General features: G+C 36.5%; 4 protein-coding genes and 1 long non-coding RNA gene across 5 annotated transcripts; 2 read left to right on the top strand and 3 right to left on the bottom strand.

Annotated features, from left to right (window-relative positions):
- Nucleotides 1–22333: 22333 nt before the first annotated feature.
- LOC149842416 (uncharacterized) lies at nucleotides 22334–24221 on the bottom strand. The gene is made up of 4 exons (XM_090001429.1): nucleotides 23823–24221; nucleotides 23512–23736; nucleotides 22881–23009; nucleotides 22334–22796 (listed from the first exon to the last, which is right to left on the bottom strand). The coding sequence occupies exons 1-4, from the start codon at nucleotides 24033–24035 to the stop codon at nucleotides 22596–22598; spliced, it is 768 nt and encodes a 255-aa protein (XP_089857555.1). The 5' UTR covers nucleotides 24036–24221; the 3' UTR covers nucleotides 22334–22595.
- A 9090-nt stretch (nucleotides 24222–33311) lies between these two features.
- On the bottom strand, nucleotides 33312–35001 carry LOC149842415 (RNA demethylase ALKBH9B-like). Its single transcript, XM_090000655.1, has 5 exons — nucleotides 34956–35001; nucleotides 34094–34179; nucleotides 33703–34010; nucleotides 33537–33608; nucleotides 33312–33450 (listed from the first exon to the last, which is right to left on the bottom strand). The coding sequence occupies exons 1-5, from the start codon at nucleotides 34999–35001 to the stop codon at nucleotides 33312–33314; spliced, it is 651 nt and encodes a 216-aa protein (XP_089856781.1).
- A 17323-nt stretch (nucleotides 35002–52324) lies between these two features.
- LOC149842414 (transcription factor E2FB-like) lies at nucleotides 52325–53832 on the top strand. The gene is made up of 6 exons (XM_090000654.1): nucleotides 52325–52475; nucleotides 52580–52633; nucleotides 52716–52801; nucleotides 52909–52994; nucleotides 53074–53128; nucleotides 53737–53832. Exons 1-6 carry the CDS (start codon nucleotides 52325–52327, stop codon nucleotides 53830–53832), a joined length of 528 nt encoding a protein of 175 aa, XP_089856780.1.
- Nucleotides 53833–55870: 2038 nt separating this feature from the next.
- LOC149842413 (uncharacterized) lies at nucleotides 55871–56967 on the top strand. Its single transcript, XR_016431068.1, has 3 exons — nucleotides 55871–56051; nucleotides 56264–56330; nucleotides 56453–56967. It is a non-coding gene; the product is annotated as an uncharacterized LOC149842413 (long non-coding RNA).
- Nucleotides 56968–59472: 2505 nt separating this feature from the next.
- On the bottom strand, nucleotides 59473–67440 carry LOC149842412 (uncharacterized). The gene is made up of 7 exons (XM_090001428.1): nucleotides 67169–67440; nucleotides 64588–64699; nucleotides 64407–64505; nucleotides 64214–64270; nucleotides 64055–64118; nucleotides 63756–63962; nucleotides 59473–60185 (listed from the first exon to the last, which is right to left on the bottom strand). The coding sequence occupies exons 2-7, from the start codon at nucleotides 64617–64619 to the stop codon at nucleotides 59637–59639; spliced, it is 1008 nt and encodes a 335-aa protein (XP_089857554.1). The 5' UTR covers nucleotides 64620–64699; nucleotides 67169–67440; the 3' UTR covers nucleotides 59473–59636.
- Nucleotides 67441–72089: the final 4649 nt, after the last annotated feature.

The raw sequence follows: 72089 nt of genomic DNA, 5'->3' as shown, positions 1-72089 counted from the left end.
AGTGAGAGATCCAAGCTTTTGCTTAAAGGGGGGCAAAAAAAATTTATAATAAAATAAAATATAGAACTAACATATAAAAGGGGGGCAATATAAATTTTTATATTTTGCTTAAAGGGAGGCAAAACAAAATTTTATAATAAAATAAATATAAAACTAAAATATAAAAGAGGGCAATATAAATTTTTATATTTTGCTTAAAGGGGGTAAAAATGTATAATAAAATAAAATATAAAACTAAAATTTCAAAACTTATGGATGACGATGATAATTGTGCTTAAAGGGGGGCAAAAAATTTCAAAACTTTAGGAGGTGTTCGAGCCCCCCTCCTGGATCCGCCCCTAGACAGGCAGGCATGCATTTCCGTGGAGCCCACAATGCCAAAACAAACATGGCATTGACAGGTATGCCATTTTACACGATGGCCCCTCCTTTTCTGCAGAAACGGTTTCCCTTGGGGGGGTCGGCAATGTAAACCAGGGAAAGGCTGCCGAGGCACACCATTCCGTGACAAGCAAACACACCCTTAAATGAAAATTGTATCTATATTAACGAAAAATCTGGTTGTTTATTTTCACACGTTTTATTATTTTTCATATTAATTGAATTTTCAAATTATTTTTTGCTGAGATTTTTCTCAACAAATAATAAGAAAGCAAAAGGTTGTTAAATGACACAAGAAAAACGCAACCACATTATTCTTGTTTTGAACTTTCTCTCACTATGCTCTAAGGCTTTCCCACTGGGTCTAATATAGGTCTTGGTCTAGGGGCTTTGAACTAGTCCAAGCCAAAGGTAATGCTGATTTTTTCATTGTTTTTCAGAGGTTTTTCTTGGGGAGGGCCATACATGAGCCTTGCTGAGCCCTGAGTTTAGGTTGTTCAAGCTCAGGTTGAAATCTAACTGGGTCAAGTTTAAGCTCAGTTGTCAAGCTCTGTCTGAGCTTTTTCAGGTTTAGTAAAATTGAACTTAGGCTCGGTTAAGGATGTCAACGGATCGAATATATCTGATATCCGACCTGATTTTGAATCCAATTAGTAGAATTTGGTTAAGAAAACTAAATCCAATTAGTGATCAGATCTGGGTTTGGTTTAGGATTGCATTAGGAATCTGAGGTTTCAATTGATTCATAGGGTCTTTTTGGATTCAGTATTAACTTTTCCCCATCTGAACCCGAGTCTGATTAGTCAATATCCATCAAATCAGATTTGGTATTGGTTACGTTTGACCCAAATCCGAATCGTTTACATCCCTAGGCTCGATGATCTATGACCTCCTTCTTGCTGGAGCAATATAAGTAACACTGTGCTCAAATCAGTTAGCTGGATAGTTTGGTTGCAACATCATAACCAAGGGTCTCGAATTCGAGTCCCACTGGGGTTATCTACAGCTGCAAATAGATGGAATATAGACCAATCTTGTTAGATCTGAATCTGAATTTGAAATGTGAAACATAAATCTGAGTCCAAATCTGGATCCGAATATGATCTAACATGGAAGGGTTCAATCAGGATCCAAAACATATGTGATAATATTGGATCCAGTAAAAAACAAAAAACACTAAGCTCTTTACATGTAAAAAAATGAAAACGGATCAGATTTTGATATGGATCTGAATTAGATATGACCTAAAATATTGATGTAAACCCAATATCCAATCCAAATCCAAAAAAAGAATCCCATCCAAATCCATTTTTGGTTCTTATTGTAAAGATTTGGATCCAGAATTAATGTGTCATAGTTGGAAATGATATCGACTGTATTCAGTCCATTTGAAGCCCTATGGCTATCTTCTTTGTTGACTATCAAAAGAGAAAACCAACATAAATAATTAAATACCATCATAAGAACGCTCCTTATATATGTTATGTTAGTAATAATATTATATCATATTATAAGTACATATATAATAAATATACTTTAATAACCATCGGTGCTCGGCTTTAGTGCACGCCACCTTGTGTTGGTACCTTGCAAGTTCAAAACCCCAAAGGTATGGTTGTATAACTGGTGGGGTCTGCTTAACCGAGAGAGTAATGCTACAGTGCTCCAGGAGTACCTACTCCCACACACTAGAAATCATGGTTGTAGGTTGTATCTTCTCACTTAAACCTTATGGATACACTCAACATAGTTTATTTGATAGGAATCGTGTTTTGGATCATGTTTTTTGACATAAAAATATAATTTTTTAATTAAGTCATGAAATTTTGATACATTGTGAGCAGTTGATTTTTCAAGGTCTTATAAAACATACATGTATGTTATAATCACATAATCCAAAACTTATTTTCTTCTAAATAATGCTTATAGATTATATCTATAGGGTATATATATGCACTAATAATTTCATTAAAACATATACATTTTAACTGACTCATGCCAGAGCTTGGATCACTATTCACCCCTAATTTCAGGTTTAGACAGTATGGCCCACAAGGGCTCTCTACACCTTGCTAGATGAGTCTGAAGGATGTCAAAAGTTCAATACTAGATATGCTCATTCTTTGCCTTAAAGCCAAAGCAGCAAGATCCCTTTTAAGCATGTAGGCAGCCATGAGGTTTTAACCACTTAAAGGTGGGGTCATATGTCAAGGTTAAATCTCATTACTTGAACCACGGTTTTCCCTCGATAAATATCAAAAAGCCCCCAAGCTTATCCTGATGATAATGTGCTAAGTTTGAATGCTGGATCGCCTAGTCAGCTGATAGAGCTCGGTTAGGCTAGTAACGAGCTTAGTGGGTCCAATACTATGTCACAAGGATACATAGACGCAAGGATATGTGACATGAGTTCTGTTGGATAATGTAGCTTTGACTTGCCCCATGGGACATGGACCCACTTGGAGTGGCTTTTCTATATTTTTAAGGAAACCCCAATGTATTGGTTTTTTTTCTCTTTTTTTGAAAACTATATATATGGTGGTTCCAACGTAGATTCCTTGAAAAGAGGACTTTGAGGGTTCTTGTTCACAAGTGTGAAGAACAGATTGTTCGAATTGCAACAAGAAAAGAGAAAGAAGGTAGTGCATACTTCAGTTTCAACTTGCGAGGTTGAGGTAACCTGCATTAGCTACATATTAGTGTATTTCTTCTTATTCTTGAGAGCCTTGTAACATCATATACGTGTCTCTTTTAATAAAGATTTCTCTCACACTCTCCTCATGAATATAGTCAATTTTGTCAAATCATATAAATTCAGTGTCTTGTGTACTTGATTATTTTCTTGTTCTTTCATTACATCGTGTGTTTGCATGCTTTTCATGCCCATAAATTAGTATAAGAGCAAGACCCGATCTTAAGGCTTGTTCACAATAACAATAAAAGTATCAAGCATGAAATACAAGATTGAAAGTTTTAATGAGAAGATGAACTTTGAGTTATGACAACGTAGAACAAAAGATCTCTTAACCTAACAAGGACTGGTTAAAGCCCTCTATGAGAAAAATAAGAAACCCAAAGATATGTTTGATAATGATTGGAATGACATATGTGAAAGAGCGGTTAGTGTTATTCAGTTTAATCTTGCAGATAATGTCATCCATAATGTCATGAATATAGACTCTGCCATGGAGCTATATATGGTTGAAACTAGAAAGCTTATACATGACAAAATCATTGACTAATAAGCTTTATTTAAAAAAGTAAATATACTATTCAGATAGTGGAATGCTCAAATTTGCATGATCACTTAAATGTCTTCAATAGAATCTTGACTCAATTGTTGAGCCTTAAAGTAAATATTGAAGAAAAAGACCAAACTTTGTTACTTTTGGTCTCTCTTCCTTCATTCTACTATCACTTGGTAACTACTTTCTTATTCGAGAAAGGGACTCTTGAGTTGGATGAAGTTATTGTGGCTCTTTTATAAAAAAAAAACCAACACTGACCGACCTCAAGGAGAAGGGCTTCTGACAAGAATTGATTTATATCAAGAAAGTGGTAAATCGAAATCATGAGATTTTGAAGTTGAGAAGAAAGAATACTCTTGATATTACTGCAAGGAGATATACTTGAAGATAAACAACAAGAAGCGTAAAGATGAAACTTTATAAAAGAAACTTGTTGAATGGTGTTAAGTCATGAAAACTAGATTTCTGCAAATATTTTGTATTGGGAAAGCAATACACTGTGACTTTCAAAATTGCAATGCATACGAGCCGTTTTATCTTAGACTATATGCATAGATATGTACCGGGCCTGCATCAGTTAAATTTAATAGTGGGGCTAGATATTTCATTATCTTCATAGATTGCTACTCAAGAAAAGTTTGGGTTTACTTCATGAAGAACAAAGCAGAAGCATTCTTGAAATTCAAGCAGTGAAAGGCAGAGGTAGAGACATAAATATAAAAAAAGATAAAATACTTAATGTCAGATAATGAAAGAGAGTATAAATCTGATGAGTTTATGGAGTTCTATAGAAATAAGGAAGTTATTTGTCACTTTACTATACCAGAGACACCTAAACAAAATGTTTTGGTAGAGAAAATAAACAAGACACTTATGAAAAGGGCTCACAATATGAAATTGAATGCAAGATTGAAGAGAAGCTTCTGGGCATAGATAATTAATATGGTTTGCTTTATTGCCAACATGTCATCATCTAAAAGAATTGATCACAAGACTCTAGAGGAGCTATGATTATTCTATTTTGAAAGTCTTTGGATGTGTGCTTATGTTCATTGCTTATGTTAAGTCTAAACCATGCATCTTTCTCGGATATGAGAAGAGAGTGAAGGGGTACAAGTTATGAAAACCTAATTCCCATAAGGTCATCATAAGTAGAGACGTTGTGTTTAATGAGGAGCATATGATGAAAACAAATAAGGATAACATGCAACATAAAGATGATGGGAAGAAACGGGTCGTTAAGGTGCAGGTGGATAAGACTAATCCACCAACAAAGAAAGATATATTTTTTTCTCAAAAAGTTTCTACCACAGATCAAGAGCAAGAACAACCATATAAGTTTGGCAAGATCCAGGGAAAGAAAGATCCACAAGAATCCAATAAAGTATACTTTTGAATATATAGTTTCTTTTGTTCTAAGTATTGGTATATGTGATCCATCATGCTATGAAGATGCTATCAACTCAAATGATAGCAATAAGTGGGTGTTGGTTATGACAAAAGAGATTGAGTCACTTAATAAAAATATAACTCAAAACTTAGTGGAGTTGCCTAAGGGCCTAAAAGTTGTAGGGTGCAAGTGGGTGTTAAGAAAGAAAAATGCTATATCACAAAAAAATGGTAAAAATTTTAAGGCTCGATTGGTGGTGAAGAGATTCTTGCAGAGAAAATGAATCAACTATAATGAAGTCTTCTCACCAGTTGTGAAACACACATCGATTTAGGTGTTATTAGCGATGGTTGTCATGCATGATTGTGAGTTAGAGCAGTTTGATGCGAATACAATATTCCTTCACAAAGACCTAGAAGAGTAAATCTATATGCAACAACCTAAAGGTTTCAATGATATAAGCAGTTTTCTTTCTGGGTTGAAGCAATCTCCTCGGCAGTGATATAAGCATTTTGACTTTTACGTGATTACAGATAGTATACACAGAGTGATTATGATAGTTGTATTTATTTTCGAGTTCTTGACGATGATTCATATATTATTCTAATGTTATATATATATATATATATATATATATATATATATATATATATATATATATATATATATATATATATATATATATATATATATATATATATATAAGATATGTTAATTGCTGCTAAAAGAATGATTGAAGTTGACAGGTTAAAGTTCACCCTGAGTTAGGAGTTTGATATGAAAGATCTTGGTATTGTGAAGAACATCTTTGGCATGAAGATTCATACAGACAAAAAGGTCGGCAAGTTATTGATTTCACAAAAGAAGTATGTTGAAAAGGTACTTGAAAGATTCAACATAAAAAAATAAAACTTGTAAGTAGGGCGGGTAAACGAGCCAAACCAACCGAACAAAGCATGTTTGGGCTTGGCTTGTTTACTAGTGGATTGAGCTCGTGACTTGGCGTGTGTTCGTGTTTAGCCGAGTCAAGCTTGAGCTCGGCTTATCCCTAAATGAGATGAGCCAAACACAAGCTAGCTCGTGTAAAAACATTTCATGTTATTTATACATATTATATACATTTGTATCGCTACAAGGATGTGGATCAATTGCAGCGACTTTAACGATGAGATAAAAACCCACCACTATTGATCAAACAATAACGGCAAGAACTTTGTCCCCATTAATTGATAGGTAATAGCGGTGACATAAATATTGCATTGTTATTATTGTACTATGGCCATGAATCTTGCAATTATTACTTCATCAATAATGGTGAGCTAGACGGGGCCTTGCCCCTACACACATCTCGTTGTTATAAACATATCTATAGCAATAACATCTGTATGTCCTTGTTAAAGATATGTATAACGGCGAGATTCTCTGACGTTAAATATTGTTGTTGAAATACTTTAATAACAATATTTAACGACAACAAAATTTGGTTGTTATATATCACTAACTGCAAGATACGGATAGCATCATCATAAGGTTTTACTAGATAACAATAAAAATCATGTCATTGTTATAGTCATTTAAAAAGGGCCCGCGATGAGCTCTCTCTCTCTCTCTCTCTCTCTCTCTCTCTCTCTCTCCAGACCGCTGGCCTCTCTATTCCGGAGACACCACCGTCGACTACCTCCTGAACCTCCTCCCTGCTCTAGTGACACCGCCGACGAGTTCTTCCCCTCTGTATTTCTTCAATTCATGTTCTCTCTCTTTTGATTTTGTAGAGTTTCATTGTCTCTGTTGCCTGCACCCTCGGGCTGAGAACGAGGAGGTCCAAGGAAGGGAAGAAATTGTAAGCGGTGTTGAAAACCCCATTAAAAACATGGGGGTTGATGTAGTTGTGGGCAATACTGAGGAAGAAAGATTTGCAAAAGAAAAAAGTAGAGGAAAGAGAGAAGAGGGGAACTTGATTCATCGTGAAATAGATCGGTTCGGCAGATATGGCGTTCAAACCATATATGGACCTTGATGTGTCCTGAATGTAAAACTCCATGACTACTCCCCCCTTCCAATTCACCTTTTTACTGTCCCATTCAGTTAATTATTCATGCAAAATAAGAGAAAAAAAATTGGAATATATCATTCCTTTTTCTTTTCTTTTTTATTTTTCCTTCACAATTTCTCTGTCCTTTTTGAACCAATACGTCAAAATCTAGTCTATAAAGATTGCGTGAGTTTGGGCTCAACTTTGAGACAATCCTAAGTTGTGACTATGAACCCTACTTTCATGTCTACTGATAAGTTTTGACAGTCATCAAACAAATATAAAACTGCTCACGATAGCACGATCAATATCATAAAGTCGTATCAAAATTATATGAACATAGCTGGTTTCATTTTTAAATGTTGTGTTTGATTGGTGTTTACTTTATGTGACCAATCCAGCGTAGCGTATGTCATAGCTTTGCTCTTTTTTATATGGAGTAGCTACAGTGCGTGAATAAGTGTGATGCTTGCCTATTAACAAACATTCCCATACCATTATGTGGCTATGGATTACATCATTCCATTCACAGTCAGTACACACACACTTTCTCTCTCTCTCTCTCATATATGCTTAGGATTTGTCTATAATGACTGACAAGCATATAATATCATTCTTTAGCAGACTATATATCCTTAACAGTCTAAGGTCCAAGACAAGAAATAAATAAGTTTGCAAGTGTAAAAATGGCAAAAGAACTATTTGTAGGATGTCAGTTTGTTAAAAAAAATTTGTTACTAAAAGTTTATACCTTTTAGTAATATGCCATTAAATAACCTTTGTTGTCATTTATAAATGAGGAGTGTGATAAGGTGGTCTTAAATCAGTCATATGGGTGGTTGGGAGCATGTGGCTGGAAGCACAGTAATGGTCCATGATCACCTTATTATGCCACTTTAAGTTTTGATATTAATTGGCAAGACCAAATAATTTGATTGTAATGAGACTATATAAAATGTGATTATGAAGTATATATACCAAAAGCTGCCAAGGTGTCGCATTAGAGAATACCGGACAAATTTGCTTATACTAGAGAATGCCATCTATATCTTGTGCTGCACATTTATATGCAAACACCGATGTCGCATTCCTTTCATGTTGAAGGATTTTCTTCGTCGAAACATTTGATGCTCTGGTGTCTGATTTGCTTGTGTTTATTTATCAGCTTTATTGCATTGCGACCGAAATGTCTGGAATTCATTCACGTGAGAAGGTGATTCCCATCAATTGGTGGTACTTTTTGAGCCATCAAGTTTTTATCGGTTTGCCTAGTTTTTGCCAGATTTGATAGATTGGTTATTGGATCAGTTGGAAGGTTCATTTGGGTTGGACATATGTTGGACTGATTGATCCAAGTTTTGGTGCATTAGGGTCATGTTGGATCTTGGGACTATAATATAAAAACTGATATAGTGCTTGAAAACAATGGTTCCACATAAGAAACGAGGAAGGGTCAGATCTGGAACATACTCATACTTGCCTGAACAGTGTGGAAAAATATGTCATTTTTGGGATTTCAAGTTCATCAACACCATTTTTGTGATAGATGCAAACAAGTGGTGATATATATATCCTAGTGACTTCAGGGTGTGACTTGTGACCCAACCATGTTCCTTGGAGGACATTCACCAAATTAGATGCCCTAAACATGATGATATGATTAGATATTTTTCTTGTTCTTTCAAAAGAATTATTGTTCTTTTCTTTAGTAAGTCACGTGTGTTGTTTTGTATCTCCATCACAAGTAGAGATGTAAGACCCTGTATTGCCAAAAACTCCTAATTGGCTGAAGGACTCATGACTAAACCCAAAAATTGATATAAGTGCAATTTAACATCTACCTATTGATGAGTTGACAAAGCCTCTAGGGTTATAAAGAAAGTGTAATGTAAGTGCATGTGTTATTGCTCTGTTTTCTGTTTTTGTGTTTTTTTTTCCTCCTGAAAATGAGTTAAAAAATGTATGACTTTGGTTTATATTTTATAATTGTGTGCTATCTTAACTTCATGATCTTGTTGTTTTCGTTTATTTGATTTAATGTTATTCTTATATGAAAGTGAATAGTCTTGTATGATTCAATTTTGTACAATGTAGTTTGATCTAATATTGTTTGCATAAAATTAATAGATGTCGACATATCATTCAGGACGAAGAGGTGGGTGTTCTTTCTTCTCATAGATCAGTTCACCACCCGCAGATAAGGTGAACACCTAGCCGAGATCGACTTCATATCACAGTTGGGTGATACTTTAAGGGAGAAAGAGGTGACCCCCTCGCACACCACAGGCCATTGTAGCTTTAAAGTTGTCCACGACGATCTCATATACATATTAATTTAGTATGTTTTTATTATAATTAAAATTTTATTATTGTTATTCCTATTAATATTTGTTTTATTTCTTACTACAAGTTAGCAACTGCAAAATCTTGTCAGTGCAAACATGAGAAGAACAAATGTATAGCCCGTCAAAGGCAAATCAAATAATGAAAGACGTCAGTAACTATCAAACTTGAGATGCAAGAAGTCATGGGTGAGGGAGATATTCTTTGTATTATCTAGGAGGCTTTCGTGCATCATTAATGAGTGGGTCATACTCACTCACAACTCATGGAAGGTCCTAGACGATGAGAAGATGATGTTGCATAAGGTAATTTATGTAAGTGTATTGCCTAAATATATTTTGATAAACAAATTAATTCATAAAATGAGTGTTACTAACTATATTTTGATAATTTGGAGCATGAAGAGTTTGATTTAGTTAAAGATATACCTGAACATCAATGGTGCATGGAGAAGCAACTTTAGCTATCATACTCAAGGGTGTGAGAAGGTTTCTATAAGCATTACCAGAAGTTTCAGAACCATGACGTAGCAAAACAACATCCTTTTGAGGGAGTCAACTTTGAAGTGTGGAAAGGGATTTGCATATTTTTTATCGAAGACTATTAAATATTGGATATATATTTATAAGTAAATAAATGTTCAAATTTTTACATTTTCATCTACTAATTGTTCTTCTTTTGGTTAACAATAGACGTCAGAGAAAAAATCAATGAATAGAACAAAACAGATAGTCCAATATACCAGTGGATCGTCTTTGTACCTCTAGAAGTATCTTATTCCCTGAGTTTATTTTTTTTTATTATAGTATAGTGCTAAATATGTTTGATCTAATAGATTCTTAATTTGTTATTTGCAGAGTGAAATAGATGGGCAAAAATCGATTGCAAGTGCATCTTACAAAGAGACACACACCCATTTAGATCGCACAACATTCATTTGTAAAGAAGCAGAAGACACCTTTGTAAGTAACTTACACTTTGTAGTGTCACATTCATTTATTCTATTTTGTACATTATCATTAGTTATTGATAACCAATTATTAACGACGTGCAGAAAACAGCTGCAATCTATGAAAATTAAAAATTCAACATCTTCTTCACAATGAAGTCCGTCGATGATGCAACAAAACATCTTTGCAAAGGTCCTCGGGGGGTGGTACGGACATGTCAGAGGAATGAGTGTATTTTTTCCTCCATCAAACCATCATACTTCAGTCAGGACCGAATTTTATAGCTATCTACTCAGCTGAAAGTAACACAGTTAGAGGTTCAATAATTAAGAGATGAAATGATGCAAGAGAGAGAAGCAACTAAGAAGCTCAGAGAGAAAATGTTGGCCTTCATGGATGCAAAAAAATAGAACCCCTATTTTAGATCTAAAATTTTTAAATTCTTTATTTATATGAGAAGTGTATATGTTTTGATGAATTAACTCTTTGCTATAATTGCTATAATTAAATTTTGATTTATATGAATATTAGAAGTCTATATGTTTGTTGCATGCTTGGAGAGGATGTAGTGGATTTGTATTTGAAGTGTGCTTTTGTTGAATGTATGTTTGAAGTGTATATCAATAGTTTGAAGTGTGTTGAATATTTGATGATATATGTTTGAAGTGAATGTTTGAGGATGTACATTTAAAGATGAATGCTTGAAGTATATATTTGAAGTGTAATGTTGTTTTTGTTGAATATATGTTTCAGCTGTTAATTTTAGTATATTTAAAGTTTTTGTTGAAGTGTGTATTTCAAGTGTATATATTTGAATGTAAAAAAATATAAAACTAATTGGTAGTTTTTAATTTGCAGGTTTATATCCTATAACGGCAACATTCTTGTCTCTCCGTTATAGGATAGATGTCTTTCTCGCCATTATAGTCAGTCTATAACAGCGAGTTAATTATCCATATTAGAGCCTACAATGATGAATTAATTCTTGTTGTTATAGGCTATAATAGCGACACAAGAATGGTATAACCTATAGGTAGCCTATAATGGTGATACAAAGATCTTGCCATTAAAAATAATCTTGTTGTTATAGGTTAGCTCACCGCTATTAGTGTTTTCAGTTTCGACGAGTAATCTTGGTGGTGTTGGGTCACCTTTAACGGTGACCTATAAATGTTGTTATTGATCAACAAAGACCATTTCTTTGCGGGCAAAAAATTTTGTTGTTATATGCCAATAGCGACAAGAAATAGAGCAATAGCATCAAGAAAAATCATCGCTATTAACCTTCATCCTTATAGTGTATATATTATATTTGAAAATATATATCTTTTTATAAGCTATAGTTAATAGTCCATATCTTATGTATATATTTTTCATTCATCCTTATATATATATATATATATATATATATATATATATATATATATATATATATATATTATGCATTCTTCTATTTATATATTACACAATATATATATATATACAAGCACTATTAAGTCGAGCATAGCCGAGTTGAACACCTTGTGTTTGGGCTCGACTCATCTAAGCTAAATGCGTTGCTCGTGGCTCGGCTCACCAACTCTACAAACCAATCATGAACGAGTTTGTGATGAGTTGAGTAATGAGCTTCTCTATTTGTTTACCATCCCTACCTGTAAGCACTCTTGTTGCTACACATTTTAAGTTATTTGAACAATTGTCCTAGCACAAAGGAGGAAGAAGCATACATGACTAAGGTGCCATATGTGAATACAGTAGGTTGTCTTATGTATTTCATGGTATGTAGTAGGCATGATATTGCATGTGTTGTGGATGTAGTTAGTAAGTATATAGAGAATCCAAGAAAAGAGCACTGGAATGTAGATAAATAGATTTTTTGATATTTGTGGGGCACTACAGTTGTTGCAATCATGTTTACATATGGTAAGTCTTCATGTGATGTTATGAGTTATGTGGATGCTGACTTTGAATGAAATTTAGATAAAAGAAGGTCCACTTGTGGTTATATATTTACTCTAGCAAGTGAGCCAGAGAGTTGGAAGTCTATGCTTTAAATTGTGATTGCAATGTCCATGAGGCAAAATATATGGCAGCCTAAGAAGCAACAAAAGATGACATAGCTTAAAAGTTTGATTAGTGAACTTGACATTGAGTAAAGGAAGGTGCAGTTGTATTGTGATAGTTGGAGTGTGATTCACTTGGCAAAGAATCTGGTAAGTCACCGCAAGTCAAAGCATATTAATGTGTGATATCATAAGATTGGAAATATGATAGACAATGAGAAGTTGGACTTGATAAATCTTCACATGAAAGATAATGCTGCTGATATAATGACTAAGATGCTTACAGGTGATAAGTTCATACTTGGTTAATGTTAAGTTAGAAACATGGTTCCTAAAGAGAGGGGGGGCATTAAAGGTGAGAAAGAATTTTTGACATGAGTGATGGCAAGCCAAATCCAAGCTGGAGATTGTTGGTAATGTAGCTTTGACTTGGTTTTGACTTGTTGTATTGAGGTAATCCGCATTGGTGCATTTAATGTCGATGATAAAGCTTCTAAGGAAGGAAACCAAGTTTGAGTGGGATGTCAAGTGTGAGGAGAGCTTTCATACTCTGATGAGGAAGCTCACGCCAGCCCCAGTCTTGGCCCTATCATCTGGTAGTGGAGGTTTTGTGGTTTATACCGACACATCTGGCACTAGCTTAGGATGTGTTCTTATGCAGCATGAAAAGGTTATTGCTTACATGTTTCGTCAGCTTAAGATTTGCGAGAGGAATTACCCAACTCATGATTTAAAGTTGGCAGCAGTTGTCTTCACACTGAAGATACGGTGCCACTATTTATACAAGAAGAAGTTCAAAGTATTCTCAGATCATAAGAGTCTGAAATACTTATTCTCACAGAAGGAGCTCAATATGAGGCAACGAAGATGATTGGAGTTCATCAAGGACTATGACTTCGACATCTCTTATCATCCAGGGAAGGCTAACATGGTAGCTGATGCACTTAGTAGGAAGTCAAGAGGCATTTCAGCTAGTTTATTGGGAGCAGAATGAAAATTGTTGGAAGACTTCGTAGCTTGAAAACCCTTTGCAATTGATGTGGGAGTGATTCAGTTGTTCAATGTGACCATCTAGTCTGATCTTATCGCTCGGATCATCGAAGCCCAAAAAAAAGATCCTCAGTATGAGAGATTGTAGGATCTTACTCAGTTGGAGCATTTATCCTTTAAGCAGAAAAAAGATGAAAGTATATGGATGGATGAGCACATTTGGGTTTCCAACGATCCTAAATTAAAGGAAAAGTTGCTAAAGGAGGCTTATAGAATAAAGTACACCATACATTCAGGGAGTACTAAGATGTTTAAGGACTTGCGAAGGAAGTATTGGTGGAATAGAATGAAGCAAGAGATTGCAAGCTAGGTAATCTCAAATAGTTTACGAATAGCATGATAATATATATATTATGGATTTATAGCCCTATGACTATTTTTTTTCGCAAGGTTTGTCTCAAGATGTTTGACTTGCCAGCAGGACAAGATCGAATATCTGGAAATGTGAGGAGATCACGATGGATTTCGTTGTAGGTCTACCCAGGACTCGACGACAGTATAATGCGATTTGGGTGATTGTTAACAGACTCACCAAATTGGCACACTTTTCATTGATCTGGATCAATCAATCATTGGACAGTCTAACCAAGTTATACATTTGGGAGATAGTTCGTTTGCATGGTATTCTCTTATCGATTATATCTGACCAAGACCCTCATTTTACTTCTCATTTTTTAGGACAATTGCAGACAGCTCTAGGTACGAAGTTGAAGTTCAATATAATATTTTATCTCCAGACAGACGGACAGTTGGAATACAGACCCTTGATGACATGTTGTGAGCTTGTATTCTCTATTGGAAGGGCGATTGGGACACACATTTAGCACTAGCTGAGTTCACATATAATAATAGTTATCACGCTAGTATTGAGATAGCTCCATATGAGGCTCTTTACGGGTGACCTTATCGATCCCTAGTTTACTGAGATGAGGTTGTTGAGTGTACAGTGGAGTCACCTATCATTTTGCAGCATTACACCAAGCAGGTTTAGAGGATTCGCGACAGACTACGTGCAGCTCAGAGTCGACAGAAGAGTTATGCAGATAGAAGGCGCAGGGCGCTCACTTTTGCAGTAAGAGATTTCGTTTTTTGTCAATGTGTCTCCTACCAAAAGTGTGTTTCGGTTCAGGAAGAAAGAGAAGTTGAGTCCCAGATACGTTAGACCATTTAAGATTTTAGAATGAATAGGTGAGGCAGTATATCGTGTAGCTTTACCTCCTCAGTACTCACAGATACATGATGTTTTTCATGTGTCTATGTTGAGGAAGTAGGTTCTGGATCCCTCACACGTGATCCAATATGAGGATGTGAGCATTAGAGAAGATTTGACTGTTAAAGAGAGTCACATAGCAATCGTTGATCGAAAAAAGCAAGTATTAAAGATAAAGACTATTTCCTTAGTGAAAGTACGATGGTAGTATCATGGTATTGAAGAGTGCACTTGAGATCCTGAAGCTAGTATGCAGGAGAAATATCCTTATTTATTTTGAGACTCTCATATATCGAATTTCGGGGATGAATTTTTTTGTAGGGGGTAGGATGTAAAATCGGAGATTTTTCTTAATGATTAAAATGAATAAATGATAGAGTGTTGATGTGATTATGACTATAATTGAGCATCCATGATTTTCTTGATCTTGAAATTCTTGAATTCGTGATATTCTTGATTTTCTTGAGTTTCTCGATTTTCTTGATTTTCTTAATTTTCATGATTTTCTTGGTTTCGATTAATTATAAATCTTTGTCTCAAGTTATGAATAATATTTCAAGAATAATAAAAAAAGATTAATTATGAAGATTTTATGAGTTGTTGTGGTTTGGATCTTAACTTTGATTTTGGATCCAAAATCGCCTTTTGGATCCAAGTTGGATCTGAGGTGTAGTTCGGTTTGGATCCAATTTAAAATGGTATTTGGATCCAATGGATATAGTTTGGACCCTCATAGGGGATGTCCATTGTAGACCCCCATTTGGATCCAAGAGTCCATATGGATTAAACTATCCTCTATTTTTTAATTCATAAAAATAATTAAACAAAAATAAAACAGGATAATTATGACTTTTAATTTATACATTTTTAAAGTAATAAATAAAGGGATTAAGAGGGTGGGATGTCCCACTCCTCTAGAAGAGTCCACACAAGTTGGATGGGATGAAGTTAGTTGTTGAAAAGTCAAACCTAATTATCTCAATAAAATAAATTTAAAAAAATCAAATTAGTTAAAGAATTAGGAGCTAGAAGTAAGAAATTCTCTATAATGGACTTTTCTCCCCCTCCACACGATTTTGGAGAGGGAAAGTTCAGAGTAGATCAGCCTAGGGTTGGGAAGGGGATATAAATACCCCCTCCCACACGCCCCTCGCATCTTTTGAGAAAAAAATCTCATTTCTCTCTCTTCTTTTTTTCTCTTGTATTTTTTCTTTCTCTCTCCTCCAACACATCTAGGAGGTTTGGAGGAGAGTTGTGCAGCCATTAAACTTGCACATACCTTGTTGGTGGTGATGGTGTAGAAGTTAGGTTACCCAATTTCTTTGTTCTGCCCTAAAGATCTATCGATTTACAGTTAAGATTTACGTAGCCGATGCTACTTACGTACATGAATCATGCATGTCTAGATTATTTTAGTTTCTAGCAGCATATGTACATGTTTTCTTGGTTGAAGAAATTGTTTCTTTGGTTCGAAAAAGATAAATAATAAGTATTTTCATAAAAATAATTTTGAGAAACATGGATAATTAGGGTTTCATTGTTGTCTCATATTAGATTCAATCATAACGTGATTTTGATGGTGTTATTCATAAGTAAATTTGTATTATGTCAGATTAAATCTAAAATACTAAGATTTCAAAGGTTTTATGATCTTAAAAAGAATTTTTACAAAAACGCTTTCTAGGAAACTAAGATCTGTGATGTCTACTATATTATTCTCAACCTGTTTCGAAAATAAATTGATATCTCTAAGAATATCAGTCTAAAAAATCTAAATAAAATCACTATGATGATCTACACATCTTGATTTTAAATTTAAAATCTTATTCCATTTGTTTTAAATTTGTATTAATAAAGATACACACATTTTAACAGAGCCTCAGTTTTTAGCTCTGGTTACAAGATAGTTTTGACCCATCTCTGATAAAAGATGTAAACGCCCTTAAAAAATGACTAAATATTTTATAAAAAATTTGGGTGAATCTTGATACATAATAACAGACTGCGTAAAAGGGGTTTCGTCAAAAATATTTTATATAAATTCCAAGAATTACATCAATATGGTGAAAATCTTGCAGATTACAGATTCTAGACTGAAACTCTGTCAGAACAGGGTTCCGTAAAATATTTTTAATTAATTTTGTATTTATTATTTTTGAGATCTGTCTATTGGGTTATATTCCTGATAGTACAGGTAACCATGGTAAACATATCATAATTTTATATGTATTTTATTATTCTTGACAGATTTTATAAAAATGGGTCAACAGGGATCCAAATTTTCCTAAAGACTTATGCTTGTGTTTAAGTAGTAATATGTTAGAAACTTATGGTTTTAATATATTTCTGACATGTATTGCATATTATCTGTGTTTATTAACCTTATTACATTAAAAATAATATGTTAGACATGTAAGAAGATCTGAATGAAGATTTATGTGAATTATATGTGTAAGTCATGACTCAATTTGTATTGTCTTGCAAATTAATTATTTTGATTGATTCCAAAGGCAAGTACTTTTGTTATATGATTATTTTCAGCATGTTAGTTTGTTAAATCTCTGAATGCATGCTTGATTTAATGTATATCTAATGATTTCTTCATAATAGAATCAAGACTTTGATTTCTCATAAATCAATTTAGAGTTTTTGAGCTTTTTACTTAATGTTGATGTTTCCAAAGGCATATGTCAATGAGATATGAATGTTTACAAGTTTGTACAACATGGATTGAATTAAGTGAAGTGTATTCATCTTGTTTAACCATGACTACAATTGAACGTAATTAGAAACATGTGAGTTTTTTCGGTTTGGGCTTATGGGGGCTGAATTAGGCAAAAAGACTTATGTGCTTTTAGTTACGGGCCAGTTATAGTGAGTTCTTTAAGGTGTATGCAATCATGGATATTTCATTTAGGTCAGATACGATTTAAGAACTGAAAAGTCAAGATATTAATTAGAGTCATACCGATTTGCTCGGTGAGGGTTTATGGGAGCTCTTATCGGGAAAGTCAGGTTTATGGCTTTAATTATGTTTTGATATTTTTCCTAAACTTTTTATAAATTTAGTTTTGAATCATATTAGATCTGATATAAATCTTTGTAATAGAGATAAAGGTGAGTTTGATTGCTTTTGGGTAAGTTATGATTATGGTATAGAGATGTCCTGTTTCTGAGAAAAAAGGCTCCTACACATATTGTGATTGAGATTTGTGAATCTGATCAATTATGGCTATTTAATTATGTCATTCTATGATAAACTGATTCTAAGTATGTTTGTAAGTGCAAAGCATGTGAAAAATGAATATGAGCAAGTTAATTTTATTGCATATTAGCCATATGTGCGGATGCAGAATAATATATATCTATGATATTATTGCATACTTGTTTTTGAATATTTAAAATATTGTGATACTGCTTGAATGAATTGCTAAACCACATGTTGACATGATTCTTTATTATGAGAATGCATGTTATGCTTTGAGATATAGTATTTGAAAATGCATGCAGGATTGAAAAAAATATCATAGGGTTGTATGGGCACTTGGTGTGCTTGATGAATTAAGAAATTTATGGCTTCAAAAGAGAGAATAGAGAGATGACAATGCACTAGCCTAAATGATAGTTGCATTTACCTATGACCTGATTAATAAAGATAACCCTGAGCAAGATTTTGGGTATGCCTTTACCAAGGTATATTAAACTGGAATGATCCTTAGGTCTACCTTAGAGAGGGTAGGTGCTATAAAACTTTCTAGGCCCTTAATTATTTTGAGCTGCGAGGGGCAATACCTCGACAATCTCCCAGCCTAGAGAATTTAGAAGGACCAAGACTGTTACTTTTATCCTAGGTGGGCATGTCCCTGAGACTTCTGCAGAAGTGAGTGATCATGATCATCATGGCGGCTTGAGGTTGTGGCTCCCAGGTAGATTCTCTCAGAGCACGCCACTTTCTCTCATGGTTTGATTTCTCTCCTGGAAAAGTATGTGACTCAGTATTCTACTCGAGAAAATTAAAATACATAGTATAATAAATACCTCGATGTAGTCTAGGGTGTGTTCGTGTTGGTCCTATACATACCAGATAGGCATGGATAATCAAGTGAAACATAAATTACTTGCTCACTTTATTTTACTGTATTTTATTTATGTTCCTGAAATTTTGTAGATTCATTCTCATTGATACACATCTTGATCTCATTTAGAATTGATGTTACAAATGCTTGAGATTGTACTTCATACTTGTTTATGAATTGTGAATGCATGAATATCTAGTGAAAATCTTGTATCTGCCTTATTGATAGTTGATGAAGTTCTTTAATTATTGATGTATATCATGCAGGATTTATGTATTGTTTCTTGTATTAGCTGTGTAAATTTTATTGAGACTTTTCAAAGTTTTATACTTTTAAAATAAAATATTTTTCAGGTGATATATGATGGTTGGAGCGAGTGGAGGATGTTGAAGGGGGCTATGCATGCTGATGTTTTTTATTATCCCAAGGGCTCCTTGTCTCTTTTAAATTTAATGATTATCAATTATTTGAATGACTATTTAATTGAACAATTGCTTTAATGGTTCAATACTAAAATGAGATTATTTAATGTTCAGTAAATTTTTATTCAAGATATATGATGGTAGTAATGTTTGAAATGTAATGTGTTTGAGAGATTTAACCAAGAAACCAGTTTATGAAATTGATTTTCAAAATCAATATCTTTCCACTATGTTTACTCACATAAGTAATAACTTAAGGATTTTGTCATTTGGATGCTTTAGTTTTGAACTTTATTCTATGAAGTTATTAAATGCCGGTATATGCGCAGGCTGACTCACTAGAGCTTATTTCAGTTAAAGCAATGTCAATGATGAAATACTTGGTTTAATAATTTCTTTTATGTAATGGTTCAATCGGATTCATTGACGGTGGTTATGTACTGGATTTGGTACTAGGAGGTTAAGACACACTCACGCTTGCACTCAGGCATGTCGTCTAGTACTTGGTACGATTGGAACGAGTCCATTGACGAGACCGTTGCATTATTATATTTTAAAAAAATAAAAAATAAAATCAACATTTATAAACTTGAAAAAAAAATCTTGGTATTTTTAGGTTGAAATTTGTCGGACCGTTATAGTTGACTTCAAAGAAACTGACACAGTAATTAAATTAGTCAAAGCTCTGTTAATAGGCTCTGCTCAGTAGCCTAGTTGGCTGGGTCGATCAGGCTCATGAACATCTTTGTAGGCAACCAGGACCAGTCTCGTACTAATGTCGCCTTCATTTAGGTGCATTAGAAGAATGTAAAAATATGGATTCAAATGGACCAGGCTTAGTTAGACCTATTATCCAAATCCAGAACTTTATTTTCAGATATGGATCTTAAAATTTGACCTGATGTGAAATTGGACTAGACTCAGGCTTATCTGATCAAATTTTTGTGCATTTGGATCCAGGTTCAGATCAATATTTTCTTCCCGCTGTATATTCAAAGCCAAATTCAATATGATATTAGACTCAAAGTATGGTTCCAGATCCATATTAAATTGGGATTATCTGCATTAGAAAAATGGACAGCTTGTGCCAGTATGTTTTTTCTTTTCATGGACAAGCTCAGGAAGGGCTTGTACTGATCTTTTTTTAATTTTTATAGTCAACGAAAACTATTTTTTGATATTGTAATATGTACAAATGTGTTTTTCAAGGAAATATTATTAAAAATTATTAAAATAATATCTGCACGTCAGAGTTATACCCACGTGTCATATAACTTGTCCGACTCATGACACACCCTCAAATGGCATCACTGTGACAGTTTTTCGTGCATAATGCATTAACCTTAACCAATGAATGGTTTGCTTGTAACTATCAAATAGATTGTCAGGGTCGACCTTGTTTGGTAAACAATGTTCCAAATTGAATTCATTGAGCTCTTGTAGGTAGGGATGCATTCAAGCTCGAGCTCCGCCCAAGCCTGAATCGTGTTTAGGCTTGACTCATGTTGAGCTCAAGCAGAGCTTAGCTCGGTCCGTTAAGCTCGGTTTGGGCCAAGCTCTGCTCGTTCAAGGCTCAACTCGGGATCAGTCGGGGCTCTATTCGTGGCTCGGTCTAGACTCAAAGAGAGAGAGAGAGAGAGATGGAAAAAACAAAGCGGCCGATGGAATAAGAAGAGGAATAGAGCATACCCATGTCGAGAACGTGCATCCTGGAACTCCAAACCATCGTCACTGGCGTGAATGGCTGTCGCTCTCCTCCTCCGCCGTCCCCAGAATCAACGAGAGAAAGGGGGGGGGGGGGGGGAGCTCCGAGGTAGGGTGGGGGTCGAGGAGGTGCGGGTGAGGCAAGATGGTGCGGTCCAATATTTTTTTAAAATCAATATATATATATATATATATATATATATATATATATATATATATATATATATATATATATATATATATATATATATATATATATATATATATATTATTTTATATTATATAAAAACGAACCGAGCCTTATCAAGCTCGATCGGCTGATCAGGCTCGGCACGTTAGCTTGTCTGAGCCTCAACATAGTGTACAAGCTCGGCTCGTTTAGAGTCTGAATCGAGCCCGAGCCGGCTCGGTTCGTTGTGCATCCCTAGTTAGGTTGGTACTACATAACTCCCTGCAATCAACTAATTGCCAAAAACTCAATTTTTCCCATCAGAATCTAATCAAACAAATTATATTAGATATTCTGTAATTGTTTTCCCTTACTTTTCTGCTACTGCAGTTAATTAATTGCCAAGGAATGTGTTGATCTCATTGTAACCTGATCAATCAAATCATATTAGTAATGTGTAACAGTTTTGCCTTGCTTTTTTTTACCAACAACAGAAGGCTCAGCCATCTGCCGAAGGTAAAACTAATAGCACAAACTACGTCGACTAAACTAAGAATGCAATACACAACTAAACAAGACTTCCACGCATGCCGAAGCTCAAACTCTTACCCTAAGGGCATATAGTAAAGCCAGAATTAAGCTTGAGCCATACCAACTAATCATAACTGGATCTGTGGAAAGGTGACCACACTAAACTGAAGTGAACCTTCCTCAGATGACTAGATCAGGATTGGCATCTGGGATATGACCATCCTCAAACAGTATTGTTTTTTAACCACCTAGAGAACTACCACTTAACAAGTCAAGTTGAAAAGCCTAGCAGTCACCCATAAAGGCACTGCTCTTTTGGTATGGGCGAGTACTCGTGAATGTTACTAAGCTGAAGGGATGCCACGAGTTCGAATCTCACGCGTGTCTCTTATGACACCAATTAACATGTAATCCTTAGTGGGCAAGAAGAGACCTGAGGTTTTACGCCAATGAACTCACAAGTGATTGAGGTAGTTTTTTATTGGTTATCGCTAAAAAAAAAAGTCTAGCAGCCCTGCATCCTAAATAGGATGAATTGCTTGGGTTGTAAGCTGTCCTAGAAAAAGTAGGGATCTTTTGGATGCTCAGACATCCACATGCACCTTTACATTCAACACATCTTAAGCTTGGGTCACTAAGAAAAGCATGTTTTGGTTGACTTGCATCTTAAGCAAAGAACAAGTATCATTTTCCAGTAGCACGACAATCTGCAAAAAAGCCTAGTAAAGGCCAAACAGAAACAATCAAGGGATCTATCTATATGAATAATTTATGATGCTTTTTAGTTCTTAGCTAAATTTATATAGATAAAAGTGGGCCAAAGGTAGGAACCGACCAAAGCTTTTCTACCCATCTTTATGAACTTTCTAAAAAGAAAGAAAAAGGTCTATATCTAGAGGTTCTTCAACTAAAAGCTTAATAATGTAATACAAACAGTGAATGCCTACAAGCATCCTTTTTTTTTTTTTTGCTATCACCGTTCGCCACGTGTCATCATGAAGCAAATCAGGAATCTAACTGATTATTTCACTGTGATGGAGTAAGAGAGGTTGATGTAATAGGTTCATTTACCACAGCATTTGAGGACACAATCACTGGGTTGTCCTCTAATCGGTGTATTATGCTGCTGATTATCTCTAAGAGCAGCTTGTTGAACTCTTCTTGGTTAAGTGTGCCCCCCTCATCAGCCTTCACCATTTCAAGCACTTGGGCAATTATTTCATCCATCTGCATTAGTCAATCATAACAAAATGTCGTTTATAAAAACTAGTACCAAAGACCAAACCGAAAGGTGCTGTAAAGATAGCCAACCTGGTCCACAGCTCCGTGAGGGGGCAGACTAACTGCTGGGGCTATCACATCCAAAGCAACACGCAGATACTCCCTTGAAAGCTTCCCTTCTTGATCTTTTGGTAGGGACTTCCATGATGAGTTTAGCACCTACAACAGACAACAGAGTTATCTCTCTCTCTCTCTCTCTCTCTCTCTCTCTCTCTCTCTCTCTCTCTCTCTCTATATATATATATATATATATATATATATATATATATATATATATATATGAGTCCGACCTCATTGAGTTGAGATAAGGCTTGATGATGATGATATAAGTAGTGATAAAGCACTTTGGGAACACCTACACCCACTTAGTAGAAACCATGGGTGCAGACTGCATCTCCTCATTGAAACCTCATAGATATATTCAACATAGATTGTTTGATAAGAATCCTGCCCTGGATCATGTTTTTTTTACATAAAAATAAGATTCTTTTAAGTCAAAATTTTAGTACATTGTGAGTTGCTGCTTTTTGAAGATCTTAAAAAACCTACATGTACACCATAATGACATGATCCAACTTATTTTACAATAAGAAATGCAAGTAGATCATAATTCTAAGGTTTGATTGACAAAAAACTCAAGAATTATAATGGTGGTAATTACCTTCTCCAATTCATGTTTGTTAGAGAGGATTCTCTTGATGTCACTGCCATCAATTGTGTTCCCACTGTGGGCCACTATTACTGGCTGCTCCTTTAGATGGGCCACCACATTCTCCACAACTTTCCTAAGTGCCTCAAAGAAAATTTGATGAGAAATTGGGGCCTCTTCTTCCCTTTGGTAGTCATTTATAAGTTGCAAGGATGGCTCCACAATGTTACTATGGACCTGGATTTGCATTGAGATTGAACCAAACTCAAAACAAACTTCTAAAGAAAATTAAAAAATGTCATATTTGCTGGTGTTGAACTTACCCATGGATCAGAAGTTGGTGGCATCCCATGATCCACAGTTAGCTTGTCTAGGGCCTTACCAATGCACTCTTTTAGGTCCTTTGCATCCCCTATTTCTGCAAACAGGCTCATGGCCATGGCCTCAAACTGAGGTCCACCAACAAGTTCTTGAAGATCTTCGCCATCGATACGAAGAATCACGATCGGGTCACGCTCCATTAATCCAGCAGCCATGCCCAGGAGGAGCTCAAAAAGAATTTCTTCAAATTAAGACTGGCTTACTCTCTATGAGTGAATTCGGCGACGGCGACGGCAACGAACCCTGAGCCAGAAGTCCTAGAGCAGCACCGATATCGGCGACAATGGGGACGAGCTCCTTCACAGTTGATCAAGCTCTTGGAACTTTATGGTCTGTGAACTTGTTGAAGACTTAATGTTTATGAACAAGGTCTGTGATCTTACAGCAACCCAAAACATCCACGGTTTTCTTGAGGTTGGACATTCCTTTTTATGGCCTATCTTTTTTCTTTTGATCTTTTCTATCTTTTATACCTGCCTCAAACTTTTTGAGCTGTGTGGATTTAACTTTCTTGGTGATAAGGAGAAGACCGTGACCCACTTTGGCAGTGCCCACCGACCATCAATGACTGGGACACGTGGGGAGGTTAGAAAAGGAAAGGGAAAATTAAAGGTGGTGGTAGAGTCAATTTCCCAAGTATCTGTACCTTGCTTATTTACCTTTTTTTTTTTTTTTTGAAGAAAAGTTTCATTGATAATATGCTGGGGGAAAGTACATAATATAAGAGTTTCAGGTAAGGGTGGCAAAACCTGACACGACCCGCCAACCCGCCTCTTAGGCAGGTTCGGGTTTGGCTTAAACTAACCCGTTTAATAAACGGGTCGACTCGCCTAACCCATTTATTAAACAGGTCGGGTTTGTGTAAGGGGTATGCCAACTCGCCAACCCGGCTGACCCGTTTAATAAACGGGTTAGGCGGGTGGGTCAACCCGTTTACCCGAACCCAACACTCCAACCCGCCCGCCAACCCGTTTACCCGACCCAACCTGTTTATTAAACGGGTTGGCGGGTCGTGTCGGGTTACCCGTTTAATAAACGGGTCGGGTTCGGGTTGAGATATGCTGACCCACCAACCCGCCCGGTCGACCCGCCAACCCGACCCGATTGCCACCCCTAGTTTCAGGTGACTCTAGCACCGACAAAAGACTACCTTGAATCAAACCATCGTACAAAGAAAGGAATCCTGAAACCACAATAAGACATCAACCAATTCCATTGTCTTTGATCTGTTCCTTAGAATAGTCTTAAAGAGTTGAAGTGGCCTCCAACGCACTAGCCAAAACCCTTGCTTATCAGGGCTACCCAAGCCGCGAAAATTCTACATTACAAACTTTGTAATTTACTGCTGTATACATCCAACCCCAGATATCTCTTAAAATCAATGTGCCTTGGCCATCTCTTGTGCAACAGTGAATGCTTCAATTTCATTTTCTCCACAATCTTAGCTTCGGATGATGGAGCAGTTTGATTGTCTTCAAAATCTCTTAGTGTTTTCCTCGCATCAAACGGATCGGGTTTCTCCTGAGGATCAGGATCCGGCATATGAATGAGGGCATCATTGTCCATAACCTAGCATTCAGCTGGTTGGGTCTGGCTTATCAAATCCCACATCTCCAATGCATCTTGGGTCCGCCCACACGTCAGAAATTAAAATTGGATCTTGCCTATTCAAAGAGTGTTTTCGCTGATGGAAAAAACTCAACAAAATCCCACGTGAGTTCATGGACGAGTAGATCCAATAGGACGCTGAATTTGATGGTATATATATTTGCTACCATTTACCATATGGTCGATTTAATTGAAAATTTATATGCACATGTTGTATCTACTCAATCCGACCTCATAGATGCGTTCAAGGAAAAGTAGTTTTTTGATAAATAGCACCTTGGATCTATTTCTTTGGTATCACATGTACAAACAACTGTAGCAAATATATGTAAGCCACCATTCTTGCCTCTTGATTACCTTACAAAAAAAAAATTAAAATACCATTAATTACCTCTCTTGTTAAAAAATTACTCACTCTATAGGAAAGGCAATTGAGCTTGAACCAAGTATGATCAGAGACACGCATTACATGCACTATTTTTTAATTGATAGTTGTCTCACCTATGATCAAGTCCTTAGTACAATGGGTAGAAACTTGACACAGATGAATAGCCGCTTAACTAGGTTAGGTAGACCTATGATCAGCTTAAGCTAGTCCTTAGGCTTATGTCTCCTCTATGCTATTTTTCAACTACAACAACAACAACAACAACAACAACTACGCCTTCATCCCAAAACAATTGGGGTCAGCGATATGAACCAAAAAAGAAATTCATTTTGGGTCTTCCACATGAATCATTTTCCTCCAATCATTTCTATCCAATGCCATGTCCTCGGTGAGGTTCAAAGCATTCATATCCTTTCCTATCATCTCCATCCAAGTCTTCCTAGGCCTACCCCGACCTCTTTTAACTAATATATTTTCCCATTTCTCCAACCTTCTAACTGGAGCATCATTAGGCCTTCGCCGAATATGTCCAAACCACCGTAAACGATTCTCTCGCATCTTATTTTCAATGGGTGCAACACCTACCTTCTTACGTATCTCTTCGTTCCGAATCTTATCTTTTATTGTATTTCCACACATCCATCTAAGCATCCGCATCTCAGCTACACTCATTTTTTGAATATGATGTCTCTTGGCAGCCCAACATTCCGTACCATATAGTAAAGCGGGTCTAATAGTCGTCCGATAAAACTTTCCCTTCAACCGCAATGGCATTCTACGATCGCACAGCACTCCAGTAGCACTTTTCCATTTCATCCACCCAACCTTTATCCTATGATTTACATCTCCATCAATTTCTCCATACTTTTGAATGATGGATCCCAAATATTTGAAATAATCATTCACCGGTATATCTTGCTCACCAAGCTTCACTACACTCCCATCACTACTTCGTTGCTTACTAAACCGACATTCCATATATTCAGTCTTACTCTTACTCAACTTAAAACCTCTAGCTTCCAATGTCTGTCTCCATAATTCTAACTTAGCATTAACCCCAGCTCTAGACTCATCAATCAAAACAATATCATCAGCAAACAACATACACCACGGTACATTTTCTTGAATTGATCTCGTAAGCTCATCCATCACTATCGCAAATAGGAAAGGGCTTAAAGCAGATCCTTGATGTAACCCAACCGTTATCGGAAAATTGGTTGTCACCCCTCCACAAGTGCGGACATTGGTTACTACTCCTTCATACATATCTTTAATTATACTAATGTACTTGAGAGAAACACCTTTCTTCATCATTGTCCACCAGAGAACGTCCCTAGGTACTCTATCGTATGCCTTCTCTAAATCAATAAAAACCATATGCAAATCTTTGTTCCTCTCTCTATATCTTTCAATAAGTTGTCTAAGAAGATGTAGAGCTTCCATAGTTGATCTTCCAGGCATAAAACCAAATTGATTCTCCGATATCATGACAACCTTCCTCAACCTAGACTCAATCACCCTCTCTCAAAGTTTCATAGTATGACTCATGAGTTTTATACCACGATAGTTTGTGCAATCTTGTATATCACCCTTATTCTTATATAAAGGCACCAAAGTACTCTTCCTCCACTCATTAGGCATCTTATTTGTTCGCCAAATCAAGTTAAAAAGATTTGTCAACCATTCTAAACCTTTCTCTCCCAAGCATTTCCAAGCCTCGATAGGTATACCATCTGGGCCAACTGCCCTTCTTGATTTCATTTTCTTCAAAGCCTCTGCAATTTCTTTCTTTTGAATCTTGCGCATGAAGTCACGATTTATCTCATGAAAAGGAATGGAGAAGTCTCTAAGATCTTGAGCATGACTATCATTAAATAGCTTATCAAAATAATCTTTCCATCTCTCCCTAATCTCCTCATCTTTGACTAAAACCCTTTGCGTTTCATCTTTGATACATCTAACCATACCCAAATCCTTCGATTTCCTATCTCTCATCTTTGCAAGCCTATAAATATCCTTCTCGCCTTCTTTGGTATCCAACTTGTCATAAACCTCCTTATATACCTTAGCCCTCGCGTTTCGAACAACTTTTTTAGCTTCCTTCTTTGCTATCATATACTTCTCCAAATTCTCATTATCACGACTCTTACTTAGATTTCTATAACACTCTCTTTTAACCTTAATAGCTAATTTGACATCCTCGTTCCACCATGATGTATCCTTACCTAGTGGTGCACCGCCTTTAGATTCACCCAATACCTCCTTAGCTACTTTTCTCATACCACCCGCTATCTTATTCCACATTGATTCTGAATCCTCCTCGAGACACCAATCAACTTCCTTAACTACCTGCTCTACAAACATTCCTTGTTTAGCTCCTTTCAGTGCCCACCACTTAATTCTAGGATCTATCCTATGTCTATCCCTTTTGCGGCATTGTCTAATTCTAAGATCTAAAATTAAGACTCTATGTTGTGTAGCTACACTTTCTCCTGGTATAACCTTACAATCGATGCAACAACCCCTATCTCTCTTTCTAAGTAGGAAAAAATCTATCTGACTCGTATTAACCCCACTTTTAAATGTTACTAGGTGAGACTCCCTCTTCCTAAACCAAGTGTTTGCTAAGATCATATCATAGGACAAACAAAAATCTAAAATCCTTTCTCCACTTTCATTTCTTTCTCCTATACCATAGCCTCCATGGATATTCTCAAATCCCTCCCTACTAATGCCTACATGTCCATTAAGGTCACCGCCGATGAAAAGCTTTTCTCCATAAGATGTCTCTTGTACTACTCCATCTAAATCTTCCCAAAATTGATGCTTAATGGAATCATCTAAACCTACTTGAGGTGCATAAACACTAATAATATTAATAATATCCGTACCTAATACTAATTTAATAAGTAAAATTCTATCACCCTTCCTACGGACCTCAACTACATTATCTATAAACTGACGACTCATAACAATCCCTACTCCATTCCTATTCCTATTTATTCCTGTATACCAAATCTTATATCCCCAAGGTTCTATCACTTTAGCTTTCTCACCTACCCATTTGGTCTCTTGAAGACATAAAATATCAATCTTTCTCCTACACATAACATCTACTAACTCTACCAACTTACCAGTTAAAGACCCTATGTTCCAAGTGGCTAACCTAATTTTATGGTCTTGGACTAACTTCTTTACCCCCACCCGTCCAACAAAGTGAGGGAACCCTTGCCTATTTGACACCACACCCGGGCGCCGGTGTGACGCGTCGCTTCTGGGCGACGACCTAGCAACCCTTGCACATTTATCACTGCCTCCGGGCCTAGAGAGTACAGTGTGTCGCTCAGTAGGGAACGCCCCCAACGAAATTCTCATATTGGTTCATTTTCATAGGATATGACAAAGTTTTTATGCTGGCTGTCACAGGCCTACCGCAACCCTCCTCCTTTATCCGGGCTTGGGACCGGCAGTGTATAACTACACAGGCGGAGTTTGCTATTTTTCAACTACATGAGCTGAAAATTTAAAAATATAGAAAAAATGACAGTGATGGATCGGGACGTTAGCTTTCTAACGCCACCAAGATCACCTTGATCTGATGGGTAGTTGAGAAGAAACGTCATCTGAAAGATATATTGTTCGGTTGTTCTAGTCTATAGAGTATGCTTCTATTTCAGTTTTGGAGCTTAAAAATGAGAACCCTAGATGGGTTTTCAGCTCTTACTCAAAATAAAAAAGTTATAGGCCTATATTTCAGCTTTTGAATGATTGTAAAATCTCAGGTTTTCGATATCAAAGCAGAGAGATAGAGACCTGAGAACGTATATTATTTTACGTATATTTTATATAATTTTCTCTTAAATATATGCGAAGTTCCTTCTATATATGTGATTTCCTCCTAAACATATGATTTTCTCATATATTTTTTATAATTTTCTCTTAAATATATGTAGAGTTCTTCCTATATATGTGATTTTTCTTCTATATATGTGATTTTTCTTCTAAATATGTGCTTTTCGTATATATTTTCTATGATTTCATTTTAAATATATGCAAAGTTCCTCCTATATATATGATTTTTTCTTAAATATATGTTATTTTTTCCTAAATATATACAGAGTTCTTCCTATATATGTGATTTTTTATTCATAAAAATTATATATATTTAAGGAAAAAATCACATATTTGAAAGAAAATTACATATCAAAGAGAAAAATCGTATATTTAGGAAAAAATCGCATATATAAGAGGAAAATCACATATATATGTGAGAAAATCATATATATTTAAGAGAAAATCACATATATATAAAAAAAATAGCATATATATGAGAAAAAATGCATATATAAGGGGAAAAGCGCATATATAGGAAAAATTTGCATATATTTAAGAAAAAATCACAAAAAATATATGTAAAAATTGCATATATATTTTTTGTAGAATAGTTTATATTCTTAGGTTTGTATCTCTCTGCTCTGTCGAAAACATGCATTTTTACCGTCATTGAAAACCTGAGACATAAGCCTATAACTTTCTTGTTTTGAGTCAAAGTCGAAAACTTCTCTAGGGTTTCTGTTTTTAAGCTCCAAAACCGTAATAAAAGTATGTTCTGCAGACTGGAAAAATAGAACAATCTATTTTTTGGATAACGTTTCTTCTCAATCGCTCATCAAATCAAGGTGGCGTTCAAAATCTAATGTCTTCATCTATCTCTATCTTTTTTTTATTTTTCTTGATTTTTAACACTTAGCTGAAAAATAGCATAAAACAAACAAAAAAAGTGCAGTTGCGCATGTTTCAGTCTGCAGAACATACTTTTATTTTGGTTTCTGAATAAAAGAATTTTCGTTTTTTACTCAAAACAGAAAAAGTATAGGCCTATGTCTCAGTAAAAACATAAGTTTTTGATGTTGTATCAAAGAGATACAGATTTAAGAATAAAAATGCAAAAAAAAATCATATATTTGATAAGAAATTAGCATATATTTAGGAAATTGCATGTACAAAAAGTAAAAAGGTTATTTTAAAACCAGATATTGACAATTTTAAACATGAAAAGAATAGCATAAGACATTTCGAGAAACACATCAAATTATCCATATAGTACAATCATTTTCTGTTCAAAATATCAATGATATTCATGATTGTGTTGAAAAGTACCATGAATCCTATAAGTAGGTCGCTTCTACTGCCATGCATCATTGACCACTTCAACAGCAAGTCACAATAAAGAAACCATCCTCGTTAACAACATCGATTGCCAGCAGCAGGTAGGTTGGGTAATGGGCCGGCTTGGGGCGAGTCCACTTGCTGTGTACTGGGCCCATTTATTAATTAGCGGTTGACGCCCACTCAATTATATTATAGCCCATTCCATCACATTTTCTTGATTTTTTATGGATCAATTTTTTATGGATCAAGCCCCCACAAACATGATCTATATGGTTTGTTTAGTCAAAAAAATGTTTTAGATCATTTAATAGCATTGTATAAGCAAACTTTTTAAAGGCAGCAAAATTTTCATGATTGAGAAAATCATGTTTTACATCAAAACTACTCAGATGAAAAGGGTCAAATTGATGAAATAGAACACGAACCTATGAATTTTAGTTAGAGAGTACGGTACTCTAAAGTGTAGCCAGTACTCTCTCTCTCTCTCTCTCTCTCTCTCTCTCTCTCTCTCTCTCTCTCACACACACACACACACACACGCGTGCGCGGGCGAGCTTAGCCATAGGCATACACCAGCTTGTGTCAAAGCATGATGTTATTATGCTTTCTCGGGTAAAAATAGGTAAGATCCATCCAGAACTCGATCACACTCGTTTCTTCAAGAAACACATTCTTCTGACCCATGCCCAGGCAAATGCAGGCTTGTGTAGGTTTGGATTCCAATGAAGCCTTACTTGCAAAGGGACGCAGTCACAAGTGCATGCAGTAGGTTCATGTTTGCCAGGTGTATGGCTACACCAACAGAATCCATAAAGAAAAACAAACTAGCAATTTCATCACCAACAGCACTAACCATGCTACCACCTCCCTACTGACTAAAGTGCTAGCCTATACATTGTCCAGCATAAATTGTATCTGTTTTTTGTGATTACTACTATGGAATAAATCATTTTTCTACTAACTAGAATCAAAAGGAAAAAATAGCTACACTCATAGGTTCTGAACCTCTTAGTTGAAACTCATAGAGGCAAGTCATCTTGACCAAATCTGACCCCATGGATGTGTTCAGCATGATCAAATTAGTAAGAATCAACCTTTGAATTGTATTTTTTTAAAATACAATCTTTTGAATGTTGAAAATGGGCACATTGTAAGCAATTGATTTTTCAATCCATGAAAAATCTTACACGTCAGAAAAACATGATTCAAGGGCCAGCTTCTACTAAACCAAGCATGTAAATCACATCTTGATGGTCAGATCTGAAAAAAATTAAAACAAAAATACAATTTTCTTATAAATATAATACCTCAAAAGAGATCAGGAATTATATCATTAATAGATGTAACATACAAAAGGAATCTAGAGAGAGAGAGAGAGATGATTATAATGAATCATTGTAACATGGATTGGTTTTACTATAATGAAAAATACAGATTAAAAGTAAGACACTACCAAGCCCAACATAGACATGCACCTTCTACAAGCAAATATTCTTGCAAAGCAAATTTCAAGGTTTCAGCAACATCACTTGGATTATTACATAATTTTGAAAAAGTTACAATGAAAAGAATTTTTAGCAGTAAGTTCCCCAGCTTTCGTTTACATATGATGTATGATAATATTGACCCATGATATCTTTATTACAATACAGGCTTTTGTTTGTGCAAAGCTATCCATGGGAGAGGTTAGATTTAGCCTTCCACATATGTTTAGCATGGTCAAACATTATTCCTAACTTAGTTACAAAGCAGTCACAAGCTCATTTATGAAACATCACAGGAGCTAATTCCATCTTCAGGTGATTTGACAGTAATAGACTTGCTCCGTTGCTGTAGAAGTAATTAAAGGAACTATACACAATAATGTCCATGCCCCAAAATCATAATTTCACAAAGTAGCAGTTGCACCATAACTCCCAAAATAAACAAAGTGAAAGAATTGCATTGGTCTCTTAAGAACTAAAAGAATTTGGCCAAGATTAAACTATTCAGAGCTTCCTGTGTCTCAACCATAACCAATATATATATATATATATATATATATATATATATATATATATATATATATATATATATGAACCGTTGCCAAATTTTAAAGCTGAACAGAATCAGATGAATATTTTCACATCCACCATTCCATAGTTTAGCGCCCAGGCCTCGACTTCCTTGACCTACCTCTCGATCTATTTATAAAATTACCGTGAGCTCTGGAAAAGTGGGGGCTTTCTGAATGAAAAGCATCGCCTTGATATTGTTCTTTTTCCTATGAAAATTTCTCACGGTTCCATTGTTTATTCAAGTCATTGCTTCTTGAATGGTTGGGATTGTAGGAGAGAGACTGAATATCTTGTAAATCTGGTTCAGGTACAAACCCAACTGGACGTTTTCTACCATCCATCTTCCTAAATGTAAAAGAAATCCTGAAAAAGAAAATTATTTTCAATAAACGTCTCCTCTTCCTAGGTAAATATGAAAAAAAATTAGGTGCCTTTTGGAAGGGACGCTTGGAATACAGTGTTTGGCCACATCTGCCGCCTTCCCATTCAAGATCAAAACTGATCTGCAGAATCACAAGATGCAGACTACATCACAAAACTGAAATCAATTATACATGAAGGTGCATTGTAGTTGCACAGGCAATGCAGAAAGATTACCCTAAAGGCAAAGCTATAGCCTCAGCACCCTCAAACTCGCCTGGCCCAATAGTTTTCAAATTTGTTCCCAAGATATTGCACTCACTGAGAAATGAAACTGTACAAAACGGTCTGACAAAGTCGTGATGATCTATATGTGGAGGTATGCAATCCCCCACATCATAGATGTTGACAATACAACTGTCAGGAATGCAAGATGGTGGGAACACATGCCACCTGACTAACCGCTGAAACATAATTTTGACTAGTGGAGGAAAGGGATCTGCAACTTCTTCACGCGTTATTCCTGGCAGATTTCCATCTTTGTCCTATTGTGACATTGTCAAGTAAGTGCAAAGAGATGGGAAGCAAAATTTTATTCAAAATAGATTGTTCTACAGGACCCACTCACCTGAACATAATTGTAACAACAACCAAACTGGATTGTCACATGCCCTTTGCCACGCATACATTTTGTTGGTTCCAAATATGTACGAGCTGGAAGCAAAGAGACATATCAAACTTGGTTTTCTACAATTCACACAGGACAATATTTGTAGATATAATTCAATGAGCACAAAAACATGAAGCAATAGATATGTTCCCAGGATCCTAAAGAAACCCAATTTGTTCATGCAGATGCAGATAACTAGTACATCATCAAAACTATGATACCTATCACAAGTAGCAAGCAAGTTTGAAAATATTTAACTTCACAGTGGGAAAGACCAGTGTGCATCAGCTGGACAACACTCAGAATGGTTCCTCATATACATGCATAAAAGAGGGGAAAAAAAAGAAAATGATAGGACTCAGTAAACTCTTACCTACAATTATCCAGTTTGTCCAATATGACTAATTGCTGTATGCAACTCACTAAAATCAATCAACTTTCAGACAGCTACATCCTGTCAATAATGAGGATATCCTGTATACATCTGATAATCCCAAAAAGTAGTACCGCATATTACAGTTATGTTGGATTAACCATCATGATTTACGTGGTGGTTATCCACGATGTGGATTCATCCCCACATCTGGAATGATCGCTTCCGATAAACCAGCATGGGATAAAGGGAGAACGGTTATGCAAACCGTTCTCATCCCGTGCCCTATAAATCAGAGGGTATCATGAGCAACCCTCATCAAGTAAAAAGTGCGAGTAACCTGCTAAGAGAGGGAGGTCTACTCACCGTCTGCATTCGGAAGCCTGCGTTTGTGGTGGCTACAGCCCGGCTGAGCAGAGAAATTCTCCTTGTTGCCTGATCAATCACCACTAGACTGGCAGCGTTTCTCCTCTGCTGCAGTCGACTCCACCATCTACAATAGCAACCTGTCAATGATTGCCTCAGGTACACAGCATCTCCCTGTTGAACTGTGTTTACATAACAGTTGTTGTGCTTTTCTGTCACAGTGCAGGGTTACCACTACAGGGAAGCCGACCTCCGACTTTGGAACCCAACATTGGGTTATGGGCCCACAACCCGCATCCGCTGCGCGGGGTGTGTCCTGGTTGTCTGGCTATGCAGGTCATCGTGGGGCAACGCTGCAGGTGGTCGCCGGCACCGACGACTGTCGTCGTAGGGCGACAAAAAAAAAGGGGCCTTACCTCTGTTTTGGGGGGTTTCAATCAGGCAGGGTGCGCTGGTTGCCTCGTTGTGGCTTCTTCTCTATCTGGTGCTGCAGAATCGACGCTGCTATCGTCGGTGACTATCGAGTCACTAAAGCACAGCAACAGGTCTGACATAGGCTATTTTTTTGCCCCATCGTCGAAAGCTAGTGACCGTTGGGTCACTGACGGTGGTGGCAACTCCTCTTTTGCCTTTGGATCACCGGCAATCGTTGGATTGTCGGATGCCGGGGTCAGCGGCGGCGTTCCTCCTCAGCAACCGGAAGCGAAATAGGGTTTTGAAAACCCTATTTTGTATTTTCAGTCCCTTTTAAAGGTTTCAGGTCGGGTTCAATCCCTGACCTGCCCCACCCAAATTCGATCCATAAAGTTATCTTGATCGGATCCTGGATTCAGATGGGGGACCCGTTCTGTTTTGACCCATGATCCACAAATCTTTGGATCTGGATCGGGTCAACGTTATGATTTGGTCCATATTACTCGATCTGATCCATAAAAGGTCCTTTGGATCAGATCCGGTTCTCGGATAATGGATCTGAAGTCCTTTTGACCCTGACCTGTTGTGTTTTAGGATTCGGGTCGGGTCTGAGAGGTTCATTTTGGATCTCTCTGGAACCACAACTGATCCGTTAAGAACTTTTGGATCAGATTGGGGTTTTGACCCAGATTTGATGACCCGTACCGACCCATGATGATAATCCAGGTTGGATCCGGATACAGATCTTCGGGTCTCAGGTCTCGAATCCAAATAATGTTCTCTGGATCAGATCCAGGTAATCCAGATGTGGTTATTTCATTAGCAGATCCAGAATCCGGTTAAAATCGAATTATACAGTTCTGGATCAGCTTGACAGAACTGATCCAAACGGCATGTAACAGAGACCGAACCTGTTCAACCGGATTGGCCTGTTTCTGAATTGATCTGAATCTCTCTGAAATTGGTTCTTAGACAATTGAGACTGGTTCACTGTTGCAGCGACCAGTTTGGAGTGCTACAGACTCGGTTCGGTACATTTTGAACTGATTCAGAGCTTTATATGACTGGTTCATCCAATTTTTAGACCAGCTCATGGGTCATATGACTGGTTCATCCAGTTTTCAGACCAGTTCATGAGTCATATGACTGGTTCATTCAGTTTTCAGATCGGTTCATGGGTCATATGATCGGTTCATCCAGTTTGGATTATTTCAAGGCGTTGTTTCATATTGGCATTAAAGATAGTTAGATGACTTAGTGTATTCACATCACCAAAGTGACTGAGTACACATATGTTATCAAAGAATTTCAATACTATCATTCAGTTTAAGCTGATATCAACATTGTACTTAGATTCGTGAAACGATAAATGACCCAAAGGTAGTTTTATCGTGTTTGGAATTTAAGTAGGGTGAAATAAGATAAATGTGTTGAGATACATCACACATGTGTATCCAAAGGTACCTTGTGTTGATGGTCTAACTTCACAAGAACCTTAGTTTTACCGAATATGGTCGGTAGGCAAAGTGGTTTCACGTGTCGAAGCTCTTACTAAAGTAAGACTTCGATTACCCCCTTCACTCGCCTGGAAATGAGCATATTAAGGGCCTTTATTCTTTTGTTTTTTCTATTAAAGTTTTAGTCTCGTACGAATGCTTATTGATATATGTCTTTTGTCGTGCAGTTTCTAGTCCTGTGATTTTAGATGGCTCTAGCTGTATACATTTTTTAGATGGATCAAATTTTAGTGATTGAAAAAAGACTGTACTTTGTACATTAGGTATATGGATCTGGATCTGGCTTTAAGGATAGAAGAACATGTTGTTCTAACTGATCAAAACACTATTGATCAAAAGACTGTTTTTGAGAAGTGAGAATACTCAAATAGACTTAGCCTGTTGCTTTTGCAATCTAAGGTAGCTAAGAATATTCGTAGTGCCATACCACAATGCAGAATAGCCCAGGATTCGCCAACATAGCACTCCAATCAAATCTTCATGCCTCAAGGTCCCTGATACGCTTTGGTTGAAAAATCTTGATCAAATGATGAACTGAAATATGACACTTGCTTCGAATTTCCGTATCAAATCCCAAACATCATTGCTGAGAATCTCAATGTTTTCAACTGTATAACCATTCACACAACTGCATATCATGATTTTTGTAGCACTTACTATGATGAATGCAAAACAAACTCTTAGCCAACCAAGACTCTTCGGCATATAATTTAGGCAGGACAAGCTGAATTTACAGTATTCAAGCAACATGTGACCAACTATTATTGCTATTGATAATGTAAGTTTGCAAACACTAAATGTGTGGCCTCAAACATTTTGATTTTTTATAAACAAATATCTGTACTATAAGATACCTCTTAACAAAATGCTTTTTTTTTACATAAGTGAGAGTGTGCTGACTTTGGGGCCACCTTTCTCTTTCTCACCGAAGCCTGCTTCCAAAATCAGAAAAGGAGCATTATAATGGCATCAATCAAACTTTTACTTGACAGAATGTGCCCAAGGGCTTAGACCAGCATTGTATTTCTGAAGCAGAATATATTGTCTGATTTTAGACCAGCCGGAAAATGGCCCCTAATTACCCTGCTCTCAAATGTATCTTATAGGCTCCAAGATGCTTGCTTCTACATGCCCATCAATGTCAATCCTTCTATATTCATTAACTTTTATCTACAGTTGCACATCACAGAAAAAATCATCATAAGAACTTTTCTTCTTACCCTAAAAATTAAGGCATCAATATGTATTGAACCCTAACTCAATTATCCAAGAGAGAAAGAGGACTTGAGAGAGAAGAAGAAACTTTTCTTCAAAAGAATAGAGGTTGCACACATAGAAAGTTGTGCCCTCTTGATTTTATAACTCCCTTCTTTACATTGGATATGTATGCCCCTCATTAGGGGTTACAACTGTCATGGGCTAAAAGTGAAGGCTCCCGTTATGTGTCCCGGTATACCCCAACACTGGAACGGCCTTTCAAGCACACAACGAAAATCAAGCTAATCATTGCTCATCAAGAGCATGGGTACAGTTGCACAAGCACGCTCAAGCACAATCTCATGAAGCGAGTGGGGAGACAAGAGAATAGAAGAAGGCAAGAAAGTAGAGACTTCTATTTAGCAAAGTTAACAAATACATAGGGACCCCAAAATTCACCATATACTCTGGGGTTCTTAGGTCAATGGTCATTACATGCACTAAAAGAAAGCAAAAGCGGTATATACATCAAGTAACAAAAGTGAAAAACTTGGTGGTCCAGAACACACTCCCCCACCTATGTTGGTGTCGTCCTCAGTGACAATCATGAGTGGTACTCTTCCACAAGTTGATGGTGCTTCTGTAAGGAAGTATGCGAAAGCACGAAAACACTAGTCACTTGAAGGCTTTACAAGATTACAATCATACAAGTGCATATGCAAAAGTCCGCTATGGGACAATGCAAAGATCAATAAGGCAAATAAAAGATGCATAAAAAGTAAAAAATGTAAGCTTTTTATTGATCAAGTGCTTGATACAAGCATGAAATAAAAAGGGGGGAACAACCCCCATATTTATACACAAAAGGGGAAGGAGAGGACCATTGGGAGCTCCCAATGGTCATATGTCTGACCGTTGGGAGCCCCTAAGGGTACTCTAAATTATAATTTAAGAAAAAAAAAGAAGAAATAGAAAATAACTGTTTTAATAAAACAATTTTATTACATAGGTAAAATGACAAAAATACCCCTATAAGGCATATACCTATATAACTGAAAATAAACATTATATATATATATATATATTATTAACACCCTCCTCAAACTTACGGTGTATACACTGAAAGTTTGTTGAGAAGAAAAAGAAAATGTGGAGCAGCAAGACGCTTAGTGAAGAAATCCGCAAGTTAAAATTTTAAAGTTCTTCTAAGGAATTCATCACGAACATAATGGCAGTCCATCTTAATGTGCTTGGTGCGCTCATGAAAGGTGTGGTTGTGGTTGATGGCAATGTAAATTGCGCTTTTATTATCATAACATATCTTCCAAGGGTTGGAGACGTCAACACTCATATCCCTGAGAAGATTTCTTAACCATACAAGTTTCATAGTTGTAGTTGTCATATCTCTATTCTGCTTCAGTGAAAAATAATGAGACCTTCTGCTACTTCTTGCATCTCGAGGTAATTAGAGAATCTCCTAAAAAGACACAAAAATCAATAGAAGATTGAGAGTGTAACCATACAAAAATTCTTGCATGGTTCATGAACAACGTGGAACTTAAGGTATGTACTTCATTGGCTTTGCGAAAATTTGCAATGTTAGCATGAAGGGTATGTATATCCAAAAAAGATATTGCAAGAGTTTATTTCTTGCAAGAAAAAGTTAGAACCACCAAACAAGGTAAAATTAGTATCCAAGACTATTATAGTACTTTAAATCTCCTATGGGATGGACTAGCACTCTTATAACCTAAGTGAGTTGCTATTGAAGACGTGGAACTTAGACAAAAAAATGGAACAAGAAAATTTTTTTCAATTTCTATTTAAGCTTCGTCCCGAATTTGAGCAAGTTAGATTTTCTCTCCTACATAGGTCTTCTCACTACCTGGTGATGTTCCAATATTAGAATATTCATGATTTATATCATCTATAACTTCATAATGATTCAAATAATCATCATTAGCATGTATATCTTCCCCTAGGAAGAGATCATGCAAAAACATACATAGTCTATTTTCTCCTTATCATATTCTTTAAACCCATTTTCATCTTTTAAAAATGTCACATCTTTGAAAGCATAAAGTTTGTTATTTTTGCCATCAAAAAGCATGCCCTAGGACAACACAACAAAATGGGTAAGAGGAAAGAAAACATAGGCATATAGTAGAAACCGCTAGAACATTACTTATTTTTAAAAATATTCTCAAAAGTTTTTTGGCCAAAGCCATTTTAACTTCTACTTATTTAATAAATCGAATGCTATTATCCACTTTGAAAATGTCTCTTGATGAAAAACTTCTCAAAATAACACCCGACTTCAATCTTTTATGAATTTTTGGTTGTATATGTTTTGTGCTTTTACACAAAAGAGATAAGTTAACTTCAAAAGCAATTGAATGTGTTTTCATTGGATATGGTAAAAATAAAAAAAGATATAGATGCTTTGATTTCAAAAATAACAAACTTTATGTTTTCAAAGAAGTGACATTCTTAGAAGATGAAAATGGTTTTGAAGAATTTGATGAGGAAATGAGCTATATGTTTTTGTATGATCTCTCCCTAAGAGATGATATACATGCTAATGATGATTTTTTGAATCATTATGAAGTTATAGATGATATAAATCATGAATATTCTAATATTGGAACATCACCAAGTAGTGATGACATCATTGATAGTTCCTATAAAAATATTCATGTTTATACTCGGCGTGAGCAAAATAATCCTATTAGTGCCTTAAAAAAAATCACAATATATAGAATCTATAAAAGAAACTCCTTTTAGAAGATCTAGTAAAGAATCTATTCCACCAAATAGGTGTGTTTCTTATGAGACGATTAATAACTTTATATTCACATCATGAGCCTTCACACTATAATAAAGCTAAAAATGTTCCTTATTAAATTTAAGCCATAAACATAGAACTAGATGCTCATAGGAAAGCAAAAACTTGGGAGGTAGTTAAGCTACCTCTAAACAAGAAACCTATTGGATACCGATGAGTTTTTAAAGTTAAAACCATGATGAAACTTTAGAGAGATATAAAGCAAGGTTAGTAGTTAAAAGATACTCACAAGAATATGGAATTGACTATGAGGAGACCTTTGCACCCATAGCTAGAATGACTAGTGTTAAGACTCTAATAGCCATTGTGTCAACAAAAAAATGGCTTATATATCAATTAGATGTTAAAAATGCTTTTCTTAATGAAAAAGTCTATATGGATCCTCCACTGAGATTTAACATTGAAAAAGAAAAATCTCTTAAACTTTTAGAAACCTTGCTTTGATACCATGTAAGGAAGTATGCAGAAGCACGAAAACACTAACCACTTGAAGGCTTTACAAGATTACAATCATACAAGTGCATATGTACAAGTTCTCTATGGGACAATACAAAGATCAACAAGGCAAATAAAAGATACAAAAAAAGTAAAAAATGTAAGCCTTTTATTGATCAAGTGCTTGATACAGGCATGAAATACAAAAGAGGGAACAACCCCCATATTTATACACAAAAGGGGAAGGAGATGACCATTGGGAGCTCCCTATGGAGTCGTTGGGAGCTCTCAACTTTCATATTTCTGACCGTTAGGAGCCCCCAACAACTCTATGGTCATTTTGACCATAGAGATCAAATAAAAAAGAAAGAAATGGAAAATAATTGTTTTAATAAAACAATTTTAGTACATGGGTGAAATGATAAAAATACCCCTATAGAGCATATACCTATATAACTAAAAATAAACACACACACACACACACACACACACACACACACACACACATATATATATATATATATATATATATATATATATATATATATATATATATATATATATATATATATATATATATATATATATACATTCTTAACAGCTTCCACATGTTGGTTGCTTTCTCCCAAGTAGATTCACTCTCTGATAGACCATTTCACCGCACCAGGTACTTCTTCACCTCACTCAAATAGTTGTTGGAGTGGTTGATGATGACTTTTAATTCTCTGCCTGGGATGTTGGTTGTTGAAGGCATGCGTTGAGGGATTGAAGCATGCTAGGATATGCTCCACTGTGGATCTCCTTCATCTTCATGAAACGACTTCATGTTGGATACATGAAAAAGTGGATGCACTTGAAAATCTGCAGGCAAGTCCAACTTGTATGCCAAGTTCTTAATGTGCTTTGTTATGGCAAAAGGGTTGTCATATTTTCAAATGAGGTCTCAATGGTGTCCTCAAAAAATGGCAGTATGCTTAGGGGAAGAGCTTCACCAACACCTTCTCTCCAACGTGAAACTCTGCGGATCGATACTTCTCGTCTGCCCATTTCTTTATGTGCTTCATCGCTATGTTTAGATACACCTTTGCCAACTCCACCTAGTCGTGCTAGATTCTGACAAACTGGTATGCATATGGTGCCTTTCCACCTCCTTGGAAAGCAATAGAGTTTGGAGTTTGCAGTTGTTGTCTTGTTACAACTTCAAACGGATTGTGGTCGGATGACTCGCTCTTTTGAAGGTTATAGCAAAATTAAGCGACATCAAGCAAGTAGACCCAATTTCTCTGGTTGGCACTCACAAAGTGTTGAAGATACTCCTCCAGCATGCCATTGATTCACTCTGTCTGCCCATCTATCTGAAGATGAAAACTAATGTTGAAATGCAAGTTTGTTTTCATCAATCGGACTACCTCATGACAAAACTTTTTAGTGAAGCGAGCATCACGATCACTGACAATGATTTCTGTGAATTCTCAATATTTGATTACATTCTACACGAACAACTTTGCAGTGTCAGCGGTTGAGCAAGTGGTAGGGGCAAGTACGAAGATATCATACTTTGATAACCTATCCACAACCACAAGAATTGAACTACAACCATGTGCCTTCGACAGACTGACAATGAAGTCCATGTAGATACACTCCCATGAACGACTTGGCAAAGATAATGGTTCTAACAATCTTCTTGGTCTCTACTTTTAGCTTTATCTAGATGGCAAATAAAGCAAGTCCACATGTATCCATCTACATCATCGTGCATATGTGGCCAATAATATGCATGTTCCAGTAATGCCAACGTCCTCTGCTGCCCTGGGTGCCCGACCCAACACGTGTCAGGACACTCTTGCATCAAGAGCCTTCGTAGAGTACCCTATTGCGACATATACAGACGATCCCCAACGATGCAGAGCAGATCATCTTCAACATGCTCAAGAAAATCACTCGTTAGTTGGCTAGTGTTACCTTCCCCTTTGTGCAATACTGCGAATTCCGCCTTCTGACTAAAGGCATCAGCAACGACATTAGTCCTGTCAGGCTTATACTCAAGGACCATATCGAATTTCGTAAGAAATTCCTGCAAATGAACTCACTTCGAACTCAGCTTCTTCTGAGTCTGAAAATAACTTGTCACCACGTTGTCAGTGTGAACAACGAATTGCAACCCCAGAAAGTAGTGTCTCCACTCGCGGAGACAATGCACGATAGCTAACATCTCCCGCTGGCGCACGGTGTAGCGTTGCCCTTTAACACAGAGTTAACATGATTTTCACTGCATATTGTCATAAGTGTGAACTTATGCCTTTGAAAATTACATTCACATTTTAACTAAAAGTCCTTAAGAACGTAACCACCTTTATAGTCTTAGAGTTAACATGATTTTCATTGCATATTGTCACGAATGCATTTGAAAAAGTATCAATTGCTTGAACACAAAAGGGATGACTTCATCTCTTTCTGCTCTACTTTTATAGATTTGTGCTTTGATAATTTTGAAGGTTACTGGTTTTCGCCAAGTTTCGGGTACTCTCTCTCTGTGTTTAAATCTTGAATCTTTGATACCGTTGTTGTTCGCGACATTGGTCAGTTTTACTGCGGAACGCGACGACAAATGAGTCTCTTCTTCGCGGATTGTTGTTGTTATTGACTTTGTGAATTTCTTGTATACGTTCGTTTCTATGATAAACGGCAGCTCCGGCCGTTTGCGCGCATTGTTGTTCAGGAACCTTCTCCCTTCTTGTCTCCTCCTGTTTTCGGGTGGTGAATTTTGAGTCTTTTTTGTGTTTCGATCGTTTTCCGAAATTCTGCGATTGTTTCTGGCCTGAGCGACCTTAGTGTGTGAATTTCGCGATCGTCGGTCCACACCCGACGATGAATTGGATTGGCAGGAATTGGATCATGTTTGCAGCGTTCTCACATTCGTCCCGATCGCGTTGTAGTGTGTCGAAGTTGCGGATTTTGAGGTGTAGATTTCAGATTCTAAGGACTGTTTTTCTCTGTTTGGATTTCTTTTGAGCTGGTGGTGAGGTTCGTTTTGTTCTTCAACTGAAAACTGGTGAAGGAAAAAAATTCTCACAAATTTAATTTTGTGAATGCAATTGTGCATCAAAACTGTCCCTTTGTGAATCTTCCACATAATGCTGAGTGATTGTGTTGTTAGCGATGACCCCGTAAAATCAACATGGACATGGAGCGTACCTGAATTCACCATTGTTCATGTAGGAAGTTCGGCGTTCTCCTCAGCCGGTCGACACCCACAATGAGCCCATGCCTTAGGTCGACTGTGAGCAGGACCCTATTCCATTAAGTCTGAATGTGGAACTGAATTTGGGCAGGATAATGGTTATGAACACTCATCATCTTTGTAGCCCCTAACCCCTTATTTGTAATGGGAGATTAGGCAGTTACGTGAATGTGGTCTCTCCACATTCACGTAACTCCCACCCACTATCTCCATTACTTGGCCACTTACGTGACCCACTAGTAGGTGTCAAACCGGATCAGACTGTGGGTTGGACCCGAAACCCAAAATGTCCAACATTCTCCCACTTTACCCATTGACACCAAAAGTGTACTAAATCGAGGTATATACCGTTATCTCGATTTAATTCTTCATATGGGTTCACATGCCACCCTTTATCACAAGGATGAATCGTATGAGTCAAGGATATGAACACCCCTTTATGAAATGTCATATTTCCTTGTACTACACTACAATTCACCTTCAATGCTTAGCCATGTAAAGAAATTACCTTTATGAATAGGTTGGTCTCTCACTTATTCTATTGGTCCTTTAATATTGTTATTCTACTATTCTCTCTAACCCATATGAGAGATTCTTTATGCAAAATCAACAATAACACAAAACCTTAGAGAATCAAAACATAAATACAAATGTGATCACATAATGTATTGTCATACATCAGAAGTTATCAAAAAAGACTCATCCCCTTTACATGTTGGGAATACAATCCCGGTGTTAGCCCTTTAGTAAGGGGATCCGCAGTCATTTCCTTCGTCCCAATTGTATCAATACACACCAGATGATTCTCAGTCATTTCTTTAACAACAAAATATTTTAACTCCATGTGTCGACACGATGTTGAGCTCTTGTTGTTATTTGAAAAGGACACGGTTGCTTCATTGTCACAAAAGATCTTTAGTGATCTCTCAATAGAGTCCACTATACCAAGACCCATAATGAAGTTTCTTATCCAAATGGCCTGTGACGTAGTCTCGTATAGAGCAATAAATTCTGCCTCCATGGTATGAGCAGCAATGGTAGACTGTTTTTCACTTCTCCATGAGACAACAACACCCACTAGAAGGAAAATGTATCCAGTAGTGGATTTTTTACTGTCAATACACCCTCTTAAGTCTGCATCAGAGTATCCAACGACCTCTAGGTGGTCAGCTTTTCTTGTAGATCAACATATTGTCTTTCGTTCCTTGTAAATAGCGCATGACCTTCTTTGCTGCCTTCCAGTGCGCAATGCCTGGATTTGACTGATATCTACCAAGCATTACCACAACAAATGTTATATTAGGTCGAGTGCAAATATGCGCGTACTGTAAACTCCCAACTGCTGAAGCATATGGGACAACATCCATCTGAGCCTTCACAATATTATCCTGAGGACAGTCTTTTAAGCTCAATTTATCCCCTTTCACTATAGGTGTTGAACTAGGAGAACAATTCTTCATCCCATATCTTTTAAGAACCTTAAGGATATAGGATTTTTTAGATAGGCCAAGGACACCCTTAGTTCTGTTACGACGGATCTCGATTCCAAGGACATAAGTGGCCTCACCCATGTCTTTCATATCGAAATGAGAGGAAAGAAAGTCTTTTGTTTCATGTAAAAGACTCAAATCATTAGTTGCAAGAAGAATATCGTCAACATATAAAACCAAAATTATGAACTTACTCCCACTAGTCTTAATGTAAATATACTGATCAACAATGTTTTCAGTGAATCCAAAGTTCATTATTACCTGATTGAACTTCTTATACCACTGACGGGAGGCTTGTTTAAGTCCTTAAATTGACTTATTCAATTTGCAAACTAAGTTATTCGAGTCATCTATACTGAAACCAGGAGGTTGTTGCATGTATACCTCCTCATCCAGATCCCCATTCAGGAAGGCATTTTTCACATCCATCTGATGCTGCTCTAAATCAAAATGAGCTACGAGGGCCATGATTATTCTCAATGATTCCTTAGTTGAGACAGGAGAAAAAGTTTCATTATAATCAATGCCCTCTATCTGTGTGAAACCTTTTGCAACAAGCCTAGCCTTGTACCTCTCCACATGACCTTTAGAGTCTGTTTTGGTTTTATAAACCCATTTACAACCAACAGGTATAACTCCATCAGGTCGAGGTACAAGATCCCACACTTGGTTCTTTGCCATAGAGCCAAGTTCTTCTTTCATGGCATTAATACAATGTGTTGATCTTTCACTTTCAATGACTTCTGCAAATGTGAAGAGATCTTCATCAATGTCTATGAAATCATTTAACTCTTGTAAATACACCACATAGTCTGGATGGATAGCAGATTTCCTAATTCTGGTGGACCTCCATACAGGTGCTACAGGTGATTCAAAATGATCCTCTGTATCCTGTTGTTGTTGTATATCCTCATCAACAACGGGATCTAGTTGGGATTTATGTTCATTGACTGGATTTTCTCTTACATTACTCGAAGGAATAATGATAGATAAAGTAGAGTCTTTATCTTAGCAGGTGTGGAACCTGAATCCTGCATTTCCTCAAAATCAATATTTTTAGACGCATCTATCCCAACAGAACCATTTTCAAGAAATCTTGTTTTATCTGTTTTCACTATCTGTGATGTATGAGATGGACAATAAAATCTAAAGCCTTTCGATCTTTCTGGATAACCAATGAAGAAACCACTAGTTGTCCTAGGATCAAAAGCTTTTATATGTGGGTTATACAATTTAGCTTCTGCTAGACATCCTCATATGTGCATATATGATAAAGAAGGTTTTCTACCTGTCCATAACTCGTAAGGAGTCTTTTGAATAGCCTTCGTAGGAACCTTATTCAGAATATGCACTGTTGTCCTTAGAGCTTCACCCCACAAGGTTAAAGGGAGGTTTGAGTGATTCAACATCGCTCGAACCATTTCTTTAAGCGCACGGTTTCTCCTTTCAGCTACATCATTCTGGTAAGCACTACCAGACATGGTATACTGAGGTACAATGCCTTTTTCTTTTAGAAACCGTGCTAATGGACCTTCCTTTTGTCCCATCTCAGTGAAACGACCATAATATTCGTCACCTCTATCTGACCTCACAACCTTAATAACTTCACCGGTTTGTTTCTCTACTTTTTTCTTGAAGTCCTTAAAAACCTGAAAGACTTTTGATTTTTCAGATAATAAGTAGAGATACATATACCGTGAGTAATCGTCTATAAAGGTGACAAAATATTTTCACCCGTATAACACGGTGAAAAAGGGCTGCATACATCCGTATGCACTATTTCTAACTTTTCATTGCTGCGTTTGGCATCTTTCTTATATGTGTTAGACTGGTTAGCCTTTATGCAGTCAATACATGACTCTATATTCGTAAAATCAAGGGATCCAAGGATTTCTTCTTTCACGAGTCTTTGGACTCTCTCTTTCGAGATATGTCCTAATCTTCGATGCCAAAGCAAATAGGATTGATCATCCTTTAGACCACGTTTATTGCCAATCATTGTGTTCTCAATGGAGTGAGATTCCTAAATTTGGAGTTTGGTTCTTAATCGATACAAACCATCACACATATATGCAGAACCTATATTCATTGAATTTTTCATAATAATTTCAGATTTTTCAAATTTAAATACAAAGTCAAACTTATCAAGTTTTGAAATTGAAACTAGGTTCCGATTATAAGATAGAACATAAAAAATATCGACCAAATCCAATATAAATCCCGACTCCAACACAATTCTGCAGGTCCCAACACTCTTGACATGCGAACACATCTTATTTCTTAAGAAGATGCTTCTTTCATGCTCTGTTGGTTCCCTTTTGTTCAGAAATGCATGCAAAGAGTTGGCAATGTGCACCGTGGCACCAGAATCAATCCACCAACTATGCAATGGAACATGAATTAGATTGCACTCATGAGAAACGAATGACCTATTACCTTTATTTTCGAGTCACTTATTGAACTTCAAACAGTCCACCTTCTTATGCCTTTTCTTTTTGCAGAAGAAACACTTTATAGAAGGGTCTCCTGACTGGGATCTAGCTTTCGCCTGAGAGTTTGAACTCTCCCCAGTGGCTCTCTTCTGATTCTTCCTTTTGAAGGAGCTATTCTTTGGCTTCGACCTCTGTTTATCCTTATGAGAGGCCATATGTGCACTTGGCACCCTCTCACCCTTCAATCTCTCATCTTCCTCAACACACTTAGCCAATAGGTCATTAAAAGACCACTCATCATTATGTGTGTTGTAGGAGATTTTAAAGGGTCCATACTCAGTAGGTAACGAGGTTAAGATCAGATGGGCTAAGGAGTTAGAGATGGCGAACTTCATGTCATTCAGTTGAGTCGCAATATTTCTCATTTCCAAAATGTGCTGTCGGATGTGACTGTCACCAACATATTTTATAGACACTAATTTGGACATGAGCGTACTGGCCCTTGCCTTATTAGAAGTGACGAACTGAGCCTCAATGGCTCCCAGAAATTCCTTAACCGTCCTACAATAAGGAATGGCGCCTCGAATGTTCTTAGCCACCCGAGATTGCAAAAACAATAGGCTAAGTATGTTTGAGCGCTCCCACTTATCAGAGGCAGCCTTCTGATCGGTTGTGCTCTGCTCTGTAAGAGCGGGAGGTTCGTCAATTCTAAGGGCCAGATCTAAATTCATATAGCCCAAAGTGAATAACACGATTTCTTTCCAATCAGAAAAATTTGATCCGTCTAAGATAGGGATACTACTTGAACCGTCGATATGGAAGGAACCTGATAAATCAAGGAACGAAAACGAAAAGACATTACTATTATTGCTCAGACGAAACTCGTGTTGAAAAGGTAAAAGTGAGACCCTTTATTTTCACCTTTTCTGAGACAAGCATAGTTGAGTCATTATCATTTCACTTTGATGAAAACGACAATACTCATAATTGCTCTGTCTCTTCAATTCTCAAGGAATTGACTTCAGTTGGTGAAACTAGTAGATCATGAATCCAGAGACAATTCAGCATTGTACCTTTGGGTACGAAAATGCTTCATGGGCTGGAATACACATCTACTATCACACTCTGTGTAAATTTGGAACACAACGACCTACCTTTGGGTAGAATCGATGTTTCATAAATTCACACACAATCATAATTTCAATCTTAATACGGTCCAAAGAATCCTTAATTAACACGATTCAGATCACTTTGGTGATTACAAGAATCGATCAATCAAGATCTTTTACCGAAAATCCTATTCGTATTATGGAGCACGCCCATGCACACATTTTAATGCATGTATATTCATGACATAATATCAGTTCATATTTCAATAAAAATGCATAAACTAATTGTCATAAATTTAGTTACAATTCATGCTTAAAATCATCATGCATAACTTAACCAATGCAAAATACATGAATTAGCATACATAAGTCATGCATTATTCAAAATAAATACTTTATAAAGTATGAAAAATAACAAAAGCATGCTCATATGGGTATAACCCAGGGTTCACAAGTAGGAACCGGTCTAAAAACACTCTGAACCAGTCTGAAACCGCCCCGAACCGGTCATCTAAGGTTCTGAACCTTATAAACGGATACTTAATATGAACAAAAGTTCATAAAACCCTATAACCGTATGCCAAAATCCCTGTATTTCTTTATATTTATGAAAATAGGGTCTCAGCATATCGGAACCGGTGAAAAACTGGAAAGAACCGGTTAAAAACGGTTCCGAACCGGTTCCGGAAGGGGTCGGATCAGGTTCCTGATCCGATTCAGTCTTAATAGTGTTTGGATCCTGCTTTTATGGATCCAACCCAGTTTAAATGGGATCCGGGTCTGACCCGACCCTTGCTTAATACGGATCAGACACGGCCCGAACAGAACCCGGGTTAGACCCGGTCCGAAACAGGCTTGGGTCGGACCCGGTGCAAAACAGACCCGGGTCGGACCCGGTCCATACCGGACCCCAGGTTCGACCCGGTCCATATCGGATCCTGGGTACGAGCCGACTTTTAATGGGTCCGGATCAGACTCGATCCAAAACAGAATCGGGTTAGACCCGGTTCTAAATGAACCCGGGTCAAACCCGATCCGAGAGAAAGACCCGAATCAGACCCAGACCCGGTACCATTATGGGTCCGGGTCAGATCCAAAAATGAAAACCAGACCCGATCCACCCAAAAGGGTTTGGATCGGGTCTCCTCGCCAGACCCGATCCGGTACCTTTACAAAAAAAAATAAACAGAAACCCGATGGTTTCTGTTTCATTTTTAGGGAAACCGAAAGGGGGTTTCTGCCCTTTTCGGTTTCACGGCGACTGAGCCCAATGGCCGACGACCTGCGTCACCCCACGGTGATGCTGATACGACGACATCCCCCGTCAGAAGACGTCGCTCCACGACGACGCTTCGCAGCTTCGTCGTCCAATGGCAGAAGACCAGCAGCGCCTGCCAGACCGGCGGCAGCCTTGGCAACATCAGCAAGGATGTTGCCGACCAATGGTTGCCCTTGCCGGCAAAACGCCCCACGGTGAACCCCGGCAAACCCACCCCTCCGGTGACAGGTAAGGGTTAAACATTTTTTTTTATTGTTGTCGTCGGTTTTGCAGGTTACTCCGACGATGGGGTGGGTAATCCGTGGCACCGGCAACACCGCCGCTGTCACCTGTAGTTTTCCGGCAAAAGCCCCTTGCCCGATGACTGAGATGGAAAACAGAGAGAAAAGGGGTTTTTAAACCCCTTTCGACATTTGCCGGTCACATTATCAGGTGACGGCTCCGGCGACGGCAAAAACCTCCCTGCAACCCAACGGCCACAGGTATAAAAGGATTAATTTTTTTTTATGAGGTTTGCCTGAACCGGGAATTTGATGTCGCCATTTTCGGCGACAGTAGCCGGTGAAGACTGTCGCCCTACGGCGACAATCTGCAGCTTACCGGTGGTTGTCGCCCCACGGCGACTCCACCGACGCCAAATCGCTGAAACGGCCTACACGGCCACACGCAGCGGAAATGCGTGGCAATGTGGGCCCATAACCCAATGTTGGCGATGACCCTGTAAAATCAACATGGACAGGGAGCGTACCTGAATTCGCCATTGTTCGTGTAGGAAGTTCGGCGTTCTCCTCAGCCGGTCGACGCCCACAATGAGCCCAGGCCTTAGGTCGACGGTGAGCAGGACCCTATTCCGCTAAGTTTGAATGTGGAACTGAATTTGGGCAGGATAATGGCTATGAACACTCATCATCTTCGTAGCCCCTAACCCCTTATTTGTAATGGGAGATTAGGCAGTTACGTGAATGTGGTCTCTCCACATTCACGTAACTCCCACCCACTATCTCCATTACTTGGCCACTTACGTGACCCACTAGTAGGTGTTAAACCGGGTCAGACTGTGGGTTGGACCCGTAACCCAAAATGTCCAACATGTGTGTCTTTGAGTGCGTTCTTTGGCCTGTCTAATTTGGTAGTTGCCGTCTGCTATGTGTCGTGTTCTACGCAATGTAATAAACATAGGCGATATTTTGAAAATATCACTTTTTATCGTGATATTAAATCAATAATCTTTCAAAAACAAAGAAAAAAATTTGAACGTATATATATATATATATATATATATATATATATATATATATATATATATATATATATATATATATATATATGCTTTTAAAAATGCTGTTGCTGTGTGCATCTTCTGCAAGTATCTTCCTTGCACATTTGATTGTTGTTCTAAGAATGCCGATGGTGAATGTTTTTCAAAAAATATGATCTAAATTTTAGATTTCTCCCCACCTCCCTCTTTTGGTGAACTTGTTTGATTCTGTGATGGCTGAATGGACCACCAGCCAAGTATATTCTAAGATTGTTACAAGTCATACACATGCTCCTGTGTTTAAAACTGTTGGGAAGGTTTACAATAAGCAAAAGGTTTTGAAAAATGGAAGATATGAGCAGCAAACTCTTGGGTCTACCGCTGGTGAAAATAGATCTTCACATCCTTATTATTCTCAAATCTCAACTCAATCGTGGTTCTTTTGTGGAATTTGTATGGTAGTATATATTTATGGTTTTGGTTTTCAGATTCATCTTTTCACAAGATCCCAATTAGTAGTTGTCACTGCAAAAGTTCTCTAGGTACGTGGCTGATTAGAATTTTTCAATGCTGCATGTATTTCCACTGTCTCCAGAGATTCTCACAAGGGTTTATGGTTAACAGGCTTATTGACAAAGAAATTCATCAATTTGATCAAACATGAAGAAGATGGTACTGTTGATTTAAATCAAGCTGCGGAAACCCTGGAGGTTGGAATAGTTTCAGTGTAGTATGCGCAAATTTTGGAATGTCGTTCCTGCACCTTGTCTTGTATTCTGCTAATATTGTTCATTGAAACCTAGTCCTGTTTTGATAGGTACAGAAGAGGAGAATATATGACATCACGAATGTCCTTGAAGGGATAGGACTTGAGAAGCAACTGAAGAACAAAATACGATGGAAGTAATGAAATGGCGCCTTTTATGCTTTACTTTTTTAAGCATTTGATTTTAATCATGAAAAATAACTGACAACGTATCAGGGGACTTGGTGTATCAAGGCCAGGGAATGTGGATAATGAGGTTGCCAGATTGAAGGTATTTAGGTTTCTGTTTTCATGAACTTGCAATTTTTTTGACTGGCTCATTTCTCATTTTCTGTTTAACATTCAAGCAGAAATTATATAGTAATTATGGTAAAGAAAATTGACAATATGCCAACTTGTAAGGTCGTGACAAGAATTATTACTACACGATACAGATTTTATTTTTGCAAAATAAAGAAAAATTTATTAATTAAACAAGGTGAGAAGGAGTCACCAAGAGAACCCAAACTGATTGTAGTCGGGTTGATCCATAGTAAGTCTGAATTAGGCCACCTAATAGAGGCACAAAGAAATAATTTGGATTGAAGGTGCCTATGAATTACAATTAAACTTGAGGACTTCTCTTTAAAGATCCTATTGTTCCTTTCAATCCAGTTCTTTTTTATTCAAAGAGTTTTTTCCTTTCAAATAATCAATCAAAGTATGTGCGACTTATTTTGTAGAAATTTTGATGGAATAGGAGTTGCCATTGTAGATTTTGATAATTTTTATGTTTCAAGTCAAATGACTCTGAGACGATGTATATTTTATTCATATGACTGAACTGTTGCATCGGTTTTGGAACTCTGGAAATGGTTTGACATAAATTTGTATTGGCAGGCTGAAGTTGCTAATCTTTATGTTGAGGAATTAGCAGTTGATGATGAGATAAGGATTGACACTTACGTAGCATTTCAAGTTTTGTTTGTCTTTTAGACATTGACTTCCTGTGGCCTCTTCAGAGAAATTCAAGAATCTCTGAGGGTTTTAAATGAAGATCCAAACAGTCAAAGGTAGGCAAATTCTTTTAATCAGAAAGCATTTTTGTTGCTGTGTTTGTTTTCTGGATAATTTGTATTGAATTTGTGCTTGACGCTTACTGTATGTGTTCTACAGACTGCTTTATGTGACCGACAACAACAACAACAACAACAACTACGCCTTCATCCCAAAACAATTGGGGTCAGCGATATGAACCAAAAAAGAAATTCATTTTGGGTCTTCCACATGAATCCTTTTCCTCCAATCATTTCTATCCAACGCCATGTCCTCGGTGAGGTTCAAAGCATTCATATCCTTTCCTATCATCTCCATCCAAGTCTTCCTAGGCCTACCCCGACCTCTTTTAACTAATATATTTTCCCATTTCTCCAACCTTCTAACTGGAGCATCATTAGGCCTTCGCCGAATATGTCCAAACCACCGTAAACGATTCTCTCGCATCTTATTTTCAATGGGTGCAACACCTACCTTCTTACGTATCTCTTCGTTCCGAATCTTATCTTTTATTGTATTTCCACACATCCATCTAAGCATCCGCATCTCAGCTACACTCATTTTTTGAATATGATGTCTCTTGGCAGCCCAACATTCCGTACCATATAGTAAAGCGGGTCTAATAGTCGTCCTATAAAACTTTCCCTTCAACCGCAATGGCATTCTACGATCGCACAGCACTCCAGTAGCACTTTTCCATTTCATCCACCCAACCTTTATCCTATGATTTACATCTCCATCAATTTCTCCATACTTTTGAATGATGGATCCCAAATATTTGAAATAATCATTCACCGGTATATCTTGCTCACCAAGCTTCACTACACTCCCATCACTACTTCGTTGCTTACTAAACCGACATTCCATATGTGACCGAGGATGCAATAAAAAACCTTCCTTGCTTTCAGGTTTGATATGCTGTATATTTCTTTTAATGTTCATTAGTGTCAAAAAGCTTTCCAATTTTCATTTGTATATGGCTATTCTGTTAGTTGAAACCATATACTTTTCAGCCATATGTTGTATTTCATTTTAAATGACCCTTTTGTGTTCTATCGCTTGTTTTCATTTATTTAATTATATGTTGTTTATTGCACAGAATGAAACACTTATTGCCATAAAAAACCCTCATGGCACGACTGATCACATCTGACATCAAGTTCTAAACAAAACAATCTTAACCAATCCTGCTTTGCAATATGAAGTTTTGAAGAAAAACTATTTGTGCTAAGCATGCTTTTCAATAATTTCTTTGATAGACTGATGATTATCCACTTAGGTGCTACCAAATGCTTCTTTGAAGCATAATGGGTCCTATTGATATCCATCTGATCAGGTAATTTGGCATCATCTCTTTTTTTCCTTTTTTCCCTTCTGCTGGTTATTCTTCCTGAGTTTCAACCATTAGGAATGCAATACATTACTGAGAAGGGTCTGGTGTTGGTTGATTCACCTAGAACCTCAACTTAGTGTGTAATTTTTAAACATGCCAAAGTGACCTGGTACTGTCCTGAGGAAGGAGTGTCTGGCTGCAGACTGTTTTCCATGCAGAAAGGATCCCATGCATGTTCACTGCATGTGGAGCCCATGGGTACCTGTTTCTGCAGCACAAATGCCCCCTTAATGTTAGTCCATGCTTGGGGTTGATAAAAAAGTTTAGAACTGTTGGAAAATGTCTGGAAACATGGCTGCTTCTGTGGCACAAACGGCACCCTAGTGTTGGCCCAAACTTGGGGCTCAAAGAAGTTTAAAATTATTAGAGAACATGCAGAAAGAAGGATGCTTCTCTGGGACAAATCCCTTGTTAGCGTGGTCCATACTTAGGGCTGATAAAAGTTAAGATATGTGAGATTATTTGAGTTCAGGAAGAAATCCAGTGGTTGTGTATGTTTCCTTTCATGATTCATCAAAGCTTTGATAAAGTCTGGTTTTGCTGTCCCTGCTGCTGACTTGCTGATATCCCTTTGGAAGACATCAATCATGTTCAGCTACCATATACAGCAATTGATGCTCCTACAGGGCAAAATCTTCATGAACAGATGGTCCAGGAGGCAGGGACACTGGGAAATGTGGGAACCTGGGCCCGAGATTCAGTTGTTAATTGTTCGAAAGAATCATCGCCTGGAATCATGAAGATTGTCCCCTTTGATGACTCTAATGTGAGTATTTTTATTTTGCAAATTTGAGAGGAAGTTGCTATTTTTCTTCTCAGCCTCAGAAGGATGTCCACTTACTACGCGCTAGCTTGTCTTAGCTGACGTCTAACAAATGGTTGTACCTTTAATGCATCTGAATGTCTGTGTTGTACAGACACCCTCTCAGGCAACAATTTCCGGTCTGTCTAATCACACTCTTAAAAAATGAAATGCAGTGCAATGCAGATTATTGTCTTCTTTCTGAGCCTGGAGTTAGCATCACAAATATATGGAGATCAGATTGTATCCTCTCTCTCTCTCTCTCTCTCTCTCTCTCTCTCTCTCTCTCTCTCTCATTAACACTTATGCCAGCAAATTCAGATCAAGCTAGCATGCTTGTACAAATTCCTTGACTACAATTTCAGCGAATTCAGATAGAAGCAAAGGAGCAGGACTCCATCCGGGCTGATTTTTGTGTTTGGGAGATGCTGAGTGGCCTTCTTGTAAAAGCTCCTTCGGATCTACCGCCCAGTCCCCTCCTCAAGTCCCAACCACCAGAAAAGGGAGTCACAGCACCGTGCATGAGTTGGGAATGATCATTGAAGGTTGGCCATCACAAAAAGTGTAAGTTATTTGCAAGTTGTATCATAAGGACACGCTGAGAAGCACGTGAGACATGCCATTCTTGTGTAATTTTCCAGTAGGAATAGGATATAAGAGGACACGACACGTGAATAAATCAAGAGTATCCTTGTGACAGATTGCAGGAGTACCTCTTACAGGGGGTGGAGGATGGAGGGAATCATTGTATAAACGTGGAATTGGCATGTCCACAAGGTTCTCCTGTTCTCCCCTCAGCAGTAAAATTGATATTGCCATGTTATGATTAATTATTTGTATTATGTCTTGTTCCCTTTTTATAATTATTTATTTGTATGATTATTGTCTTTGTCATTATTATGGGAACAACTTGGATTTTCACAGAAGAATGTGAGAGTGAGCATCATGAGTGAACGAGGACGCCACTAAAGTTTAGCAATAGGGTTTTCCTATTACATGGCATTGTACTATCCCATAACAATAATTTATGAAAAAGACATAGCTAGTTGTTTGCAAATGTTGGTCTTTTCTGCACATAATTAGAGGCTGATGGTTAAAAAAAAGCCTACACAGCATGATTTGCAAATGTTGGTCTTTTCTGCACATAATTAGAGGCTGATGGTTAAAAAAAAGCCTACACAGCATGATAAAATCATAGTCACGATCCACATGTTGACAATTTCAGCAGTCAGCAGATCCTGTTAAATTTTCACCGGAACTGTCAAATGAGCCTGTTATTTTCACCGGGACTATCAAATGAGCCGAGCACAGGCCCTGATTAGGGGTGTCAATGGATCGGATTTGGTTCAGACCCATGTGGAACCAAACCCAAACCTGATTTGAGATGATGGTAACGGATCCGGACTTAGGTCCAATCGAACCCACAATAAGAATCCATACCCTATAAGGATTACATGAACCAGACCCAGACCATACCCGGTAAAATAATATTTGTTATCCCTTTTACATTGAAAATTTGCATAACTTAGTCGGAACCCGGGTCAGGCCCGGGTCTGGTATGAAATTTTACAAACCATACCCAGCTCCATATATTAATCCAACCCTTCGGGTTCGACCCAGATTCTAATTGGACATTCTTATTTATCACCAAACGCTGACCCTATAGGGTTTGGTACTAGTCAGGTCCGGGTCAACTTGACCCATTAACACCCCAGCCCTGATGGAACAAAATGACATGGTGATTCCCCGTACAGTCCTAACTTTTATCTGAATTTTCATGTCAGGCACCACCTGAAAATTCAGATACAGTCCTAACTAACCTTTTACCCTCACCTAGCTGTCAATGGTTTTGGTTTGTCTTGATCCGACCCGTTGACAGTAAGTTAATCTGAGTTAAATATTTTAAACTACCAAAAATACCATTTTACTTTATCCTCAACTAGTTAACTTGAGTTAACTATTTTAAATACACTAGTTAAATATATTTAGCTTGGATCTGACCTCAAATACGGATATATGCTATCCAAAACCAAAAATATGGGTAAGATGCTTGGATCGTTTTGGTCATTTGTAAGTTTGTGACATTTAAGAGTGGGTGGACGTAAGTTTGCAACATGTAAGAAAGGCAATCATGTATTTTTAGTGGAGGGTAAAATAGAAAATTTTAAAACTCTTTAGAACTTTTTACTGTTTTATGTGAGGGAGGTTAACTCTGGTCCTTATTTGAGCAGTGTCAAGAAAACCCCTAAGACTATACCAGGAATTTCAGAAAAAAGTGATACCTGACATGGGAGTTCAGACCAAAAGTGGGTCTGTATCAAGAAGTTCGATTCGGCATCTCTCCAGAGCTAATCAGTGTCGCAATACTCACAAATCTCGTTCTCAACTTTTTCTTGTTAGGGAAAACACCGTAAGTTAAAAAAAAATATTCGCATAATGTTAAAAGAACTAAAGTATAAAATATTAAAAAGAAGAATACTGCGATCATCACAAATATTTTTAAATTATACAAATTTGTCACGACATTAACAATTTTTTAAAAATTTCAATATTTTCTTTGCATTTTTGTATATTTATTGTATTTTTTTAAAATTTTATATACACCAACACTTTTCCAAGATTCTTTTTAATTTATCGAAAAGACTTTCCCCCAGAAAAAACACCAATCGGGTCATGACTAGGTTGGTCAACGGTCAAGAAATATATATATATATATATATATATATATATATATATATATATATATATATATATATATATATATATATGAGATTAATGTGCTACTCCCATTCTGCCCCCTCAAAAAATGTCATTTTGGAGTTTTTTCTCACATCTAACACCATAGATGTGATCTAGAGGTTTTGTTTAGTGAGAACAGGCTTTTGGATCACCAAAATCTGACCTGCATATAGGTTTTTCCTGTGATCCAAAATCAACGGTTATGAAGGTACCAGCTTCTCAACTTATAAAATCATGTTTTTCCGTCAAAAATACATGATCCAAGAGTCGATTCCCACTAAATTGAGCATTCTAAACACATCTAACGGTTCAGATCTATCATAAAACACTTCAAAACTATGGAGCAGAACAAGAAATGAGACCTAATATGTTCAGCTCTCTCTCTCAGTAGGGATACAAACAGATCAGATTTGAATCAGCTAAATACGTAGGATGATTTGACCCGAATTGGATTGGAATCACCAAAAATATCATAAAACTTTCATACTGGATCCGGTCCGTTTGCATCCCTAGTTGCTAGAGAAAGGGAAATAAAAACGGGAAATGCATTAGAAAAGGACACTTTCCATCTTAATGATGGATGAACACTCAGCATGGGTGGTTTCTTCTGGTTGGAAACGAACAGGACCCTTTCCCACAAAAAAGTAAACAAAAGATAACATAGCTTTCACATATCTGGTAAAAGCCATTCCAAACTTTTTGTCTTCCAAATTTTGAACACAGGAAGATCATTTATGCATTCCCATCAACCCTGGATGCACATTCAGAATGCAAACAACTGCCTGAAAGAAATTTAAAAGAAAAAAAATGCTATACACCATTCTGTTTTCCTGTACGGGTCCTTTGTCTGGCACGTGGTTTTCGAATCGCTTCTTCCATGACCACATCCTCTGCAACAGGGGCATTCTCATCGCTATTTGTCACTGCTGGTGCAGTTTCTAGGGCTGCACTTTCAGCATCAGCCAGGAGAGGAGGTGGCACCGCTGCCTGGGCAGGCCTTTCCTGAGCATCGGAGATGCTGTGTCCAGAGGATGTCCGAGCTACAGAGATGCTCTGTCCAGAGGATGTCCGAGCTACAGAGATGCTCTGTCCAGAGGATGACAGTTGCGGTTGAGTCTGAGTATGTGATGCCAATGGAGGCTGAGGCTGGGGAGCAGGTCCATCAGTTTGTGGAAGTGATGATGCCTTCATAGCAGGTACAACTTCCTGAACTGGACCCTGCTGCTGGCTTGTTGCAGAACCAGCTTGACCTGGAGGTGGCTGTTGTGAAACTGCTTGGCGTGCTGCTGCAGCAACCTGAGACGGTCGGACATATGATGGGTTTGGCTGCGACGGTGGCGGTGGTGGATGCTGCTGCATCTGCGATTCCAGATTTGAATTGAATAAATATTTGCATACAGCAGAATTATCAAATGTAAATTTAAGATGGGAAAGAAACCACCTCAATTTTGTGAACAGGAACATACAACAGAAGTTAAAATCAATAAACACAAAGTTTGGGATGAATATTAAAGATTGCTATTGAGCTTCAACAAAATCTATGGCATGTCGATCCTTCAAAACTGTACTAAGAACTAGATTTCATTCTATGAAGCATTTGTTGTTGATCCTTCAAAACTGCAAGACACTTTTGTCAGGTCCCCAAATCTTCCTTCGCTCACCATAGAATGAATACCCAAAAACGCACAAACTAAGACACGATGATTGTAGCTTACATGTTAATCTTAAAGATACAAAACACACACAGTTGAGCTCCCTAAATCAGTTAAATCAAATTATTCAAGGCACAAACTTATAAGATCATGATCTAGAGTGTTGGCACTAATCAAACAGAGAGAGATTTAGGTCTATATATGCAGAGAACAGCATAACTCAATTAATGCACTCAAGCAACAAAAAAAACCCCATTTTAAGGTAAAAGCAATTTTAAGAGTTCACTCCTTGAAAACTCATCATTCTTTTGAGCCATTGGAATTATGCACCTGAGTTCATATGGAGCGAATTCACTGCAAAAGCATATCTATTATGCAGGGGTGTTTTCACGAACTTGTAATATTCTCAAGGTCATTTTGACTACTACAACTGATTTGGCTCCTTGGATATATGCATTAATTTTCTTAAATGTGTACCTGAAACTGTATTGACCCATCTTTGTCCATAATCTGCTTCAAGGTTGTGAGTAGTGTATCGTTACCCGTATCGGTCGGGCCCAAAGTTAGATACGTATCGTAAAAAATCATAATTTTTTAATAAAATTTTTCAAAACATTCAAGAAAAATAAGAAAAAATTAGCAAACATTTTAAAAAATCATAACACATGAAACAATGATGAATTGCATAAAATACAACCATAAAATCATATATGAAGCATTTATGTCTCTATGAGTTGCATAATACATCATCAAACATCAACTAACATAAATAATATTGCATGCATATCTCACAAGAACAATGCAAAATATTAAATATCTTGCAATTAAGAACATGCCACAAGACTCATTTTTTCATATTACATAAACAAAAACAAAATAACCAAGTTTATGAACACTCTTCCATGAGAAATCCGCAAAATCCATCTCCCTTGTGCATGAATCGACCCCCAAATCGCTCTAGTGCCTCTTAGGGTGTGTGAGTTCTCTTCTAAAGGCCTCTACACAAATGAAAGAATCGGCCATAGGGAGGTCTTTAAAACCCAACATAAAAAAGTCGAGTTTCGGCTATTTTAAATTGCACCATCGATATGGATATGATATGATACACGACTGTATCGTACGACACAGTCGACATGGATACAATAAACACTCGTATCACGATGCGAGTGTGTATCGAGTTAGGCCACAGTTACAATATGTATCGATACTTACAACATTGATCTGCTTTGTCCTGAAGACAACGTTGATGCAGAGGTTCCCAAGTGTTGCAATCATCAGCCATACACCTTTCCACAAAATTTCTGGAAGCCAAGGCTAAGAAACATGTTTCTGCACTTTAGAGAAGTGCACTTCCTATATTGATGAAGTGTGTTTCCATATTGAAATGATTGCAAGTGTAGAAGACATTAAGGAAGGAAGAAGAGAATAAGCGGCAGCTGCAGCAAATCCAGAGCAAGAAATCACTTCAAAAATGATGATTTGGACAATGATGACTCATTCTTACCACCCACTGTCAACTTCAGCAATTGGAGAAAGTTCCAGAGCTCGTGAAGAATCAAAACAGAAATTTAGAGTTCACGAATGGATTTTAAATGTTACAAATGTGATTATGTTTTAGTTGTTTAGCTCTGTTTATGAATTATGCATTTTTTTTCAGTTTCAGTTGTTTAGCTTCATAAATTATTTTGACTATGTATTTCATCTTATTTTCAAGAATATATTGTAATTTTAACATTTATTTATTTTTTATATTTTTTCTTCTCACCTAAGCTGACCAGTCCCGCCCAAGCATTGACTAGACCTTTTAGGGGCCTAGTGCGGACAAATACTTTTGACCACTTAGGGAGTGACAAGTATGTCTTTTAGAAACTAAAAATGGATAAAAATATTTTACAAAAGCATGGGTAAAGGCATGGTAAAAGCAGCATTTGAAATATGATATTAGTTTTAAAAAGTTATAAACTATGTCACACGGACTCTTCTAACAGGGCACCGCACCCGCGTCGCACCCGCACCCAGGCGGGTGCGACACTTGGACACAGCTTCCTTTCTGTTAGGTGAAGTCAACCACACTGAGGTCCATTTCTATCCAAAAGTAGATTCAGTTAACCCTAATCAAGTCCATTTTTATATATATATATATACTCCTCGCACCCCCGCACCCAAGTTTTTTTAAAGTGCCGCACCTGCACCCGCACCTACGTGACATAGGTTATAAACTACTACTAGCTTGCCAAGGTAATAACTAAGTGCACTATTCAACAATATATGAGTATTATGATATGAATGTTATATCAACATTCTCAAATGGTCTCTACAGCAACATTCTTTGGATAAATATGTGGGTATAAACCTATGCATCATGAAAAATCTAAATACCAAAAAAGTCTTCAACAGAACAAAAATGCTTTGCTTTACCAATGTGATAAATCACATTTAACATAACTGCAGCTATAAGGGGGGTGAAACACTTGTATGGGTATTATTTATCATGAATTGCTGAGAACTCTACTTCCACATCTCCACATACACAAAAATAATACACAGCCAGAGCAAAATTGCATGAAGCACTTGCATGCTTATTGTTTATGACAAACTCCCACCATTCCCACATACCTGCAAGAGAATAGACAACCAGAACAAAATTGCACATGTATGAGTATATCAAAGTACCAATGAATCATTCATCACATATTTTGGCACATAAATTAAGTGGGAAGTATACCACCTCTATCAACATATGCATATAGATGACATCATCTTTTCAAAACATCAGCCAGAGAAACATCAATAATTTACAGTTGCATATAGCCAAAATAACTTTGACCACAAACCAAGTGATTTGAAAGAGCCTTTAGGTAATGATAAAAATTGAATCCCCAAAAAATGCAAATATTAACCTTATCAAGAAATAGTCCTTAATATCTACATCATCATAGAAGCACCAACCCCTGTACAAAACAACACTGTGAAACCCGCTGACCAGGATGAGGACCAATGTAGGCATGGAACTTCCATACCAACCAGATAGGTGAACTATGACATGCTAATACATCAGTTGCTACATACATGGAAGCACCAAACCATGTACAAAAGATCAAAAGGATTTTCATATCCAACAATTAATCAAATTAAAAGGACATGCTCGTCAATGTGCATCAAACTTGCATCTACGTGATAGGAAGATCTCAAGCATGAGTTGATACGAAAAATGGCTTTCTCAAAATCAATATGGACAAGTGATAAGCCAAGCCTATTTATTATGATCAACAAATACCTGAGTTGAACGAGCACTTGCTGATTGTAATGCAACATATTGAAGAATCTCAAAAAATCTTGTCTGACCATAGGTTGCAACCTTCTGACAATACATAACAGCCATGTCACTTGCCCTTGCCCGTAGCTCAAGCAAGTGGCGATCGATCTCTGTCTCATGCCTTGCAACATATGGCTGAAAGAAAGTCTCGTAGATATAAGTTGCACCCTAGCAAATGAAGAGAAGAAAGAATAACAGTCAGATATATTTATTAAATCCACGACTGTCAGGGGGAAAATGCATTTTCATACAATCAATACCTTTGTTTTAGGATACCACATATAAACAAAGAATGCCAACTTGGCTTCACCATACATCGGCAACCTTCCAAGAAAAGCAAATAATAGCAATCAATGAAACAGTATGAATTGGAGATTGGTGGTTCAGACTTTCAGAAGTTCTTAATAAAGAGACAGTACCATGACATAAAAGTATCACCAATTCTCTCAAAGACTGTCAATAATGCAACTATAATCCTGCAAAATGCATAGGATAATTCAGTTAGAAACAAAGTATTCAAATGGTAGAGAACCATATTTGCCAACAAAGTTCACCTCCGAGAAAATAAAATTCACATGTTCTTTAGATTATTTAAGTGGAAAACATACTTACCAGTACTGGCACCAGAACCTCAACTGTTCAATTTCTGGTTTGTTCTTCTCCACAGTTTTGAAGCATTCATAAGCAGGATACGTGTAGCCAAGCATCATCCTGCAAAAACACCCCAAAAGGGAACTGAATATATGTAACAAACATGAAATGAAGACAGAAAAAAGCATTGGCATTAACATACACAAGGCCTCTGGTGATAAACGACCCCATCATCTTTGCTATTTAACACATAAACCACAATAGGTCCCCAAGCTTTGAAGCAAGTAAAATCCTACTTCAAATGTTTAGCAAGCCTGAGAAAAAGGGGAAAGAATGTCAGTAGAAAGAAAGGGAAATCATTCAAAAAGGCATGATAAGACAACTCAAACCTCAGGGGAAAGAGCTGATGAAATACTTGGACAACAATTAGAAAATGACATAAAATTAACCAATTTTATCAGATGCATTTGAAAAATTAGAATAACAAATGCATAAGAAAAAGGATATAAGATGCAAAGAATAGGAAAGTCAAAACCAAAATTCACTAATACAAGAATATTGGTAATAATAGAAGTAATAATATTAAAAAAACTTGAACTGGAAAAAGATAGGATGATAAGGAAATTGTTGAAGGGTAACCAAATGGCAGAGTAACATGAAAATTCCAAGAAAAACTGACATATCAGATGCACAATTTTTTTTAGCAAATGCATGATAAATATTTGAATACTTAATTATCAAGATAAAATTCCAGGAACAAGTTATCTACCATATCAGATGCTATATATTGATTAATTATAAAGGGATAATTGCTAACAAAACAAAATGAAACCTAAACTTGAAAACACATGAAACTTTCCCTCTATCTTCAAATTCTTGATAAAATCCCAAAAACCTCTACATTATCAGGGAAAGAAAAAAAGATTATCGAAATCAAAACCATTAAGACAGACATTATGACAAAGAGAAAAGTATAATAATCAACATTCAATTTCAAGACGTGCACCCAGAATCATTCTAGTACAGCATAGACACACCCCAAAGATCTGGAGAGGTAAGAAAAATATGAAAATAAAATATGCTTCTAGAAAGATTAAAAGTTGGAATCTCAAATACTTTCATGTTCATAAGATTTTCAACAAGACATTAAAGAGAGAAAAAAAGAGTGAGACATTGTCAACATAATTCATCACATAGAACAAATAATTGCCTAGAAGCAGATGGGGAAACAAAAGAAAACCAAATATTCAAATAATAAAAGTCAAGAAACTTCATGAAAATACAAAGAAATTTCAATAAAAAGGTCAGTTTCAAGTATTCACATGCCACATTTCCACAAAATTCGGAACACCACCAATGAAGCAAAAAAAATCTACTATTGCTTAAAAGTTAGAACCACAAAAAGATGTAAAGCTATGAAACATTTAGAGTACACGAGAGAAAAGAGAAAATCTGCGAAGACCTATCCACTGTAAGACTTCCAACAAATTTATAAAAGCATGAAATCTGAACTAATTTTAAGTGGAAAATGAGTGGGTGAAAAAGTAAAGGAAATTAGTATGTCGTAAAACAAAATACAGATCTCTGGACCAAAAAAAGTGAGCAAAAAAAATAAATAAAAAAAAAAACAGACCAAAAAATGCATCAAAATAAAAAAAAAGAAACATAAAGAAAAAAAGGAGACGGTATATCACCATAAAAAAAAAGAAAAAGAAAACAGGAAAAATGGAACGACAAGGTCTGCGAAAATTATAAGCAAAAAAAAAGAAAGAAAGAAAAAAAAAGCAAGAGAGAGAGACCTCGAACGTTCAAGATTGCCCAAAAACATGTATAGATCACAACAAAAGATATAGTGAAAATCTATACGATATCCCCATCAATGTGAAAGAATCTTAATAAACTAAAACGAAACACAAATTTGTCATGAAATTCCACATCCAGCAAACTTTGCAAAATGCTGGAGGGACATTAAAATAAAATAAAAGAAACTGTAAAAATCGATAATGGATCAGATAACAAAAATGAGAAAAAGGGTAACCGAATGAAGAAACAACCAGTATCAACAATCAAATTCATACGAATACTTGCGAGAACAGAACAAAAGTGGAAAAATCATGTCTCTCGGAAATTCAAGAAATTCAAAGCACATGCGTGCTTAAGAAAGACATTGAAACAAAATTAAGCCGCAGAAGAGGACACAAGACCAGAGGTTCTTAAAACTCACCATAAATGAGCCAGATTTATGCGAATTTCCTTCATCGCAAAGAAATCAAGCGAAAAACTAGTTAGATTATCAGGAAAAGAAAGGAAAAGAAAGAGAAACAGAAAAATCTTCCAAACGAAATCCTGAAGGAACACGGATAAAAGGAAAACGACAAATTAGCAATGCTCACACAATGATGCACAAACTCGACAGCATATCGCAAATAACAGAAAAAAAAGTACTGCCAGAAAAAGAAAAAAACCTAAAAACCAAACGAAAGCAATGGAAGGCATTCTTCCTCGAAAGTATTTCCACGAGAGACACCCAATTTTCATCAAAATGCGGGATCAAAATAACGCCAAAATATCGGCAGATTAACGAAAAACAACAGGAAATTGTTATCCTGTACAACGTTTTCCACAAGCGATACCCGAACTTCAGAGAATAAAGCAAGTAGCGCAAAATCGAAAAATCGACGGGAAAAATAAGCAAAACAAAAGGGAAAAAGGCGAAGCGTAGGGAAGCACTTGAGACAGAAGAAACTGATGAAAGGAAAAAGAAGAAAGAAGCGTCTGCGCACCTTTAGGTGTCTCTGAGACGCCGGAAAGGAGAAGAACGAGAGATTCTCGCATCGAACGGCCAACAACGGCGAGAATCGTCGACATCCGAGTCAATCTATGGCATCCGATCTCCGGATCGAGCGACCGAGAGATACAGAAAACAGAAAGAGAAGGAGAGGCGGAGAGTTGCTCGGAATCGTCCCGATAGACGCCGGCAAGCGGAGCGGAGCGTCGCCCTCCCTTCCTTTCTTCCTTCCTTCCGTCGCCTGTCGTTGGCTTCGTACTTCGCTCAGGCGACGGGGGATTTCCTCTTGCTATTTATAGCCCACCTCACTCGAATCGGCCTTGACGCCACTCGACCAGTCGCCGTAGAGCGTCTGGGTTTGAATTGATGGCACGATTGTAATTTCCTTTCATTTCCTGGCCAAAACCGATCCGGTTGAGAAAACGAGGACACGCTGGGAATTAAGATGAAAGGTCAGGATATTTTTGTATACTTTTGTTAATGACGGATATGGCCCCCAAAAGATTAATTTGCAGGTCATGAGACGGTTATGACCATAGTCACAAATCTCGTTATCGGACGAATCTGGCGAGGGAAAAATCTCCCGATATCTTAAAGAATCGGTTTTCATAAAAAGTTATCATGAAAATATCGGTACATAAAAAAATATAAAGTATATATTATATATTAAACTTAAAAAAAACATAACAGTTTGCAAAAAAAAACTTTTCTTAATGTGATATTTCTAGAATATGTTTTTTCTAAAGAATTATCTTTTAATGGCAAATCTGACTATAAATAGGAATTTAGAATGCTGGTCAGATGCCTTATCCAAGTCAAGGATCTTGAGGTAATTGGTCAACCAAGAAAGATAAATATAAATAGGAATAAACCAATAAATAACCTATTGTGACCACTTCGGAAAGTGGACTATATGAAATTCATGTGCAAGTTTACATTTAGCAAGCATTTTTTATCTATGAATCTTTAAACCATTTATTTTTTTGTTAAAGAGTTTTAAATATTATAATATGTAAAAAAAATTTATTACACAATAATGATTGATTTATATATTATGTTTGGTTATTTTAATTTATAGGTATCTTTATAAAAAATATATACTTCCTATTAACTTTTTAAAACATCGTACCATTTTTTTTAGAAAATGTATCAATATATATAATAGAAAATTGAATCAATAAATTTTTTTTGGAACAGTATCAATATTTGTTTCAACCATGCTTTGCATATTTATGAGATTACATTGGGTACTCTCAAATTGAGAACTACTAGAATATATGAGAACTATTGTGTGAACTAAGATTTTAGTTCTTTTTTGCTCTTAAACTTGGTTGCACTGACATGCTTAGTTTTACAGGGATTGACTCTTTGGTCACCCGTTACAAAACAGGATTTTTTAAGGCTTGAAAACCAACACTTGATAATTTTTATAAATATTTAAACATCAAAAATTGTATTTTTCATTGAAAAAACATGACTCATTAATTGACTCCTAGCAGGTCAAACACCTCTGCAAAGTTGAATTAGCAAAACAAGTATTGGGAATGCATAGTTCACACATAGTTTTCATATCTCTAGTGGCCCCAAATTTCAAGCTAACATATGCAAGCCTTATCCAATCAATTTGACCCCATCCTCTATTGGAATTTGGATCAACAGTGTAGTGTGCACAGTGTGAGAGCGGAGAGAATAGAGAGGAGGAGATAGGGAAAACTATGGGAAACGGTCTGCACTCAAGGAAAATTCATCCAAATTGGATTGTGCTGGGCAGGGGGGTTTATTCACCTCCCTTGGGTAGTTGTTTTCTTGCTCATAGATTCTATAACCACCTCTGTACGGTTAAGTTTGATGCCTTAAATGTGGGGTTTGTAACTCCCATATCTCTTTAATTGGGCCCACCATGTTATTGGGTTACTCGGTTCCATTGTGAGCCCCTATGGCCACATTAGATTCAATTATCAAGATCGAACATCTCTCACGTGGCCATACAAGGTGAACAAACATATTAGATACTTAAAGATAAATGTAAAACTTGAGATTTTTTTTTGGTAATTAAAATGAATAAATGATGAACTTTATCTGTATCTATGACATGAGTGCAATTTTTTTATTTTATTGATTTCGAATTATTATGAAATTAAGCCTTAAGTTATGAAGAACATTGCAAGAATAATTGTAAAATTTAAAACATGTGGACTAAACAATAAAGTAAATTATTTATATATGTTTAGATTATAGATATTAAACTTGGATCTTCATGTAATCTATGCCTAGAATATCTATGGCTATTAAATCTACATGAAAAAAAATCAAAAATCCAAAACGGTATTTTAGAAGATCGGTTTTGAAAAAATGATTTGAAAAAGACTAGTTTTGAAACCCTAAAATGCAAAAATCATGTTAATAGATAGATCTATATTTTATTTGATTGTTGAGCATGAATAATGAATATAGAAATATTTTTTTTAGTATTTTTTTTCATGGATCTTGATGCTATAAATATGTCTCTTACATAAATCTTGGTTAAAAATATGCAAAAAACGTCGTGAAGAAGGTTTTTTCAAAAATATCTTAGGGTTTTGATATTTTATAATAAAAAAAGTTAATATGATCATATATTGTAGATTATGACATGTATAGCATGATTAAACAACATGTTATTGCATAAATAATCTATAATTCCATGTTATTGTTATGTCTCTTGTGATTCTTGCATAGATGAAATTGTATTTGAGATATTTCATGAAAGTTTTATAATTTTTTGGATTATATTTGTTAATGTTTTAACAAGATTAACCTAAATATGATCAAGGATGTGTTGTATAATATTTTAAATGTATTTAGAGCATCTAAAAAATCATGATTATATGAGTTTCACCATGTTTATTGTTATTGCTTAATAGATCTTGCATGAGTTTAGATCTTGGTTATTCGGTCCTTATTTTTTTGTTCTGATCAATCTCAGAAAAAAATCGATATCTCTATGAAAACTAAACCAATAAATAAAAATAAAAATACTGAAGTCTTCTATACATCCAAGGCTTGACTTTAAAATCTTGTTCCGTCTCGTTTGGTTTCGTTTGGAGGCTAAAACGTCCATTGCAATATAGCATAAATTTTCTGCCCTGTCAGCAGGAATGTTCCAACCAAAGATTTTGAAAGCTCTAAAACCCTAATCAACATAAATTATAAAAAATTTGAGAGAGTTGGTGTTATACCCATAGATAAATATTGGCAAGTAAAACAAGATTTTTGAATTGCATATAGATAGAACATGGTATTCATCATTTAAGCAAAAAAATAATAAGTGAAGATAAGAAGCTATTCATGCATGAAGGACTCACACTATTGGAATGGTAAGTTCATGCATTTTGTAAATGTTCATGCATATAAATAATTTATTGTATTAATGTGAATCTTAACATGAGTGGATGTACATTAAATTGACCTGTTATTTTAATTGTTAGCATGGCTTTTATGTTATAGTTTGCTAAGATGTGTATTACATGATTGATATATCTGAGGTTGTGTTTGAATGTATTATGATATCATATATTATGCAAGTATGTTATTTTTTACTATTCTTTCATGAGTCTGGCTTATTTTATGGGGTTTCAGATAAATTATGATGTTCAACTATAGAGCGGATGCGAAATGCTTAGGTGGCAAAGAGAGCCGGTCTTTTCCTTTTTCAAGAATAGCTTTGAAAAATTAATTATTGTTATCAAATTACTCTGATATGTATTTTAAATTATTAAAACTAAATTAAATCTTAATGTTCACATTTTAATTCAGTTATAATAATTGATTGTATTGTAACCCGCCCAGAATATTTAACCCAAATAAAAAAGTTGTTTTCACTATTTTAAAAAAAAAAATTCTCTTAAATTTTAGGGTTAAAATTTTAGAGCGTTACAATAAAACTTATACTAACTAAACTTGCACAATTCTTTGGGTCATATCAATATTTAAATATGATATTTTTTCACATGTTATGGGCTATTTTTCATATAATCATGTAAACTTTTCTATTATTCAATCTTCAAGTATGAGGTTTTCACACATGCTATGGGTTATTTCTCACACAATCATATGGATATTTCCATCATTCATATTCAAGTATGAGATTTTTGTACATGCTATGAGTTATTTTCTATGAAACTATGTGCACTTTTTTTTATTTTCAAGTATGAAATTTTTTACACATGCTATGAGTTATTTCTTACATAATCATATGATATTTTCATCATCATGTGAGCCATGATTCTTTCTACATATGGTATGGATTTAGCCATGACATTGTCCTTACATACACTAATTTCACATAACCATATAGGTTTCTCATCATGTCATAATTTAAATTATAATTCTTAATATGTAAACAAATACATTATATTGGAGGTCTCATTTATGTAGTAAGTCATGGGGTTCTTATGACTCTTCCATGACCATACTATAGAATATCATCATTTTCACATTCACACTAATGGAGTACTATGAATTTTATTAACTCATAGATCCATGATAAAATATGATTTGTCAAACATAGCAAATACTTTCACTTTTCAAAACTCACCATAGTCAATAATATTATTACTATTTATATGTATTATCACATGCAATATGCTTAAATTCTCATCAGATTAACCACCACCTGATCATTTTGAATCAATATATATTTAGATCCAAATAAATATAAAAATATAAATATCACCATGTTGAATACCATGCATAAGCTTCTAACACATGAAAATATCCCTTCATGAATTCATACAACAAACTATAAGGAACATGACTTATGATGATTATTTATCATCATATGCAAATAAAATATATCCATATGCATATATAAAATTATAATTCAGCTTCAACTTTTTCAATATATTGCATTTAAGCAACATGTGTATTAAGTCATC

Source organism: Nuphar pumila, chromosome 3 (assembly GCF_984573655.1).
Source record: "Nuphar pumila chromosome 3, dmNupPumi1.hap1.1, whole genome shotgun sequence".
NCBI classification, from domain to species: Eukaryota; Viridiplantae; Streptophyta; class Magnoliopsida; order Nymphaeales; family Nymphaeaceae; genus Nuphar; species Nuphar pumila.
This window is presented reverse-complemented; position numbering and strand designations above follow the sequence as displayed.

What these genes read in the sequence shown, in the direction of transcription:
- LOC149842416 (XM_090001429.1), bottom strand. Translation starts at nt 24,035, where the DNA reads ATGGCTGCTGGATTAATGGAGCGTGACCCGATCGTGATTCTTCGTATC. An exon ending in CACCAACTTCTGATCCATGG is followed by an intron (nt 23,737 to 23,822) that starts GTAAGTTCAACA and finishes ATGCAAATCCAG; the next exon opens with GTCCATAGTAACATTGTGGA. An exon ending in CTCACGGAGCTGTGGACCAG is followed by an intron (nt 22,797 to 22,880) that starts GTTGGCTATCTT and finishes TGACTAATGCAG; the next exon opens with ATGGATGAAATAATTGCCCA.
- LOC149842415 (XM_090000655.1), bottom strand. Translation starts at nt 35,001, where the DNA reads ATGGTGGAGTCGACTGCAGCAGAGGAGAAACGCTGCCAGTCTAGTG. An exon ending in GAAACGCTGCCAGTCTAGTG is followed by an intron (nt 34,180 to 34,955) that starts GTGATTGATCAG and finishes CTTTGCTTCCAG; the next exon opens with CTCGTACATATTTGGAACCA. An exon ending in CCAAGCGTCCCTTCCAAAAG is followed by an intron (nt 33,451 to 33,536) that starts GCACCTAATTTT and finishes TTTTACATTTAG; the next exon opens with GAAGATGGATGGTAGAAAAC.
- LOC149842414 (XM_090000654.1), top strand. Translation starts at nt 52,325, where the DNA reads ATGGCTGAATGGACCACCAGCCAAGTATATTCTAAGATTGTTACAAGT. An exon ending in AAGCTGCGGAAACCCTGGAG is followed by an intron (nt 52,802 to 52,908) that starts GTTGGAATAGTT and finishes CTGTTTTGATAG; the next exon opens with GTACAGAAGAGGAGAATATA. An exon ending in AAGAACAAAATACGATGGAA is followed by an intron (nt 52,995 to 53,073) that starts GTAATGAAATGG and finishes ACAACGTATCAG; the next exon opens with GGGACTTGGTGTATCAAGGC.
- LOC149842412 (XM_090001428.1), bottom strand. Translation starts at nt 64,619, where the DNA reads ATGATGGGGTCGTTTATCACCAGAGGCCTTGT. An exon ending in AGGTTCTGGTGCCAGTACTG is followed by an intron (nt 64,271 to 64,406) that starts GTAAGTATGTTT and finishes TGCATTTTGCAG; the next exon opens with GATTATAGTTGCATTATTGA. An exon ending in GGTGATACTTTTATGTCATG is followed by an intron (nt 64,119 to 64,213) that starts GTACTGTCTCTT and finishes TTTTCTTGGAAG; the next exon opens with GTTGCCGATGTATGGTGAAG.